Source organism: Thamnophis sirtalis, unplaced genomic scaffold (genome assembly GCF_051295495.1).
Source record: "Thamnophis sirtalis isolate CommonGarterSnake01/CBP01778 unplaced genomic scaffold, rThaSir2_p1.2 scaffold_18, whole genome shotgun sequence".
NCBI lineage: Eukaryota > Metazoa > Chordata > Lepidosauria > Squamata > Natricidae > Thamnophis > Thamnophis sirtalis.
Window position 1 is genome coordinate 1,482,825 of NW_028261398.1, and position 69,902 is coordinate 1,552,726.

At 51.8% G+C, this 69,902-nt stretch overlaps 2 protein-coding genes across 4 annotated transcripts; one reads left to right on the forward strand and one right to left on the reverse strand.

The window, feature by feature from the left end:
- Positions 1 to 236: 236 nt before the first annotated feature.
- LOC148042330 (uncharacterized) lies at positions 237 to 3,102 on the forward strand. Its single transcript, XM_087702979.1, has one exon. It carries the CDS (start codon positions 237 to 239, stop codon positions 1,818 to 1,820), a length of 1,584 nt encoding a protein of 527 aa, XP_087559105.1. The 3' UTR covers positions 1,821 to 3,102.
- A 12,849-nt stretch (positions 3,103 to 15,951) lies between these two features.
- LMNA (lamin A/C) lies at positions 15,952 to 58,813 on the reverse strand. 3 transcript variants are annotated; one of them, XM_087702972.1, is made up of 12 exons: positions 58,380 to 58,810; positions 30,421 to 30,577; positions 28,370 to 28,495; positions 26,822 to 26,992; positions 26,445 to 26,570; positions 25,741 to 25,961; positions 25,125 to 25,335; positions 23,719 to 23,826; positions 23,307 to 23,426; positions 22,427 to 22,519; positions 17,834 to 18,082; positions 16,268 to 16,436 (listed from the first exon to the last, which is right to left on the reverse strand). In XM_087702972.1, exons 1-12 carry the CDS (start codon positions 58,730 to 58,732, stop codon positions 16,410 to 16,412), a joined length of 1,962 nt encoding a protein of 653 aa, XP_087559098.1. In that variant the 5' UTR covers positions 58,733 to 58,810; the 3' UTR covers positions 16,268 to 16,409. The 3 variants fall into 3 exon arrangements, with proteins under 3 accessions (XP_087559100.1, XP_087559098.1, XP_087559099.1); XM_087702973.1 differs by lacking the exon at positions 22,427 to 22,519 and having other exon boundaries at positions 58,380 to 58,813; XM_087702974.1 differs by lacking the exons at positions 22,427 to 22,519; positions 25,741 to 25,961 and having other exon boundaries at positions 15,952 to 16,436; positions 58,380 to 58,811.
- Between the last annotated feature and the right edge of the window lie 11,089 nt (positions 58,814 to 69,902).

Genomic DNA, 69,902 nt, shown 5'->3' on the forward strand with positions numbered 1-69,902 from the left:
GCCTGGGAGGCTCTCCTTCGGGTCCTCGGGAGGGGAGGCCTCGGCCTGGGCCTCTCCTGCGGTGAGGGGGACGCCGCCGTGACCCGCCTCTCTTTCTCCCCTGCAGGAGGACGGAGGAGCCCGGCGGGGGAGGGAAGGAAGGAAGCGCCGCCCGAGAGGAGGAGGAGAGCGGGCCCCGCGGAGCAGCCCCTGGAGACGGCGGGGAAAGGCCGGGGGGCTCCGGAGCTGCAGGAGGGATGAACCCAGCGGGAGCCCGGGAAAAGTGGCTGCCTGGAGGGCGATGCGGGGAGGAGGAAACGGGGGGAGACGCCGAGACGGGCCTGGAGGGCGGAGGGTCCTTCGGAAGACCCCGGAATCCCCAAAGGATCCAGGAGGAAGAAGAGAGATATCAGTGCCCGGAATGTGAAAAATTCTTCAAGAGAAATGAGTATCTTCGAAAGCACCTAAAGGTCCATTCGGGAGAAAAACCTCATAAATGTCTGCAGTGTGGAAAGAGCTTCAGCCATAGGGGCAACCTTTATAAACATCAAAAGATCCACAGAGGAGAAAAACCTCATAAATGTCTGGAGTGTGGAAAGAGCTTCAGTCAGAGTAGCAACCTTTCTAGACATCAAAGGATCCACACAGGAGAAAATCCTCATAAATGCCTGGAGTGTGGAAAGAGCTTCAGTCAGAGTAGCAGCCTTTATGCACATCAAAGGATCCACACAGGAGAAAAACCTCATGAATGTCGGGAGTGTGGAAAGAGCTTCAGTCGGAGTAGCAGCCTTTATAGACATCAAAGGATCCACACAGGAGAAAATCCTCATAAATGCCTGGAGTGTGGAAAGAGCTTCAGTGAGAGGAGCAACCTTTATGCACATCAAAGGATCCACAGAGGAGAAAAACCTCATAAATGTCTGGAGTGTGGAAAGAGCTTCAGTCAGAGTAGCAACCTTTATGCACATCAAAGGATCCACAGAGGAGAAAAACCTCATGAATGTCGGGAGTGTGGAAAGAGCTTCAGTCGGAGGAGCAGCCTTTATGCACATCAATATATTCACACAGGAGAAAAACCTCATAAATGTCTGGAGTGTGGAAAGAGCTTCAGTGTGAGGAGCAGCCTTTATGCACATCAAAGGATCCACACAGGAAAAAAACCTCATAAATGTCTGGAGTGTGGAAAGAGCTTCAGTGAGAGGAGCCACCTTAATACACACCAAAAGATCCACACAGGAGAAAAACCTCATAAATGTCTGGAGTGTGGAAAGAGCTTCAGTCAGAGGAGCAACCTTTATAAACATCAAAGGATCCACACAGGAAAAAAACCTCATAAATGTCTGGAGTGTGGAAAGAGCTTCAGTGAGAGGAGCCACCTTAATACACACCAAAAGATCCACACAGGAGAAAAACCTTATGAATGCCTGGAGTGTGGAAAGAGCTTCAGTCAGAGGAGCCACCTTTATGCACATCAAAGGATCCACACAGGAGAAAAACCTCATAAATGTCTGGAGTGTGGAAAGAGCTTCAGTCAGAGGAGCAGCCTTTATGCACATCAAAGGATCCACACAGGAGAAAAACCTGATAAATGTCTGGAGTGTGGAAAGAGCTTCAGTCAGAGGAGCAATCTTTATACGCATCAAAGGATCCACACAGGAGAAAAACCTCATAAATGTCTGGAGTGTAGAAAGAGCTTCAGTCTGAGGAGCAACCTTTATAGACATCAAGGGATCCACACAGGAGAAAAACCTCATAAATGTCTGGAGTGTAGAAAGAGCTTCAGTCTGAGGAGCAACCTTTATAGACATCAAAGGATCCATACAGGAGAAAAACCTCATTAATGCCTGGAGTGTGAAAGAGCTTCAGTGAGAGAAGTAGCCTTTATAGACATCAAAGGATCCATTCAGGAGAAAAACCTCAGAAATGCATAGAGTGTGGAATGAGTTTCTCCTCGTTTTGCACTGAAGACCTGAGCTAATCTGATGCTGGAGCCCAGTGAGGCTTAGACCGATGGAGGAAGTTCCCTTCTGAGCTGACACAATAAGAACAAGCCAGCTGGAAGGGACCTTAGAGGTCTTCTAGCCCAACCCTCTGCTCAAGCAGCAGATCTCATCCCGAAGGTGCTTTTTCAGGAGGCAACTGGATTTCCTTTCCCTTCACTTCTCACCCAAGAAATGTCCTCCGTTAATAGGACAGAGCAGAAGGGAATTCTTTATTGGCCAAGTGTGATTGGACACACAAGGAATTTGTCTTTGGTGCATCGCCTCTCACAGTGTACCTGAAGTGAAATAAAAGGCATCCATCAACATACAACACTTGGTGATAGTCGTAAGTTACTTATAAGCAATCAAATCATACTAAGAAAGAAACAGAACCATCTAAATTGTCAAGATACAAGCAACATAGTCATAAGTGGGGAGAGACAGTTACTGAGAAGAGTAAGAAGAAGATAGTAATGCAGTCTTAGGAGGAGGTGTTGGAATTCATTGTTGAGCAGAGCGATGGCAGGTGGGGGAAAGCTGTTCTTGTGTCTAGTTGTCTTGGTGTGCAGTGCCCTATGCACCCCAGAGACAGTAAGCACAGTAGTCAGCCAGCCCCTCCCCACTTTAGCTGCCTTACCAGCCCCTCCCTCTCCACATCCACCTGCTCCTCCTTTCCAAAAACTGCAGCAGTGGGGGGAAATCCCCTCCAATACTGCCCCCTTCCTAGTTGCAGTTTTCAACCTTTTTGAGCCCTTGGAAACAGTCTCTGTGTCTCTGTGTGTGTGTTTTTCCTCCTACACCCTCTCCCTCTTTGGAGGGGACTCCAAGCGTTGATTAAATCAGCACCCTTAACACTGAGCAGATCAGTAATCACAGACTTTTAATTATAGGCGTTGATTAAATCAGGGGTTACAACTGTTTAACTCTCAAACATTAATTAAGGATTAGAAGTTTGCTAGTAAAAGATTTATTGACTGAGTATTCTAGAGGTTTACATGGGAGTAAATGAGTTACCATATACCATGGACTTGTACAATCATGATTGGTCCGCATTGGCTATGTTAATCCACCCCTTCCTTGTGTATGCTCAATAAAAGAAGCCTCCGGACTCTGTTCCGGGTTGGTTTCGTCCCGAAGGAAATTCGTTTCCGAGTCTTCTTTCCTCATTGGCTTCATGAACGACCCGTGGAGAAATCGCAGAGGACTCCAAGGAAAAAGGTTCCTGGTCAAAAGGCCAAGAACAAACGATTAAGAAAGCTTTATGCATTTTCACTCAAGGAGAAGGCGGGACAAGGTGAAATAATAAGAAATATCCTCTAAAAAACACTTTAGCAATAATTCTACCATTTGTTCTATTGGTCTCTAGCTGTGCCATTCCTAAGCCTTGGCTAACGAAGGCCCCAGGAGTTCTCTAACAGGCGTTTCATTGGCTGCCATAGGCCATCTCGATTCCTAACTTTTAGCTGAGCTCTGCAAGTTGTCTAATTCTTGTTACTGTTATCCACTTTCTAGCTACCCATAATTGCTGCAGGCTTTACACATGCATATTTCCTGTTGATAAGCATTCTTTGTTCTTGTGAGACAGACAGAGCCCCACACCCCAATTCCAGTCTTCCTGCTTTACTTTCAAGTGTGTGCTATGACCTTGCTTTAGCCCCCAGCCCATCATCCCCCCCCCCTTTGAATCTGAAAATGATCTCATTTTCCAAGGTTCACCCAACAGCAATATCCCTGTACTGGGAGACCTCCTGGTTTACTTACAGGTGGGGAGGCAAAGCAGAAGGCATTGTAATGCACAACAGGTGATTAAGACAACAATGACTTTGCCTGCCAGGGTCATTATTAGGTCCTTAACCAGTGAAATCAGGCAACCCTCCTGTCAGTCAATGCCACTTCTCTTTCCATTCGTCCATGGGGGAGGGGGGGTTGCAGCTCTCTTTGTGATGTGTGTAGTTCAGCTGTGGAATTCCAGGATTTCTCCAGAATCTGCACACAGCATTGTTGTCCAAGTAGTGCACACCCATCTCCTTAGGATGCCAATATCATATCTAGAGCTATTCTATTCTGAACTGTCATTGTCCAAATGGCTTCTTGTTCTTTTGCTGCAGCAATAAAAAAACTCCCCAGTCTCCTTGGCTAGGATTTCCCCCACCGCTTGTATATGATACAAAGCATTATTGAGGGACCAGACCCCACGGAGCAAAGAAAGGGGTTCAGGTACTTTCTGAGTTGTTCAAGATTCCTGTGGTCTCCAGTCTTCCTTTCAGGTAAAGTGGGCATAACATAGGTACCCACCTATATGGGAAGAGCACAGATACATAACAAAATCATGTGGTCTCATCCCAAAGGTTGTTAAGTTTATTTGTCTTAATATCAGCCTTCATGCACACAGACGCACCAATCAGCTAGTGGTAATAATTGGGTAACTCCTAGCGTGGGTAGCTACAAACACCTTTTGGGGAAATGTTCTAATTGAGAAAACACCTATGGGAGATGGCAGTTCTCCTCTCACACAACTATGGTTCCGGAGGCTTTTGGTTCCAGAACAATAACTTCAGTCCCAGTTCTGCTACTGAGAAAGTCACAGGCTGCGCAGTCCAGGGATCAGGACGGGCAGATCGTGGGTATTTCTTCACTCTGGAAGTGATCAATCCAAGATGCCCGGCCTTCCACTTTTAGGGCTGTATGGGTGGTCTGAAGCCCTTGAAAGGGTCCCTTCCACTGCTGATCCAAGGAGGTTGTTGGTCCCCGCGTCTTTACAAGCGTCCAGTCTGCAGGCTGAAACGGATGCCCTGGGTGATCTAGTCCTGCAGATAACGAATTTTGTTTTAAAGGAATCCTTAGAGGTGCATCTGGTAGAATAACTTTGCTCTCTACCTGCCACCCATCGTTCCCCTCCTTGCCTCCGATAAACCTGGCCCATGCCCTGTGCCCGGGTGTATAAGAGGCCGGGGAAGGGGGTATGGAAAGAGACATGGGAATTCGGGTAGCTGTTCCATCTGAGCATCATATGGCAGCTTCCTTAGCGGTATAGAAGTCTAACTGCTATTGCTATCTATCTATCTATCTATCTATCTATCTATCTATCTATCTATCTATCTATCTATCTGATTGTTGGGGGCGATATGCTGACTCTGTAATCCGCTTAGAGAGGGCTGAAAGCCCTATGAAGCGGTATATAAGTCTAACTGCTATTGCTATTTAAACAGGTGGATATTTTGCTGTTTAATATCTATATTCCTCCACTTAATAAGAATAGTGTGATCAATAAGATTTGGGACAGCAGAGAAGATTTTATTCTTGGCTGCTCAGACAAATACCCCCAAAGCAGCAATAATTATAGGGGGGGGACTTAAACGCTAGAATGGGACCAAATGATCAAGCATTATTTAATCAATGTAAGATCCACTATGATGAGAATGTAAGAGGATAATCCCTGCATTCCAGACAATTTAAAGACCCTAAAGCAAATCGGGCAGGTTTGTGTGTAGGACAGATGACTGTATGTTTGGATCTTTGTATCCTTAATGGGTCCCCATGGGGCGACTATCCAGCAGAATATACTTCTCGGGGAGCAGGAAGAAAATCCACGGTTGATTCCTGGATAATATCATATGATCGGAAGTTCTTACAGAAGATGGAGGTAGACTCACGACTGGAAAGCAATCATAATACAATGCTCCTTACTCTCACATTGCACCAGAGATCTCTGAGGGCAGGTACAGCTTACCTGCCCCGGTTAGAGACTCAAAATACCCAGATAAAAATTAAATGGAATGAGGAAAATGCTAAGGAAGTTACCAAACGGATGTTAGTTCCAGAAACCATAGAGCTACCTACATCTCTGTTAAGGAATAACTTTGGAGGATCTTACTTAGAGGGGTTTGAAACTTTAATTTTCAATTTGAATGCGGTTCTCATCAACAGAACACTAGCTCGCTCCCAAAGGCCGGTCTCAAAGAATAAAAAATGGTTTTGGTTGCGCGCAACTAAAAAGGATATATAATATGGAGTACAGGGAAAGTAAAAATGCCCCTTTTGAGGATCACACTCACTACTTAAAGCAGTTGAAAGCACAATATAAGACCCTTCTAAAAGAAAATAAAAAAATGCGACTCGGAGGGAGTCTTGACATAGATTAATTACTTCAGTCGGGACAAAAAGATACATCCCTTTTTGGTGCATCACCAGGGGATTGGGGAAACCCCACCCTAACCCCCAATTAATCAGGTTCCGATTCATGCCTGGGAAGAGTATTTTAGGGAGCTTTATACAGATCCTGACTATGTAACCAAGGAGAGCCAAGCTAGTTTGGAGCACACTCCTCACTGCCCCCCCCCCCGGGGGTATCCCGGTTGATCGGAGCCCTAAAGGCTAATAAGGGACCCGGGGCTGATAATGTCCTGCCAGAAATAATCAAAAAGAAGGCCAGTTGGAGTTGGTGGGCTCCACTTTTAGCCTCTCTGTTTACATTCATAGATAAAACTGGCCATATGCCAAGAGATCGGGGAATAGCAATTATCATATCAATTTATAAAAAAGGGAATAGAAATGACTCAGGCAATTATAGACCCATTAGTCTTCTGAGCGTTATTAGTAAACTGTATGCCAAACACCTAAACTATAAACTCCAGGATTTGCTAATATCAGGGGGGATAATCGAAGAAGCCCGTTTCAGAGAAGGAAGATGTACGGTGGATCATATCTTGGTACTCCACCATTTAGTACAAAAATACACGTATAAAAAAATCCTCTCTTTTTGTGGCCTTCCTGGATTGTAAGCAGGCCTTTGATTCAATATCCAGGATCGCCCTCTGGGGGAAATTAAAATGCACCACTATCTCTCAACGCCTCCTCTTCCTCATACAAAAATTCTATGCCAATTCCCCCTTGAAAGTGAGGTGCAATCCCCAAGGGAGTTTAACCGCCCCAGTAAGGGTACAAAAAGGGGTACGGCAGGGTTGCATTCTGTCCCCCTCCCTCTTCAACTTCTATATCAATCCCCTGATCGATCTCTTACAGGACCCTGATTTCCATCCTCCTAACTTAGCACAGCGCAAAATTAGGGCAACACTCGGCTATTGCAGGCAAAACAAGCTGGTCCTTAACTTTGATAAATCAAAAGTTTTAGTTTTTGCTAAAAGACCACCCAATACTCCTGGGAAATAGAAGGACATTGTCAGCCTCTGTTTTGCTTACTGGCTATCGGCTGCCATAGAAACGGGGAGGGTGGGGGCACGGTATTTGGGATGGGCATAAATGGTACAGGGGGTGATATGAAAAGGGCGTTTTCTTCTCACAGTCTTCTGCGCATGCTGGTGGCCGGTGTTTGGACCTGGTCAAGGCCAACCGTCCTGCATAGAAACATGATGGTGCCTTTTGGAGATGCATCTATCTTTTCATAACCAGTAAAACTATTTTAATTCCAGGAACAATGGAGCTGGGGGTTTTCTTTCTTGGTCATTGATGGAGGCACGCCTGACAGACATAGTTTGGAACAGGTTAGAACATTTAGATACCTTGGGGTGGTTTTCCACTCGCAAGGGACATGGAAGGCACACCTGGGTCACACATTGCAAGCAGCCAACAGGTCCTCAAACACAATTAAACACTTCTTTTATACAGGTGGAGGTCAGTTAGTACCTGCTGCCTTAAAACTTTTCGAGGCCAAAACATTGTCGCAAATTCTATATGGGGCACAAACAGGAATCCTTGCAAAGACTTGCTAGAAACCATACAAACTAAATTCCTGCGAGCCCTCTTAGCTGCTCCCAATGGAACTCCAAATGCCCAGTTAGGAATTGAGACAGGCATGCCTCAAATTCAGGTAAGAGCCTGGAAGATGATGGTCGTTCCTTGGCTTAAAATGCATTTCTTTCCAGAGGGACTGTCCCCACTAGTGTTGACGGACAATTTCCCCTCCCCCTGGAAATTGATTGATCACAAGCTGGGCTCTCATGGGCTCTCACTGGTATTCCTAATGTCCCCAGGCTTTGATCAAGCAAAGCAAGTAGTAATCAATAGAATGAGGGACATGGAGTTCCAAGAAGAACTAAATAGGTTGCCTCTCCACAGTAGGGACAGAATCAAACAGGGAGTGTGGGAATCGGAAAGATATCTAAATGACCTGGTCTTCCCAAAACAAAGAATAGCTTTCTTCAGAGCCAGATTCAACCTTCTTCCCTCAGCACTCCTCCAGGGCAGGTATAAGAGAACACCTATAGCAGAACAGGTTTGTATATGTGGTAAAGGAGAAGTGGAAGATAATTCACATGTTCTGTTACACTGGGAGCTACACAGAGCTTGTAGGTCTGCACATATTCTCCCCTTATTAGAGAAATTGCCAGGGAGGGCAGACCATTTTTATCTAGCCTTCCTCCTCCAGGACACTAACCCGGTTACCACGTCTGCAGTGGCAAAGTTCTGTGCTGCTGCAATGTCCATAAGAAAAAAAATCGGCTACAGAAGTATAGTTGTCATCTTGTACCAATTATCTCGACATATCTCTAACAATTTCTGGACCATTGTATTTACTCCCATACTTATCGGCTTCTCACCCACGTAAACCAGGGAGTGACCTGAACAATTTGAGAACATGTGTGTTATTATCCACTTTTAACGTCAATACTTTTAAATTATATTTTAATATCAGTACTTTTTAATATATGGTAAAAAGTAATGTGTATTGCTGGTCTTTGAGAGTAATAAAGATTTATACTCTTACGAAAGCCAGGATGTTATTCTATGATGTCTGTATAAAAAGGAGCCACACCTTCTCCGAAGGGGAGTTCTTCCCTGCGTATCCTTGGGGTTATGTTGGGAACAACTGACCATCATGTCTTTAAGCTTTGATCAAAGATTAAATGCTGATTGTTATTCAAGCCTCCCTTTAAGTCTCAGCTTTGGCTCATTGGGACTTGAATGTGTTCTCAAACTTCTATGGGTCTCAAACCTTACATTGTGAATTCCCTCCCCCCCCCCTTCCAGGAGAGTGGTTATGTTAAAAAAACACTTTTTCTCTCTCTCCACATTTTTGGAACTTAGAGAAATACATAACTTTCTACCAGTTTTCTATAGATCAACTCTCAATGTAAGTCTTTTCACACAAAATAAAAAATCAAAGTTCTCACCTTTCAACCTGGACAGGCATAAAATACATTTCTCTCTCTCCCTCTCTCTCCACTTACATATGCCAACAACTTTTCCAGCCCTCTCCCCTCCAGGTCTTAGAAATGACAGATGGATAAAGAGACAAAGAGATAGAGAGAGAGAGAGAGGGAGGGAGGGAGGGAGGGAGGGAGAGAGAACATCATTTCCAGATCTATGGAGATTATTGTTGGTCTTCCCTAAATTTTACTTCTTTGGAATAACAACCATTAAAACTGCAACTACTCAGTTGCTGACTTCTCATAACTCCCTCAATTCTGTGGGATGCTTGGATCCCACATAGGATCTTCAAAGGGAAACAGAAGATCTCTAGCATTCTCTGGTGTCTCTGAACCAACTTTCCCCACAAACATCCCTTTCTCCTCCTCAGTCAGAAAAACATCAAACAACAAAGAGGATGAGGGGACTGGAGACTAAAACCTATGAAGAACGGTTGCAGGAACTGGATATGTCTAGTTTAATGAAAAGAAGGACCAGGGGAGACAGGATAGCAGTCTTCCAATATCTCAGGGGTTGCCACAAAGAAGAGGGAGTCAAGCTATTCTCCAAGGCACCTGAGGGCAGAACAAGAAGCAATGGGTGGAAACTAATCAAGGAGAGAAGCAACTTAGAACTGAGGAGGAATTTCCTGACAGTTAGAACAATTAATCAGTGGAACAGAAGTTGCCTCCAGAAGTTGTGAATGCCCCAACACTGGAAGTCTTTAAGAAGATGTTGGACAGCCATTTGTCTGAAAGGGTTTCCTGCCTAGGCAGGGGGTTGGACTAGAAGACCTCCAAGGTCCCTTCCAACTCTGCTATTGTATTATATTAAACATAGTTTGTAACTCATTCCACATAGGATTATGAGTAGAAATAATGCTTTTAAACAATTAAGCCATTTTTGTAGGATTTTTACCATATGCTGGAGTAATCTAGGCACCTCCCATTGTGGGATGATTGGGGCTTGGGTTACCCCATCTGGAAGAGGGGCTGCCCTCTTAGGAGAGCTAATTATTAGTGGGAGATGTTCCATGGAGGGGGGGGCATCTGGTGAAATATCTGAGTGATTTCAATATGGTGCAATTGCTCTCAAAGATGGGTTCATTAGAAAAGAATTTCTTTGGTTGGGGAGGGGTCCACTATACAGAATCCCTCAATAACTCTGCATTACTTCTGACCTTTAAAAAAAAACAACTGAGCATACCAGTGTTCAGATTTTCTAGACTCCCGTAATTGAGTCATAAGAGCAAGTATAAAACTGGTTGTTCAGAGACATCTTCAGAAGGCCATGAATGATTCTTTGGGAGTTTTCAAGTTTGGGCCAGATATGATTACAAAATTTAAACAGGCCCTTTTCTCTCCCCCCTCCCTCCCCATTCTATCCTGCCGGCTGCCAAAGAAATTATGGTATAGACCAGTGGTTCCCGAACTTGGCAACTTTAAGACTTGTGGACTTCAACTCCCAGAATTCTCTCCCAGAGCTGGCTGGAGAATTCTGGGAGTTGAAGTCCACAAGTCTTAAAGTTGCCAAGTTTGGGAGCCACTGGTCTAGACATCTGAGAGGAGAAAAGATGGGGAAAAGATGAGGAGGAGAAGGAGGAGGAGGCGGAGGAGGAAGGAGCAACCGGTCTCTTCCCCACTTTAAGTCATTCACCAAGTAATAAGGGGAGTCCAATAAATGCAGGTACTCCTTGACTTATCACCAGCCATTCGCTTAGTGACGGTTTGAAGGGGGGTCCGGACTCCCCCTCCCCGCCCTGGCCGGATCCCGGGGGGGGGGGGCTGCGAGGCTCCTGTGGCCGGAGGGGAGAGAAGCGCCGGTGGGACGAGGCTCTGGCGGGCAGCCTTCCCGATGAGTGGACTTCAACTCCCAGGATCCCCCCGGCAGCCGCTTCCAGATTTGGGGGCCTCCCGGACTCCCCCCCCCCCTTTCCCTCCGTCTTTGGAGGCAGCTTTTGCGGCGCCCCTCCGAAGGCAGCCCGGGCAGCGCCTGCCCTCTAGTGGCCGCCTGTGGGAAATGCCCGGGAGACCCTCCCAACATTCAGGCTGCTTGAAATGGGGAGCAAGGCGGGCGGGGGGGGGGGCAGCAGCGCTCCTTGCCCTCCATGGAGCCCCCCCCACCCTTTGCCCCGCCCACTTTCCCTCCCCACGGGCGGGGGGCGGGGGGGGGCTTTGTGCATGCTGCGCTTTCTGCATTGGCACGTGGCGTTTTGCATCCTACCCCGTTTGTCCAAACAATCATCTTTAAACAATCTTGGGCGTTTGTGTAGTTGTGTGTCCAGTGGGTGGTGTGGAAAATGGCAAAACTGACTTAAAGAATGTCTCTAATTTGGCTTCGAGTTGGAAATCGCTGCTGGGCTTTTTGCTCGAAGCTGGAAGAAAATATGAATCTGGTGTTTTTTATTTTGGATGATTAGGATGATTTTGTAAGTGTAGAAAGAGCTTGAAATGTTGTTGAGAAGCAAAAAGGTCGGGAGGGTTTTTTGTGTCATCTTCTGCAGTGGCCTCCAACCTTGGCAACTTTAAGACCTCTGGACTTCAACTCCCAGAGTTCCTCAGCCAGCAAAGCTGATCTACGGCACCAAAGAAACTCAGAAGTCATCAAAGTTGTTGGAAAGAGCCAAGAACCGAATTGCTTTTACACAACGCTCCGTGACTCTCCTCTCCCATCGGGAACCTCGGATGAGTCCTGGACTTACAACGGTTCATTTAGCGACATTTCCGTTTGTCCGCTTCTGACCACTGCAGCATCCCACTGTCACGCGATCAAACTCCAGATGCTGGGTAACCAGTTCATATTTACGACGGTCGCACTGTCCCGGGGTCACGAGATCCCCTTTTGCGACCTTCTGACAAGCAAATTCAATGGGGAAGCCAGGCTCACTTAACAACCACGTTACTCACTTAAAATTGCAGTGATTCACTTGACAAGGGTGGCAAGAAAAGTCAGCAGTGGGGCTGGTGGGGGGGGGGTTCTTCCCTACTGACGGTATCAGGTCTGGGGTCTCTCCCGTCCTCTGGAGGCCACCTTCCTTCCGCCTCCTCCAGCCTGGGACGGCAGCCCAACAGGTGTGGTTGTGTGTGCAGAGGCAGCGTGATGAGTGACCCACATCCCTGCCTCCCTGGGGAGCCCCACGTGGGATGGGGGACCTCAAGCCAAGCAACCCTCCCCACCAACAGCCCACCCAAAGAGACCAGCCCCCCCCCATTCCCAATGAAAGAAACACAACAGCCGTAGTTTTGGATGACTATATTGGTTTTAAAAAATACAAATACTGCACAGTTGCCATCAGAGCACAAAGCATCCCTTGGCAGACCCCTCCCCCGACAGCACCCCAAGTTAACAGCACAATGAAAAAGGGAGGGGCTTCTGGGGGGAGGGGAGAGCTTTCCGAGAAGGATGGAGAAAGAGCGTCCAGCTGGAGCAAAGACCCCTCCTCAATCAGTAAGCATCTGCACCAGGCAGGAGCAAGCAGTGGGCTGGTTTAGTTGGTGCCCCCTCCTCCTTTCCCACCCACCCCCCAGTTTAAAGGCAGGCTTGCTCTCCCCACGAAGGAGGCAGGGCGCCCCTCAGCAGCCGGGGGTCTCCCTCCTGCCAGGGTTCCTGAGGAAAGAGCTTTCAAAAGGCGCCTCTCTCCAAGTGCAAATGAGATCAAGGGCAGGAGAAAAGGGGGGCTGGGGGGGTCCCCCGTGGGATGCAGAAGTCAGAGGGACCAGAGCTGGTTCTGACTGCAATCCCAGCTGGAAGCAGAGAGGCAAAGAACCATCTCCTCTGGGCCAACTGGGCAGGACAGGTTAGGGGGTGGGGGTGAGGCTCAGGATTGGCTCCCTCCAGGCATATGGGACGTACGTGAAGGGGGGCAGAGGAAGTCCAGGGGAGCCTCTAGAGGAACCCTGCAGCTCTTCCTCCTCCCTGGGAAGCCGTGCAGAGTCGGGGGAACCATCATCCTTGGTGAGAAGTCCTTCCCCATAGGAGGGTCCACCGTTTCCCAGCAAATTCTCAAAGGGGGGGAAGGGCCCATCCAAAGGGACTCGGGGGGCAGGGATCCCATCCATGGATCCTCTGGGGTGGGAGGTGTCCAAGGAAGAGATCCATGGGTCAGGAAGCCAGCTACCCATCAAAGGCTGAGGAGCATCAGGTTGAAGAACATGACCTTAAACCAGGGTTTCTCCATCTGGCCAACTTTCAGAATTCCCCAGCCAGCAAAGGTTTAAGGCAGTGGCTCCCAAACTTGGCAACTTTAAGACTTGTGGACTTCAACTCCCAGAATTCTCCAACCAGCAGAGCTGCCCACTTCTACACCCCACCCCTTGGCAAGGCAGGCTCAGGCACCGTGTGCCATGCGTAGGGCTGGGCAAGGGGGGCCGGGTGGAGAGGTCAGCATGGCTGCAGAAGGAAACCCTCTAAGGCAGCTTCTCTTCTTCCAAAGGGAAACGTCTCTACTCAACATTATTCCTTGAAGCAGAAGAGGGGCTGTCCGCTTAATTTCCCATCAGGTGGATGGATTTGGACAATGGACCAGCTTTTCTGCAGGGGGAGTGAAATCAAACTTCCTTTAAGAAGTAGGACATCATCCTCAATGGAACCAGAGGGAGGGGGATTCCTGAAAGACCTGGGATTTTTGAACAGAGGACAATTGATTTGATTTGATTTAATAAATTTATAGGCCGCCCAATCCCGAAGGACTCCGGGCGGCTTACAGAATTTTTTTTTAAAAAAGTGAAGAGTTAAAAAAAAACGGAGGAAAACAAATTAAAAAAACCACATCATGCACCCAGTCTAATCGGGGCTGGATATCGGTCAAGAGTCAACAGCCCCAGGCCTGCCGGAATAGCCAGGTTTTGATAGCCTTTCGGAAGGCCAGGAGAGTGGGGAGGGCCTGGATCTCTGGGGGTAGCTCATTCCATAGGGTCGGGGCGGTTACAGAGAAGGCCCTCCCCCGGGGAGCCGCCAGGCGACATTGTCTGGATGACGGCACCTGGAGAAGGCCCACCCTGTGCGATCTTATCGGCCGTTGGGAGGTGTGCGGCAGAAGACGGTCTCGCAGATATCCGGGTCCCAGGCCATGTAGGGCTTTAAAAGGAATAACCAGCACCTTGAATCGCGCTCGGAGACCGATAGGGAGCCAGTGCAGCTCACGGAGGATAGGTGTACTGTGGGTGAATCTTGGTACACCCAGTATCATTCGCGCGGCTGCATTCTGCAGTAATTCTGGACCCCTAAGTTGCGGACCCTCTCTGAGGGGAGCAAATTTTCTCCCTCTAGGCTTAGGGCGGGCTACCTGGGCTGTCCTTAGGGGGCAACATCCACAGCCACTCGGTCTTGTCAGGATTGAGTGCGAGTTTGTTCACTCCCATCCAGACCCTAACAGCTTCCAGGCACTGGCACATCACTTCCACCGCTACCCCGAATTGGCACGGGGCGGAAAAATACAACTGTGTGTCGTCCGTGTACTGGTGGTATTTAATCCCGTGCTGACGAATGATCTCACCCAGTGGCTTCATGTAGATATTAAATAGGAGGGGGGACAAGACCGACCCCTGCGGCACCCCATAATTAAGGGGCCTAGGGGTCGACCTCTGCCCCCCAACCAACACCGACTGTGACCTGTCGGAGAGGTAAGAGGAGAACCACCGTAGAACGGTGCCTCCCACTCCCACCTCCTCCAGCCGTCGCAGAAGGATACCATGGTCGATGGTATCGAAGGCCGCTGAGAGGTCAAGGAGCACTAGGATAGAGGAACGTCCGCCAGAGATCATCGGTCAGTGTGACCAAGGCGGTTTCAGTGCAGTATCCAGGCCTGAAACCAGACTGAAAAGGGTCTAGGTAATCTGCTTCATCAAGGTCCGTCGGAGTTGAAGGGCCACCACTTTCTCAACAACCTTCCCTAGAAAAGGGAGGTTGGAGACCGGACGATAGTTTTTAAGAATAGCTGGGTCCAGAGAAGGCTTCTTGAGGAGGGGTCTTACCACCGCCTCCTTCAGGGGCTGCGGGAAAGATCCCTCCTGCAGAGAGGTGTTCGTGATCCCCTGGAGCCAGCCTCATGTTACCTCCCTGCTGGTCGAGACCAGCCAGGAGGGACACGGGTCCAGCAAACAGGTGGAGGCACTCATCGCTCCCATGGCCTCGTCCACTTCCTCAGGGGTGACAAGCTGGAACTCATTCCAGGAAATCTGAGCAAGACCCTCCCTCGGCATCTCCGCTGGTTCTGTCCAAACGGAGTCAATGGAGACTATGTAGAGCAGACATTCTAGAAGTTCTAAAGTCAGGGCAATTTGGATTTTAATTGGAGAATCCCTGAATATCCACCTCCTAAAGTGTTTTAATGCAGGTATTAAACAACCTGATTTGGGCCGGAGGGGACTGAGGACACGAGGTTAAATTCACGTTTCTCAAACGTGGCAATTTTAAAACTCGACTCCCCGGAGTCCCCCATACTGGCTGGGGAATTCTGGGAGTTGAAGTTCCTCCGCCTTAAACCTGCCAGGGCTGAGGACCCTGGGTTCAACAGGGGGCATCCCTCAAGTATCATTGCAACCCAAAAGGGGTTCCGTCTGAAGGTCTCCCTCCCGTTTTCAAAATGTAAACGAAGGTCAACTCTTGGCTTGTAGAGTCTTCAAAAGAGTTGGACTCTTTTGCTCAAGGGCACGAATCGCTGGGAAGCAAGGCAGAAGTTAACCATGGTTAGTTAGTGGTCAACACCCCCCCCCCCCCACAGGGAGAAGGTTAAGTGCAATAAATTTAAAGAGATTTCCCTGGAAGAGAGTTTCACAACCCCACCAACTTTAAGATGGAAGGGGGGGGGACTGGCTGGGGAATTCTCGGAGTTGAAGTCCCCCCCCCCCTTAATGAAGTTGGTGAAGTTGACAAACGGTGGCCCAGAAGGAGGAGAAAAACTTTTGTGATTTTTGATTCGTTTTTCAAAGAAAACTTTGGTATTCAAGCAGACACAGACGGATCCTGTCCTTTTGCAGGCTCCCCCTTACTAGAAGAAACATATGACAATTCTAGGACTTTTTTCCTTTTTGGCAGTAATAGATTCACCTCTTTGGCAGGTTTTAAACTTCCTTTTAAACCTTTGAGATAGAAAAAAGACCTCCCCCACCCCCTTAAAAAACCTGAAGCATCTTTAGCGTATTTATATAGAGATATAGATATAGATATAGATATATGTAATAAAGTATAAATTCTTGCATAGAAAATAACTTCTTTTAAAAATGGTTTCCTCTTTTTCTGAGCAGGTAAAGGACAGAGAGCTCCATAAAGCAGATTTGAGTGCATGTCGGGAACATCGGACGATTACATGATGCTGCAGTTTGAAGGACCCTAAGAGGGGAGAGAGAGAGAGAGAGAAGACTGACATAGGGTCAGAAGGGACCTCAGAGGTCATCTAGCCCAGCCCCCTCCCCAAGCAAGAGACCCTCTTCCGTTCCACGCAAATGGCCCTCCGATCGCTACTTAAGAGCCTCCAGGGACGAAGCACGGAGGAATTGTTCTCGCAATCAGGACATTTCTCCCTCATTCTGGGTTCAGGGCCGATCCAGAACCGGGCCTCCCTCAAAATGCCAGCAAGGGAGTTGTGGGAGAGGCAGGCGTGGCTGCCAGCCCAAAAGGCTTATGGGGAGGGACACGTGGACCTGCCTGCCCAGGGGAAGAACAGCCCCTTCCCCAGAGCTAAGGCTGCCTCTGTGTGACCAAACCTCCGGGGAGACAATAGCCGAGACCATTTTCCAAACGGCAAAGTTTTCTGCATAAAAAGTCCCCCCACCTCAGGGGGGTCTTTGACAGCCCCCCCCCCCAGTGCAGCCACTGAGCAGCCCCAGCCGAGGCCACTTCCGTTTGTTTGGCGGAGGGGCGGGTGGGGGTCTGTGGGAGGTGGGCTGGCTGCCCAGACTGGCTCCGCCCACTCCATGCACACAAATGCACACACACAAACACACACACACACACACACACACAGACACACACGACTGTCCTCCTGCTTTAGGCCCCTGAAGGCTAACCTGTGGCATGCGGCGCCCTCTTGTGGCCAAGCCCCAGCTCAGCTCCGCCACGCTTGTGCATGCGCTTCCAGTAGGCCAGAGGGTCTTCGGGTTCTGCCGTGAATGCGCAGAGGTGGGGGGGAGGGCACATGCAGAGGGGGGGGCACATGCAGGGGCCACATGTCATGTACAGGAGATGTGTGCATGTATGCGCGGGGCTACATATGCGCGGCAGCCACGCACACATTGCATTGGGGGAGTTGGGAGCACACAGGTGCCTCCTTGCGTTCGCATGGTTTGGGCACTCGGTCTGGAAGGGAGCTCAGAGGTCTTCTAGTCCAACCCCTGTTCACGCCGGAGACCGAATTCCATGGCAGACAACGCATACGCTAAGCCTGGGCACAAAGCCAACTGGAGCTGACTGTTCTCGTGTGAACGTTGCACCCTTTCAGGGTTTTCAGCCCACCCCACGCCTGCTGTTCAGTGGGGACCATCCCGGCCTTCCCCAAATGCCCTGGCTGAGGAGCCCCGTGTGGCACAGAGGGTGCCAGGAAGCCCTGGGATGCCCACAGCCATCTCTCTGCCTCCCTGGAAGGACTGACAGTGCACAGTGATCGGTCTCAGGAGCTTCCCCGCAAGGGGAGGAAGGGGGGCACTCAGAATCGGAGGCCTCCCACCACAAAGCCCCCTCCTCCTCCGGCCCAGGATCACACATGCCCGCTGGGGCGCCCCCAGACTGACCTGCTGGCGTGGCGTGGAGCTGCCCAGGATGTAGGTGCGGGGCAGGAGGCTCTCCCCGAGGTTGGTGCCTCCACTGCGGTAGCTGCGCGTGATGGTCAAGCTGGAGGAGGAGGAGCCGGTGGACATGGTGCTGGTGCCCACATTCGTGCCCCCGGATGACTTCTCTGCCGGCTGCCCACATGTGCCACACAACACTGTGCGAGAACGCAGGTTGTACTCGCCCGGATCTCCGCTGGCACTGCAGTGGCTCTGGAGAAGGGAGGAAGAGGGGAAGAAGCAGAGCTTGGCGCCACCCGGACCGAGACCGAGATTCGGATCTGGGGGCTCCTTGGTGCTCTGTGAACCTGGATGTTTCATTACTAAACTAGGTAACTTCATCAGCGCAGAAAAGCACCAAGGCCAGAGAGCCCCAAGACCCCCACAGTTCAACCCTGAACTAAAATTATTCTCTTCTATCCGATTCCTACTTGGCCCTTTTGATCCCCCCCGGCTTCCTCCGGAGCCCGCGATGTCTTTTTAAAACACAGCCCAGCCCAGTGTCACATTTAGAATTAGAATAGAATTAGAATAAGTTTATTTATAGGCCGCCCTTTTCCCTGAGGGGACTCAGGGCGGCTAACAACTTATATGGGAGGGGATACATACAATGACATATAACATAACATGTAATTAAAAAAATAAGCAACATTCATTCAGCATTCGGGTGGGGGCGAATTATAATCTTTACCCCCAGGCCTGATCGGATTGCGCCACTACGGCCCCTTCGGGTCAGTGGATCCCGGAGACCTCCTTGGTTCACCGAGGAGCTCCGGGAGAAGAAACGCCGGAGGAGACGCCTAGAGCACCTGTGGAGGTCCGATAAGTCCGAGGCGAACCGAGCACTTCTGACTACCTGCACCAAGGACTACGTCCGGGCATTGAGAGCTGCCAAAAGATCACACATCTCCGCCTTGGTAGCGTCCGCCGAGTCACGCCCAGCCGCCCTGTTTAGGATAACCCGCTCCCTCTTAAATAAGAGGGATGCGGGAGACCCCTTGCAGGGTAGGGCTGAGGACTATGCTCAGTTCTTGGCGGACAAAGTAGCTCGGTTTCGGTCGGACTTGGACTCCACCGCAGTAGATCCAGCCGAGACACAGGAGGATTACTTGGCAAACCATCTCTGGGTTGAGTTCCAGGATGTTGCCTCTGGGGACGTGGACAAGGCCATTCGAGCTGTAAGTGCCTCCACCTGCATTCTGGACCCGTGTCCCTCCTGGCTGGTTGCCAACAGCAGGGAGGTGACACATGGCTGGATCCAGGCGGTCGTGACCGCCTCCCTTCGGGAGGGGCACTTCCCCGCCATACTCAAAACGGCGGTGGTGAGACCCCTCCTGAAGAAACCATCCTTGGATCCAGCCATTTTAAACAACTTTCGTCCTGTCTCCACCCTCCCCTTTATTGGGAAGGTTGTGGAGAAGGTGGTGGCCTTCCAGCTTCAACGGGCCATGGAGGAAGCTAGTTATCTTGACCCCTTCCAGTCCGGCTTCAGACCTGGTTACAGCACAGAAACTGCTTTGGTCGCATTGACCGATGATCTCTGGAGGGCCAGAGATGGAGGCCATACGTCCATCCTGGTTCTCCTTGACCTCTCAGCGGCTTTCGATACCATCGACCATGGTATCCTTCTGCGACGACTGCGGGAGGTGGGGGTGGGAGGCACTGTTCTGCAGTGGTTCTCCTCCTACCTCTCGGACAGGTCGCAGTCGGTGTTGGTGGGGGGGCAGAGATCGTCCCTGAGGCCCCTAACATGCGGGGTGCCCCAGGGTTCGGTCTTATCCCCCCTACTATTTAGCATATACATGAAACCGCTGGGCGAGATCATTCGGAGGCACGGGATAAAATACCACCAATATGCGGACGATACACAACTGTATTTGTCCACCCCGTGCCAACTCAATGAAGCGGTGGATGTGATGAACCAGGGTCTTGAGGCCGTTAAGAACTGGATGAGCGCTAACAAACTGGTACTCAACCCGGACAAGACCGAGTGGCTGTTGTGTTTCCCTCCCAACAATTTGGCTAATGTTCCAACACTTAGGCTGGGGGGTCAAATTTTATACCCCTCAGATAGGGTCCGCAACCTAGGAGTCCTCCTGGATCCACAGCTGACTTTTGACCACCAGCTGTCAGCTGTGACCAGGGGGGCATTTGCCCAGGTTCGCCTGGTCCGTCAGTTGCGGCCCTACCTAAACCGGGAGGCTCTCGCAACAGTCACTCGAGCCCTTGTGATCTCTAGGCTGGAATACTGCAATGGGCTCTACATGGGGTTGCCCTTGAAGTGCATCCGGCGACTGCAGTTAGTCCAGAATGCAGCCGCGCGAGTGATAGTGGGCGCACCGCGGTTCGCCCACGTTACACCCATCCTCCACGAGCTGCACTGGCTACCTGTCGGTCTCCGGGTGCGCTTCAGGGTACTGATGACCACCTTTAAAGCACTCCATAGTAGTGGATCTGGGTACTTGAGAGACCGCCTTCTGCCGATTACCTCCCTCCGACCGATTAGATCGCACAGACTGGGCCTCCTCCGAATCCCATCCGCCAGTCAATGTCGACTGGCGACTACACGGAGGAGAGCCTTTTCTGTTGCAGCTCCGACCCTGTGGAACGACCTCCCCGTTGAGATCCGCACCCTCACCACCATCCAGACCTTCCGCGCAGCCCTCAAGACCTGGCTCTCCCATCAGGCCTGGGGATAGGTTCCCAATCTACCCGCCCGAGTGTTGACTGTTGAATGAAAGTTGTGTTTTATTATTTTTCTTTTGTTCACATTTTGTTTGTCTTTTGATATTGCACCCCCTTCCCTGTGATTGTAAGCCGCCCTGAGTCCCCTCAGGGAAAAGGGCGGCCTATAAATCTTAATAAAATGACTAAAAAAAATATGACGGGATAGCCAGATCTTGAGGGCTGCGCGGAAGGTCTGGAGGGTGGTGAGGGTACGAATCTCCACGGGGAGATCGTTCCAAAGGGTCGGAGCTGCTACTGGAAAGGCTCTCCTCCGCGTAGTGGCCAGCCGGCACTGGCTGGCGGATGGCACTTGGAGGAGGCCTAATCTATGAGATCTAATGGGTCTCGAGGAGGTAATTGGCATAATTTAATTATTCCAGAAATAAAAGAGTACGCTCTACATGGGGCTGCCCTTTAAGAGTGTTCGAAGACTTCAGCTAGTCCAGAATGCAGCCGCTCGAGCGATTGTGGGTGCACCCAGGTACACCCACGGTACACCTATCCTCCGCGAGCTGCACTGGCTGCCCATCGGTCTCCGGACACGCTTCAAGGTGCTGGTTGTTACTTATAAAGCCCTACATGGCATTGGACCTGGGTACCTGAGAGACCAATTACCTCCCAAAGGCCGATTCGATCGCACAGACTAGGCCTCCTCCGGATTCCATCTGCCGGCCAATGTCAGCTGGCAACTCCTCGGGGGAGGGCCTTCTCTGTGGCTGCTCCGGCCCTCTGGAACGATCCCCCCGTTGAGATCCGGACCCTTACTACCCTTCCGGCCTTCCGTAAAGCTATTAAGACCTGGCTATTCTGGCAGGCCTGGGGCTGTTGAAGTATCCAGCCCCACTTTAAGTTATGAATGTTGCTGTACTTTTAAATTGTTGTATTGTCTTATATGTTCCCCCTCCCTTTTTATTGTAAGCCGCCCGGAGTCTTCCGAGAGCGGGCTGCATACAAAACTAATAAATACAAATACAATACAAATAGTACACTGGAATTGAGGCTGAACGCATTTCTCTCTTTACTCGTTAGATTTACAAGCCTGTTAAATGGAAGCAGGTTAACCAGCTGAAGGCTAAATTTGCAACGTGGTCTGAAGTGTCCAATGGACACAAAGGCAAAACTTCCGTTCTTCCCATTTCAGGCTTTGATTAAGAGGCCTTTGTCTTGTATTTCCTTTCAGTAGCCCTGAATGCTGGGGAAGGTTCCACCCTGGGATTCCCGAGATCTCCTCATTTCCACCCACTCCACACAGAGGGGACGTTTGCCCAGAGTCTGAGACACGGACGGCCTGTCAGTTTAGTTCATGAAATGAACCATAAAGAAGGATTGGCTTTACTCCATTTATTTGGCCCTTTTGTTTAAAAGAAGGAGAGGCAGGCAAGGATTTCAGGGATCCTTGGTGCTGCCGGAGCTTCCTTGAAACGCCTGCAAGAAAAAGGGCAAACTCGGGGAGCCCCCCAGGATCCCTCGTGTCAGCTCTGAGCTACAAAAGATTCTCCTTTCTTGGTATAAATATTTCAGTTTCTACACCTGAGAATAATGAAAACTATTGTTAAAACTGAGGATGAGTTTGGCTGTCTGCTTGCCTTCACTGTCACTGGGGGCCTCTGAACGGACTCTTAATCTCCGTTGCAGACAAACAGACGGAAGAAATCCTGGGCAGAACACGGTCACACAAAACCCCAAAATTTCTCCTGGGGGAGTCCTGGCCCCACAGCCAGAGCCTTTGCATTTGGGAAACACCCCCCCCCCCGGGATGGCTGCTGAGTTGTGCTTGTTCCCCATGGAAGCCAGCCCTCGGGGGGCCCTCCGCCTCCCCCCAAAACTCACGTGGTGGTGATGGCCGTGGGCACCATCCTCGTCATCCTCTTCATCGTCATCATTGACAACAACCGTGCGCACCAGCTTCCGCATGGCCACCTCCTGCAGGGAGGGAGGAATGAGGGGGCTGTTTCTGGTCCAGCCCATCTCAGCGGGATTTGGGAGGGAAAGAGCCAGGAAAACAGGGGGGGCAGAAGAGGGGCTCCTGCCTTCGACCCAGGACCCCCCACCCTCAGCCAAGCCCTGAGCCGCACCAGGAGGGGAAAGCGCCTTCCATCCTGGCACCCCCAAGAAAAGGGCCAGGATGCCTCCATTGGCACCCCCCCCAACTCATTAACCCCTTGGGTCCTATGTGTCACACACACACACACACACACACACACCCCGCTGTAATTGTTTTTGCATGCTCGGAATTGTCTCCAAATTAAACGGGAATTGAGAGAGTCACCAAGGCTCCCTATCTGGATTTCCAGAATTGATTTAGGGGGGAGGGGCATTTTTAGGCAACAAAATTAGAGGGGGGAGCCTGAATCCCCCTGATGAGGGAAAGAGGAAACCCAGAGGGGCAAAGAGGAGCGTAGCCCACCCACCCCCAGCCTTTTTACAGTTATGCAGCCAGAATAGTCCATTTTTTTTTTTTTAATTATAACTCCTCCTATATTTCTCACTGTTTTTCTAGCTCCGTTTTTATTGTGTTTATAAGCCACCCAGAGTTACTCTGGACATGGGGCGTTAATTCCGCAATCCAGAGTTAGGTTAATTGAATTAATTAATTCCATAATGCTCTGTCCCCTTTCCGGCACCAAGGTTGACCCCCTTTGCCCACCCACACAACGAAGACGCCGTGGGGCTGTGCGCCCACCCAACCCCCGAATCCCAGCCGCCTTACCTCCCCGCTGGAGGTCAGCAGTGCTGTGCGTAAGCTGTCGCCGGACCCCCAGGAGCTTTGGTTCTTCCAGACCATGTCCGTGGGGGGGTTGTGGGACACCCCTGCGCCCGCAGCCCAGATCTTGCAGGGGAAGGAAGAGAAGAGTTTAATAGATTTAATAGATTTGTGATTTAATAGATTTGTATCCCGTAAGACAGTGGTTCCCAAACTTGGCAACTTTAAGACTTGTGGACTTCAACTCCCAGAATTCTCCAGCCAGCAGAGTTGAAGTCCACAAGTCTTAAAGTTGCCAAGTTTGGGAACCACTGCGTTGACGACCCTTGCAGAGTACCTCCCCACGGCTGGCATGGGCACCAGAGGGACGGGGGGCTCCCAACCATTCCTGCCCACCAAGCCCACCGTTGCTGCTCACCGTGACCAGCTGGCCGGCCTTCAAGGTGAACTTGGGGGGGAACCTGTAGCAAATGGGTGCGTCTTCTCCATTCTGGCGCTTGATCTGCCAATTTCCCAGCGACTGGTCCTAAGGGGGCATAAAGGGGGAGGCATGGCGGGCATCTCACGGGGCTTAGGTGGCCCAAGAGATGCCAGGCAGGCTGGGGGGGGAGGAGGCGGCTGTGCCAACCAAAAGGAAGGCAGTTCTGAGGGTGGGAAAAGAAATAGAAGGCTGCAACCAGAGAGTGAGAGGCCAATTTACATTTGTCAAAGAAAATCAGAAGTTTAATATTAATTCTATCTTCTTTTTCTGCACTCCTGTCTTTCTCTTTTTCTTCTCTCCTTTTTCCTTCTCTCTCTACTCCAGTAGTTCTGGTTAGTTTTCATCTGGCTTCTTCAAAAGTTTAATGAAGTTATATATAAAAAGCTCCTCCATTCCTCTTGACCAGGAGCCAGAGAGAGACTCCGCTGGGGGGGCCCACAAAGCAAGGCCGTCTGTCTCTGAAGCAGGGAAGGGCGCCTGGAATCTGCCTTCGGCTCCAGCCAAACTCCAACCGTCACAGGAGGTGACCATTGCAAACTCAAGGAGACTCTCCATGGGCTCAGAGGGAGGGAAGCCACTTCCTTTCCCAGCTCCCAGGTGGCTGCAGGGGGGGGGGCACTCAGCTCTAAAAAGTAGCCATGAAGCCTCAACAAAACCTGCTTTGTGGGGTCCTGGGTGCCCTCTGAGCTTGGTGGTTTTCTTGCAGATGTTTCGCGACCCAACTAGGTGACCTCATCAGACCAAACACATCCCCTCTGGCAGGCAACGCCCAGATAAGCAGGGATTAACCCCAGACAAAGAAGCAGAAAACAATACTTCAATCAAGGAACCACCAAGGAGACAGACGCCCCCTCCCCAGAATCCCTGGCAGGGCAGGCTGCTGTTCATGAACAGAGACCAAAGCCCACTTCCATCCAGCACTGATGATGTTACCTAGTTGAGTCACGGGACGTCTGCAAGGAAACAGCTCAGCTCAGAGTTCAACTCTCAGCTGCAGGGATTCTCTGCTATTAAACCCTAAATTCTTCCATTTATCTTGGGTGGGCAACACATTTAAATAAAAAAGCATCATCTTCAAACTAGATGAGAATTTGCTGTTCTCAGCTGTTGCGTCGCCTCCCTTTTCCATCCCATCCGACTCTTAGGGGGCCCCCTGAAAAAGAGGGGAGGCTACACGACAGGATCTTGGGGGGGCCTCCGCCCTACAAAGACACGGCTGCCTCTTGCAGCTCAAAGGTCAACCGGGTGACTTTACGCCCTCCCTAACCCCCGCCGCCAGGAGCAGACGGCTTTCCCGGCCCTCCTTGCCCAGGACTTCTGGACCTCCGGCCACCAGCACCCACCTCGCTGGACTTGTTCCTCAGCCGGACAAACTTGCCCTCCAGGTCCACCTCCTCCACAGCCACGCGGCCGCTGGTGCGGGCATGCTGGGAGAAGCTGGTGCGGCTCTCGCCGTCCTCCAGCTTCCTTTTCTTGGTGGCGCTTTGTCCAGAGGAAGAGACCCGGATGCGGGAGCCGCTCTTCTGGGAGGAGGGGCTGGGGGAGAGGCGCAACCTGGGGGGGGAGAAAGAGAGGCCGGGGGCTGAGCCAGAGGCCGCTTCCCCAGGGATGCCCACAGCAGGCAGGAGGGCTGCAGTGCCCACCCTCGGTGCCAGGGGAAGCAGCGCTCGGGCCAAGCGGATCTTGCTGCCCAAAGGGTCTCTGCCCCACCCGTCCCAGAAGGGCCCCCAAACGCTCCCCCCAAAGGAGGGGCAGCCGGGCAAACCCCACATCTGGACCCCAAGGCTTTCCGTCTCCTCAGTGAGGGGGGGGCGACCTTTTCCCAGCAGACTCTCCGGGTCGCCCCTGAAGGTCCCAGGCTGCCTGTGATGGGGGGGGGGGGGGCTGCCCAGCTTGGCCAAATCCCCCCCCCAGGCCAAGGTGGTCTGCCTAGCTTGCAAAGGGTGCCCAGGCCCCCACCTCTCCTCCTCGCCCTCCAGGAGTTTGCGGTAGGCGTTGATCTCCATGTCCAGGGCCAGCTTGATGTCCAGCAGCTCCTGGTACTCGTCCAGCTGCTGCTGCATTCGAGCCCTCATCTCGGCCATCTCCCGCTCCTTCTCCGCCAGGATACGGCGGCTGGTATCCCGCTCCCGGGCCAGGGAATCCTCCAGGTCCCGCAGCTTCGCCTCCTTGGCCGCCAGCTGGGGGGGGGAGGCAAGAGAGGGGTGGGGGCCTGGACGGGAGGGAGGGGGGAGCAGACCCCTGCCCCAGATCCCCAATCCCTTTCCATCCCAACCCAAAAGGGTGGAGGGCAAGCAGGGTCTCCTCCTGCGGCAGGGCTTGACCCCAAAGATTGCAAGGGGGGGCACTGGATGTCCTCCCCCAGGGAGGGAAGAGGGGAGGGGGGCCCGTAAGGTGGCCAACGGGACGTTGCTCCCCAGAGCCAGTCCTCCACATACGGCGTTTCTGCCCATCGGCTGATTTTTTTTATTATATATATTTTTATTCTTTTTCTTAAACACTGAACAAACGGTTGTAAGTCCAGGACCTCAAGGCTGCAGTGAGGGGGCCCAGAACCAGGGGCCACAAAGGGACGGCCCTTCCTGCGGTCGGAGCCAAAGCGGCTGGAGGCCGAGCGGCTGTGGGAGCAGCCCCCCCTCCCCCCCCCCCCGCGGGGCCCCTACCTGCTTCTGCAGCTGGCTGAGCTGGGCGGAGAGGCTGTCGATGCGAATCCGCGTCTGCTGAAGCTCCTCGTGAGCCGTCCCAGCCAGGCTGCTGTTCCTCTCGGCCGACTGCTTGGCGTTTTCCAGCTGCAAAGGCCAGAAAGAGGCTTATGGCAAAGGGGCTAGTCCTCAAGGCTGCTCAGACCGCTCTGCAGGGCAGGAGTGGGCCCCCCCCTCCAAGGCTAAGAGCTTGGCCCCGTCCTGCCTCAGTGCCCCCACCCCCCCATCCTCTCAAGGCTGCAGTGAGGGGGAGCAGGGGGCCTTCCCTGGACTCCAGAGCACCTGAAAGGGAGGATGGGAGCGGGAGTCCTCCCCCCAGCCACCCCCGGGTGACCTACCTTGGCTGCATAGGTCTTCTCCAGCTCCTCCTTGTAGAGCCGGACCTGGGCCTCGTGCTGCCCACGGAGGTCCTGCAGCGCATCGGCCAGCTTGTTCTCGAACTCCCGCTGGCGCCCGTTGTCGATCTCCACCAGGCGCGTCTCGTGGCGGCGTTTGCTCTCACGGAGCTCCTGCCGGGGGCAGAGGGTGAGCAGGGCATCCCAGGACCGGCAGGGAGGCACAATCCCCCCCCAACCGCAACCCCTTCCCCCCCCAGCCCCCCCACTGAATTGTTTATACGTGAATGCTGGCTGGGGAATTCTGGGAGTTGAAGTCCGGACATCTTCAAGTTGCCAAGGTTGGGAAACACTGTCCTAGACACTGAATTGTTCATATGTGAATGCTGGCTGGGGAATTCTGGGAGTTGAAGTCCGGACATCTTCAAGTTGCCAAGGTTGAGAAACACTGTCCTAGACACTGAATTGTTTATACGCGAATGCTGGCTGGGGAATTCTGGGAGTTGAAGTCCGGACATCTTCAAGTTGCCAAGGTTGAGAAACACTGTCCTAGACACTGAATTATTTATACGCGAATGCTGGCTGGAGAATTCTGGGAGTTGAAGTCCGGATATCTTCAAGTTGCCAAGGTTGAGAAACACTGTCCTAGACACTGAATTGTTTATACGCGAATGTTGGCTGGGGAATTCTGGGAGTTGAAGTCCGGACATCTTCAAGTTGCCAAGGTTGAGAAACACTGTCCTAGACACTGAATTGTTTATACGCGAATGCTGGCTGGGGAATTCTGGGAGTTGAAGTCCGGACATCTTCAAGTTGCCAAGGTTGAGAAACACTGTCCTAGACACTGAATTGTTTATACGCGAATGCTGGCTGGGGAATTCTGGGAGTTGAAGTCCGGACATCTTCAAGTTGCCAAGGTTGAGAAACACTGTCCTAGACACTGAATTGTTTATACGCGAATGTTGGCTGGGGAATTCTGGGAGTTGAAGTCCGGACATCTTCAAGTTGCCAAGGTTGAGAAACACTGTCCTAGACACTGAATTGTTTATACGCGAATGCTGGCTGGGGAATTCTGGGAGTTGAAGTCCGGACATCTTCAAGTTGCCAAGGTTGAGAAACACTGTCCTAGACACTGAATTGTTTATACGCGAATGCTGGCTGGGGAATTCTGGGAGTTGAAGTCCCGACATCTTCAAGTTGCCAAGGTTGAGAAACACTGTCCTAGACACTGAATTGTTTATACGCGAATGTTGGCTGGGGAATTCTGGGAGTTGAAGTCCGGACATCTTCAAGTTGCCAAGGTTGAGAAACACTGTCCTAGACACTGAATTGTTTATACGCGAATGCTGGCTGGGGAATTCTGGGAGTTGAAGTCCCGACATCTTCAAGTTGCCAAGGTTGAGAAACACTGTCCTAGACACTGAATTGTTTATACGTGAATGCTGGCTGGGGAATTCTGGGAGTTGAAGTCCGGACATCTTCAAGTTGCCAAGGTTGGGAAACACTGGGCTAGATGACCTCTAAGGGGCCCTTCAGGGTTGTGGGACTCACCTCGCTGTAGATGTTTTTCTGGAAGTCCAGCTCCTCCTTCAGGGTCTGCAGCCTGTTCTCCGCATCCACCCTCCGCAGCATTTCATCCTGAAGCTGCTTCTTGATGTCGGCCAAGGATCCCTCCACCTGCAGGGGGACAAAGGAGGGACCCCCGTCACGCCCGGAAGGGAGACCCTTTGTGGCCTCAGCTGCTCCACAGGAGCCCCCCCCCTCCTCTCCAGGTCCCCCTCCCCTAGTCAAGAGCTGGGAGTTCAAGCCATCCATCCCAATTCAGCTTCTCCCCCTCAAGGCCTCCTCAAGCCTCTCAGGAGTCTGCAGGGAGGGAAAAACGCCAGAGAGTCTGAAGCAGAAGGAGAGCCAGAAGGTACCAGACTAGCAGGAGACTGGGAGTTCTAGTCCCGCCTTAGGCACAGAAGCTCCTGGGTGACTTTGGTCCAATCACAGGGGGACTGGGAGTTCTAGTCCCGCCTTAGGCACAGAAGCTCCTGGGTGACTTTGGTCCAATCACCGGGGGACTGGGAGTTCTAGTCCCGCCTTAGGCACAGAAGCCCCTGGGTGACTTTGGTCCAATCACAGGGGGACTGGGAGTTCTAGTCCCGCCTTAGGCACAGAAGCCCCGGGTGACTTTGGTCCAATCACAGGGAAACTCGGAGTTCTAGTCCCGCCTTAGGCACAGAAGCCCTGGGTGACTTTGGTCCAATCACAGGGGGACTGGGAGTTCTAGTCCCGCCTTGGGCGTGAAAGCCGACCGTGTGACTTTGGGGCCGCTCCTTCTCTCTCAGCCCAGCCCACCTCACAGGGTTGTTGTGCTGGGAAAAACAGGAAGGAGGAGTAATTTAGCATCGTGGCCAATTTGAGTTCTTTATAAAAATAAGGAAGGCAGGATATAAATAAATAAACTATAGAAACAAACAAACAGATGGAAAATGCCCCTGGGCAGGGAGGAAGATCCCTGGCTGGGGATGATGGGAGCAAGAGTCCCCACAGCCAGATCCTCTGACAGGCCAGTGAATGGAAGCGTCAATTTGCTTTCCAGCTGTCCATTCCTCCTCTCTGCCTTGGCAAATGGTGGGCTCCATCGCCCCCTGCTGGCCTCACCTGGTGCCTGCAGACATGAATGTCAACTGGTAAAGCATTTACACAGTGCGCTTCTCCAGACCCCCCCCTCGCCCCCCAGCCAGTTTGGGGGAGCAAGTGGGAGGGTGGGGGGAGTGAAGGTAAAATGAAGCTGATCATAAAATCCAGACTGTCCTGGAGCACAGCCCAGAGAGGGTGCAGGACGGACATAAAGTGGGGAAAGCAGAGCTAATTTCGGGACAGTCGATGGCACCTCCGTGGCCAGGAGCAGTCTACCTTCGAAGGGCCACAACTGAGCACAGTCAACAGCTCTGCTGGTCCTCACAGACCAAGGAAATCCTCAACCTTGGCAGCTGAATGATGGGTGGACTTCAACTCCCAGAATTCCCCCATCAGCTACCAAGCTGGAGAAATATTCTTCTGTATCTTCCTGCTGTTTTGGCCTCCTTCCGGCACAGCACACCTTAAAGCCACAATTACAGAAGCCACCCAAAGAGGAAGCATGGCCAAATTAAAAGCATCGCAGGAGCCCAGCCACCCATTGTCCGGGAGGGGGGAGAAACCCAAAGACCACCAGCCTGCCTTCAGTCCTGGAAGCCTAAAAAGGTCGATCAGCCTAGGAAGGACCTGGAAGGCTGGTGACCGGTCTCCTAGCACAGTGGTTCCCAAACTTGGCAACTTTAAGACTTTAAGCTCTGCTGGCTGGAGAATTCTGGGAGTTGAAGTCCACAAGTCTTAAAGTGGCCAAGTTTGGGAACCACTGTCCTAGCAGAAGCACCCTTCCCTTTCTGCACAAGAGACATTTACAGGCATCGTCTACCTGAGCCTACAAACTCTCTCCTCCTGGCACATTTTGGGACCGGGAGTCCAAAGGTGGACGCGGGAGGGAGGCCCAGAAGGAGAAAGAGCCCCCTCCCATCTCGAGGGCAGAGCAGAGGGACCCCCGGGGTTCTTCGCAGGTGTGCCTGGTCTACCTTGGCCAGCTGGCCTCTGAGGTCTCGGACTTCAGCCTCCAGGTTGCGCTTCTCCCCCAAGGCGGTGCTGAGCGCAGCCTCCTTGGAGTTGAGCAGGGCCTCCACATCCTTCAGGCGGGCCTGGGCAGCGAGCAGGTCTCCTTCCTTCTTGGCGTTCCTGAAAGGGAAAGAAGCGGCGATGGGGTCAGGAGGGAAGAGCCTTCCCAGCAGCCCCACCGGAAGGCAAGATGGACTTCGGCACCAGCCCACAAGATGATCCCCATGGGAGGAAGACTTGGGAGCACCAGAACATTCACCCAATTTAAACCCAGGCCCAGAGATAAAGAGAACGACCCCATTCACACGTTTCAGCAAGCTTTCCCTAAGTAAACCCCAAGAGGCTCACGAGAGAGCAGAATTGCATTTTCTGGGAATCTGGCGCCCCCATTTGGCTGTTGTCAGCACCTCTCCATTAATTAATTAGGAAAGAAAGACCACGAGACTCCATGTGTGGAAATCAAGTGTACTTTTACTAATTAAGAATGATTAAAGGCATAGCGAAGCGAAGTCTGATTATTTAGGCGTGACAGCGATTGATATATAGAACAGCCCATTCCCGTCCCCTTGGCATCACAGTTACAGTCCAATCATAATTCTTCCAAGTGTCAGGTGTGAGATAACTTCAAAAGGCATCACAAAGATGGAATGTCGGTGCCGTTAGTCCTGGCGGGAAACACCCACGCATGCGTAGTCCGATCAGCCGGTGAACTCCAGAACCTTCCTCCAGCACAATGAGTAACCCCTCCCAAATACCATGCCCTCCCTCCCCGTTTCATGGCAGCCGAAGCAACAGCAAAGCAGAGGCTGACAGCTGTGCTGATCATTGCCTAAGATCTTGTGGGCTTCAACAAGCAGGAACTTTAAATTAGTTTGGACCAAATGCTTAAAGCAATCAATATCCCATCCAGAGGACCTCCCTTTCACTCTGTGTGTGTGTGTGTGTGTGTGTGTGTGTTTGCTTGCTGCTGGTTTTACTACCGGTTTGCAACCCGCATGGAACGTGTGTGTGTGTGTACGTGCCAGAGGTGCGCTGCGTGCCCGTGCACTGTTCAATGTAAACCCTTCGTGCACGCGCAGAACAATTTACAGGGAACCGCACATGTGCAGTCAGTAAAATCCAAAACGGCGGGAGCCCAGCAGCGGTGAGGGAAGCGGTTCAGAGGCGCGTCATGCCTGGGTTGCTGCCGGTTCCATGACCCAGGCCTGAATTCCCCTCCTGGTTCTGCCTTTCCCCTGTGGGATGGGCTCCCTCGCCAGGAAGGGGGAGAAGCTGCCCACTGGGCCCCCGGGGCCTTTGCTCAGGTCCTTCCTCCCCCCCCACCCAGCTTTGCTCAGAGAAGAAAGTCCAAGGCCTGTGCAGCGCTAAGGAAGATGCTGAAGGGAAACGAGAGAGGTTCCCCATCATTCTATTCTCACCTGCTTCCTTCCAAACTGGGTGCCGAGCGCTGGGGGCCTTTCAGGATTTCAGGCTGGGGGGGGGGGGCAAAAGACAAATGCCCCCCTGAAGAAAGAGGCAAAGGGCGCCAGCAGGAAGGTTGAGTGGCAGAGTGATGCTTCCTACCCCGATATCCCACCGCCGCAGCTGGTGAGGATAATCAACTGGGAATTCGTGCCGTATTTGTAGCTCAGGGTTCGAGTGGGGAGGGGTCCCGCTCGGAGCTTCTGGTTTCCTTGCAGACGTTTCACTGAAGCTAAAGTCGGCACATCTTACGCTTTGCCAAGGAACACCGGAGTCTTATCCTGTCTGGCACTTTTCAGCCACACGGTGGAGACCCAGGCGGACCCTCTGTGTATTTATAGTGGCACGAAACGTACTCAGCGTCGTATCGCATCCACTGCCTGGAGATGTGAAAAGTCAAGCCGGATAGAAACGCAGCGATACACGAAGCCCTCCAGAACAGGCGTTTCCAGCCTTGGCGCCTTTTGGACTTCAACTCCCAGAACTGCTTTGCTGGCTGAGGAACTCTGGGAGTTGAAGTCCGCAAGTCTGAAAGGCGCCACGGTTGGAGAGTCCCTGCTCCAGAATGCTAAGCTCAGGCCCGGATCTCGGAGGAGGAGGAGGAGGGGGCCGGGCGCGTGGCAGGGTCACCCACAGAGAAACCGTGAAGCCGGAGGGGAGTTGGTTGCGTGGCTCTGCTTGCGAAAAGGACACTGGCCACGTTTTACGGAGGGGAACGTCCACACTGCGGCAGCACCAAAGGCTGCTTTCTCCGCTGGGTGGAGGCCATCCGGTTGCCAGGCCTTGGGAGCAATGGCTGGGAGGGGGGCTCCGTGGGTGGCACCCAGTGAAGCCAGCTGGGAAGAGGGAGGGGCTCCTAAGTAGCCCCTCCCACGCTCTCCGTGTCCGAGCCCAAAGGCCGGGTGCCAGCAGCGGAGCCAAAGCAGGGGAAACGGGGCCTCGGTGTTTAAGAAACGTTCACTTGGCTTCGATTTAGGAAGGAGAGGGAAGGAATGCAGACAAGGGGAAGAAAAAACGGCATGTTGATCTGTGCTCTGGTCCAAGTTTCCACTCCTCGGCTGCCTCCCTTTCCTCCTCGGAGCAGGGAAGGCGCAGGAGAAGCCACCCCAGCAGCCGCTTCGAGGCTGAGCGGAGGGAAGGAACAAGCCAGACATTTGGGGGATCTTCTGAGTTGCAACAGCACTGAAAAAAGGGGGGCCTAGTTCTCCCCGCCTATGACCCCTGCCGCAGCCCCCGGGTGGCGTGATGGAAGTTTAGACGCTTGGCAGCTGACTCACATTTGTGACGGTCGCAGTGCCCGGGGGGGTCACGTGATCCCCCCTTTTTAGCGACCTTCTGACAAGCAAAGTCAGTGGGAAGCCAGATTCACTTCAACCATTGGTTCCCAAACTTGGCAACTTTAAGACTTGTGGACTTCAACTCCCAGAATTCTCCAGGCAGCAGAGTATGTGGAGCAGAGCTGGCTGGAGAATTCTGGGAGTTGAAATCCACAAGTCTTAAAGTTGCCAAGTTTGGGAACCAGTGGTCTATACCATAATTCGTTTGGCAGCCAGAGGGATGATGGGCCGAGGGAATTTTCGGCAACACAGACTGCCCAGGAAGGAATACGGGTGGCAGCCGGTCACTTGGGGAGGGAGGGGGAGCTGGTGGGACAATTTAATGCAGGGATTTGTGGATCTGGAGACGGATCGGTGGCCAAAAGCAGCTGAGCCCCAGCTGCCGGGGGAGGATGGAGGGTGTGCCAGACTCTTCCATCCAAGAGGAGGAAATGTTAAGGGTGCGGCTTAGGTAGGCGGGCACATGCCAAGTCGTCGAAAGGGGTGTGAGTGCCCGGGTGTTTCTGATTTTATATTGGCCCTGTAAGATGCAGCTGAATATGAAACTCAGCGTTACAAATTACACTCACCAAAACAAATTACTAGAAGGACGAATCTGAAAGCAACACGCAAACACACAAACACACCCATTCCTTGTGCGCTGAGTTTTCTTTCACTTCTCCCAAGCAGCGATTGCCAGGGAAAGATGCTGGCACGGGCAGCGAAGGGCAAAAAGGACACCGGGCATCCTTGAAGGGATCCATTTCTCCTTTTTACCCTTCCGTAAAATGCAAATAGAAATGAAAATAGTGAGAGAGCAGAGGAGGAGGAGAAACCGGGGGATAAAAGGGGGAGAAGGAAGAAAAGCATTGACTTCAGGCTCTTTTTAACGCAGCAGAATAAGACGAGCCTTTTAGCGTATCTGTTTTTCAAGGGAGGGCCGTGCAGTCATTCTGCCCACTGGGCTCTGGGTCGCAAAAGCAAAGTGGCACTTCTAGTCCTCATGAGCATTCCTCCGCACACACAGAGCTTCTTTGCCAGAAACGGAGATGGGGACCTTCGAGATGCCAACAAAGAGGTTGCCAAGGAGACCTTCGGGCTGTTTCTCAAAAACAACATCACAGCAACCCCTCGGCCACAATCGGGATTTCCCCCCCCCCCCCGGCCTCCCAAGGAAGTGGAATCTCAGAGTCATTCATTTTTATGTCACGAGGCTTTTCAAAGAAGGTGGGAAAAAAGGACTTTCTATTTTGGGTTTGGGAACTTCCTCTGCAGCTGAGTTTGCAAAGCTGGCCCAGAACCAGCATGGCGGGGCCGATCGCAGACCATCAGCCCCCTTCTCCCCACACCAAGATTACGAAAGAAAGGAGCTCCCAGAGGGCTGCAGAATTGGGATCGGCAGAAAGGGAGCAGAAACGACGAGTCCTCTGGAGGAGAAAGGGAGCTCCCCTCCCCATTATCCTATGACTCATCTGCTCCGCTCCTAAAAGCCAGGAGGAAACGTGGGGAAAACATGCCAGTTGCCCCCCTACCAGCCTTGCAAGTCGGAGCAAAATGCCAGGCTTCCGTTTCCAGGGAGAGTTTTCCCCTGAATGCCAGCAGAGCAGAGTTTTGTGGGCGCTGAGGGCCCCACCCGGATCCTCCCACAGAAACAGGGACTCTCTCCAAGAGGGTTGCTGGAAGAAATCATCGATGTGGCACACGGGGTGCCTGCACAACCCAACGGCCCCCCTCGAAGTTCAGAGTTGCAAAATGCAAGCTGGTCTTTACACTTACACACACACACACACACACACACACACAAACACTGTTCTAGCCCATAAACAAGTATGTGGAATCTGGGCCTCGGTGAGCCAAGCCCAGTGTTGCTTTCAACACAAAGGGGCGATGCTTTTCTAAAGCCTGTGAAATGGAAGAGGAACAATTATGCATTTATTGAATATTAATAGCAACATCTGGTCTCCATTAACCTTGTTGGGGCCACCAGCTGCTGCCAATCTGAGGCGGCCCCCTCCTCCTGTCGCCTTTTCCGCTTCCAACTTGATCGTCTTCCTCAAAGGCAATTTTGCCACGATGGGTTTGGTTCCCCTTTCAGGTTACAGGTCGTCCCCAATTTACAGGATAACAGTATTAACCCTGTTGGAAGGGACCTTAGAGGTCCTCTAGCCCAACCCCTCCCTTAAGGCAGGAACCCTTGACCATTCCAGTCAAATGGCTGTCCAGTGGCGCAGTGGTTAGGGTGCAGTACTGCAGGCTACTTCAGCTGACTGTGATCTGCAGTTCAGTGGTTCAAATCTCACCGGCTCAAGGTCGACTCAGCCTTCCATCCTTCCGAGGTGGGTGAAATGAGGACCCAGACTATGGGGGCAAGTTGCTGACTCAATTTGCTAAAAAAATTGTAAACCGCTTAGAGAGGGCTGAAAGCCCTATTAAGCGGTATAGAAGTCTAATAAATAAATAAATAAAATAAAAGTCTGTTCATAAAAAGCTCCAGTGATGGAGCCCCCCCACAACTTCTGGAGGGAAGCTGCTCCTCTGGTTGATTGTGCTGACTGTCAGGAAATTTCTCCTTTGCTTTCCTCTCTTCCTTCCAGCCGTTACTTCCTGCCCTGCCCTCAGGTGCTCCTCCATCCCTTCTTCTCAACGGCAGCCCCTCAGATATGGGAGGACTGCTACCATGTCACCCTTCGTCCTTCTCTTGGTTGGACTGTAGAATGAGCCAGTGGTGGAATCCAAACGTTTTCCCTACCAGGTCTCTGGGTGTGGCTTGGTCATATGACGGGCGAGCTCAAAAACCAACTTTCACACTTCACACGCAAACAACACAAAAGCCACACACGTGACTCTCTCACACAATGCAAAAGCAGCTGGACGTCACACGAAATGCCCCCTGCGACAAGCAGGAATCTCACACAGACACAAGAGCTCAAAAAACCAACTATCACAATGTACGCAAAAGCTACACAACTGACTCCTACACAATTGACTCTCACACAACGCAGAAGCAGCTGGACCTCGCACAAAATGCCCCCTGCAACAAGCAGGAACCTCACAGAGTCACAGTTGGGACTAATAAGCAGTAAAAATGCTTTTAAAAAGCAAAAAAAAAGGGAGGGGGGAAGAGTGACATTCCCCAGCACAGCTAATTGTCAACCAGCTGACAGTCAGAACCCTTTTTTTTTACTTTTTAAAGCAGTTTTTTTGCTACCAGTTGGGAGAAAAGGTAGTAAAAATACTTTTTAAAAAGGTTCATCAGCTGTGACAATCATGGGAGCCTTTTTGTTTTTTAACTTTTTAAAAGCATTTTTTAACTACTGGTTGGGGGAACCGGAAGCATTTGTTGCTACCAGTTCCAGTGAATTGGTAGCCTTTCACCCCTAGAATGAGCTGGAAGGGACTCTGGAGGTCTTCTAGTCCAGCCCCCTCCTCAAGCAGGAGAACCTATACCAAGTGACTTGTCTAGTCTCTTCTTAAAAACCTCCAGCGATGGGGGAGCAGCCACAATTTCTGGTGGGAAGCTGTTCCACTGGTTAATTGCAACCATTCATCCTATGTTACCACAACAGGGACTGGAAATGCATTGTTAAGCAGTGCAGTTGTTAAGGGGGACAGTGCGTGATGAGCTTTTTTGCAAAGGGCGTTGAGCAAATTACCCAGAGCCATTAAGACACCACTTGACTGTGACCTATGACCTTTCCTACCAACCTCCCCAGGGATTGTCAGAAGCTGCCCGGGAGGGTCACAAGTGGCGATCAGAGGACTGCAGGATACGGCAACCATCATAAGGGCCAGCCAATTGCCAAGTGCCTGGATCACAATCCCAGGACAGCCGGTTGCTTCAAAGTTGTGAGTGCCAGAACTGGCTGTAATTACCTTTTTTCAGGACTGGTCATAACTCTGAACAATTGCTAAACAGATGGTCATAAGTAGAGGACTGCCAATACAGGCCCCACACATTCCCAGCAAGAGCAGGAGCAGCAGCTAAACTCTCTATGCATAAATGGATCTTTATGTGACTAAGTTTCCAGCTGACCAGATGCAGGAAACAAGATATTCAATATTGCATGAAGGAGGAACAGAAACGAAAAGGTCCTTTCCCTCCCCATCAGAGTCTCCCGATGCGCTCAAAGCCCAGGCTCTGGGCATCCCCTCCGGTGAAGAAGGGAAGGAGGAGAGGGCTTCTCACCCATTTCGGTTCTCCTTGTCTAGTTGGAAGACCTCCGTGAGAATTAGGTCCCCTTTCAGGCCATATTTAGGCAAAAACATTCAAACTTCCAAAGGGGAATTTTTTTAAAGGAAAGCGTTTATTGCCCTTTCCTCAGCTTGGTCTGCCCTGGGGACGGCACAGAAGAAGTCAACCGCAGGAGAAGTGGTCAGTGGGACAGCTTCCCTCCAAGGCTTACGGGTCCTCCGTTGTGGGAGATTTGCCAAGGAAAGCTCGGGCAGAGATTTCTCGGAATGGCATAGGGTCTCCTGGGTTGGAAAGGAACAGGGGTATCAAACACAAGACCCCAGGGGCCATGTGGGAAAATGCAAGGGGCCAATCCACATGGAGCTGGCCTGCTCTACCCACGGCGAAGAGGAAACATGCCAGCAAGTTTGGGGAGTGGCGTCAAGCTGGCCACGCCCGCCCAGTCTGCCACGCCCAGGAGCATGTGATGCAGCTTGTCATATTTTTAAAAATATGACAAGCTGAATATATTGATAGATAGTAGAAATACACCGAAGGGAGGAGTAGAGGGAAAGAAGAAAGAGGGGTAGAGAGGGTGGGAGAGAGGATGGGAGGGAGGGTGAGAAGGAAGGGAGGGAGGGAGTGTACTGGGAGAGAGGAGTGGTAGAGGCGGAGGGGAAGTAGGGTAGAGGGGAATGTTGGAGGGAAGAACGAAAGTTGGAGGGGAGCGAAAGAAAGGCTGTATGGTGGGTCGAAGTGGCATATTGGGTTTGTATTTTGGGGGGTATTGTTGACAAGAGGGAGGGCTGTGTTTATTGTTCAATGTTATATGCCCCGGTTATGCACAGTATATATGTGACTGTACGAAATGAAAATAAAACATATTTACATGGAAAGTAGCATGTGATGCAGCCCCCCCCCCACTCTTTTTCCCCCCACTGGTGGCTCCTGGGAAGAAAAACCTCCTCACCTGTGGGTGGTTGCAGATGCCCCCCACCACTAGGAGGAGATCCTGACGCTGCTCACCTGGGAAAGGCGCCTGGCAGGCAGCTGACAGCTGGCATTCCTCTGGGCTGAGGAAAGGCCTGGCATCCACCCAGGGGATCTGCCTGCACCCACCCCCCAAGAGAGTCCGGGAAAACGAACAAAGCCCCATAACTTCTCTTGGGCGCGAAAGGGTGGTGGCATGAGCAGGGAGAGAGAGGCACTGGCTGCTCCAGCTGACGGGAAGGGCTGCAGGGCCGAAGCAGCCGAGAGAAGGCAGAAAGCTAAGGGGGGGGGGGTCTTGCTGGAAGGCAGGTGGGGGTTGCAGTGGCAGACCCAGCCCTGCACAGATCTGGGGACTGGGGTTCAAACCTCAGTGCTCAGAAGCCACAACCAGTGGGCCAAGCCTTTTGCCCCTCCAGCCCACTGGGGCATGGCCACTTCAGAGGGCTGGGAGGAGATGGAGCAGAGGGCTCCTTTTGGCTAAAATACTTCGTTGTAATTTTTGATGCCGAGTGTTCTAAGGTTTTTTAACATTGTTTTGAAGATGACAATGCAGTCTCTGGGCGATTCTCTGGGCCAGGACTCCCCCCCTCTTCTGATCTGGCACTGCGGCTCCTTCTGCTCCTTCTCTGCTCTGGCCGAGAGGGTGTCCAGCCCCCCGTGTTCCTTGGCGGCCGGGTTTCCTTTCACCGCTAACCATCATAATCATTTCTTTGTCCAGTGAATTCCCCCCCGCATGACATGGCCAAAATAAGTGAGAAGCAGTTTTGGGGTTTTCAGAATCACATTGTATTTATGACATTGGAAGCCACCCAGAGATGCTTGAGAGGGAGATGGGCAGCATATAAAGTTAATTTAAAAAAAATAATTTCCCTATCATCTCGGGGAGCAAGCAATAGCAATAGCAATAGCAGTAGACTTATATACCGCTTCATAGGGCTTTCAGCCCTCTCTAAGTGGTTTACAGAGTCAGCATATCGCCCCCAACAACAATCTGGGTCCTCATTTTACCCACCTCGGAAGGATGGAAGGCTGAGTCAACCTTGAGCCTGGTGGGATTTGAACAGCCAAACTGCTGAACTGCAGTGCTGCATTTAACCACTCCGCCACCTCGGCTCTCTCGTTCCCCAAATGGGCCTTTTCACTCCTTTTCTCTCTGGGATTGAGAGTACGGGGCAGATGGACCAAACAGGTCCTTTCACAACACGGCTTTAGCAAGTCACAACCAGGTAGGAAGGGAAGCTGGTACTGTGGCTAATTCATCAACCACGAAAGTCATGTTCCTTTCCCCAATTCCACCTTCCACTGAGGCCTCTTCCTCCTAAACCAGTGTTTCTCAACCTTGGCAACTTGAAGATGTCTGGACATTTGCTGGCTGGGGAATTCTGGGAGTTGAAGTCCAGACATCTTCAAGTTGCCAAGGTTGAGAAACACTGTCCTAGACACTGAATTGTTTATACCTGGGGAATTCTGGGAGTTGGAGTCCAGACATCTTCAAGTGGCCAAGGTTGAGAAACACTGTCCTAAACCATTCGATCCTCTCCCCACATTTCAAGGCTTGGGGTGGCCTTAGGAAGGTCTCTGCCCACAAAAAGACCCACGCACACTCTGCCTTGCCTGCAACCCTGGTCTGCGGTGCAGGCAGGCGGGAGAACCTGCAGGTGTCCTTCCTGGAAGGACCTGAGTCCCCGGTGTTGGGAAAGACCCAGGCATCCCTGGGCCAGGCATTCCTCAGGGAGGAAGGAGCAGCTGCTGCCGGCCACTTGGGGGAAGCTTTGCAACTGACTCCCTTCGCAGCTGAAGCCTCTTTGGCTCCAAGACAGAAGCCCAGAATTGTTGTGTGCACAGATCACTCACAACACACACCAACTTTCCTCACTGGGCTTCAGCTCACTGACAAAACTCAGGAGAAACACCTGGTCTTTCGAGGAGGAGGAGGAGGAGGAGGAGGAGGAGGAGGAGAAGAAGAAGAAGAAGGGGAGGAAAAAAGAAAAATAAATCCGCCAATGGGGTAGAAGCCCCCTGAAGGGGAGGGGGAGGAGGAGGAGGAGGAGGAAGAAGGAAGGAGAAGGAGAAGAAGAAGAGGAGGAGGAAAAAAGAAAAAGAAATCTACCAATGGTGGGCCCACTGAAGGGGAGGAGGAGGAGGAGGAGGAGGAGGAGGAGGAGAAGGAGAAGGAGAAGAAGAAGAAGAAGAAGAAGAAGAAGAAGAAGAAGAAGAAGAAGAAGAAGAAGAAGAAGAAGAAGAAGAAGAGAAAAAGAAATCTACCAATGGTGGGCCCACTGAAGGGGAGGAGGAGGAGGAGGAGGAGGAGGAGGAGGAGGAGGAGAAGGAGAAGGAGGAGAAGAAGAAGAAGAAGAAGAAGAAGAAGAAGAAGAAGAAGAAGAAGAAGAAGAAGAAGAAGAAGAAGAAGAAGAGAAAAAGAAATCTACCAATGGTGGGTCCACTGAAGGGGAGGAGGAGGAGGAGGAGGAGAAGGAAGAAGGAAGAAGGAAGAAGGAAGAAGGAAGAAGGAAGAAGGAAGAAGGAGAAGAAGAAGAAGAGAAAAAGAAATCTACCAATGGTGGGTCCACTGAAGAAGGAGGAGGAGGAGGAGGAGGAGGAGAAGGAAGAAGGAAGAAGGAAGAAGGAAGAAGGAAGAAGGAAGAAGGAAGAAGGAAGAAGGAGGAGAAGAAGAAGAAGAAGAAGAAGAAGAAGAAGAAGAAGAAGAAGAAGAAGAAGAAGAAGAAGAAGAAGAGAAGGAGGAAAAAAGAAAAATAAATCCGCCAATGGGGTAGAAGCTGAAGTGGGCCCACTGAAAGGGGGGGGGAGGAGGAGAGGGGGGAGGAGGAGCTGCCAAGGCTGCCAGCTGTACAGAAACAGGAATGCTGAAAGGCCCAAAACGCCTGATGGAAAGTTCTCAGACGGTGCAGCTGCGTGTTTTAAAGGCAACATGTAAGAACGGTTTCATAGACCCCGTTTCTAAAACTGGCGCCTCTAAACGAGCAACATTAGGGCATCGAAACAGAGCCTTCCTCCTCAAAAGCAGTCTACCTTTGCATTCCAGATCCCAAGGATCAGGGAAGCCTGACAGTCACACCCAGGATCTGCTCCACCCAAGAGTTCAATCCAATCCCGGAAGTCCTTTTTTTTTTCATCTGGGGAAAACAGCAACATCACTAAGAAAAGATGCCAAATAATGTATCTTAGGGCAGTGGTTCTGCAGAGCTGGCTGGAGAATTCTGGGAGTTGAAGTCCACAAGTCTTAAAGTTGCCAAGTTTGGGAACCACTGTCTTAGGGGAATACTGTAACTATTAGACCTGAAGAAATAAAAATAGAAAGCAAGCGAAATCTTAGCCAGAAGAATAAAAACATCTGCCTTGATGCCAAAAAAGTTCATTAAAAACTGTCCTGGGAATTTAGCTAAAAAGGGGGGGGGAGGCATTTTTATTTATATTAAGAAAATCCATAGGGCTGCCTGACTCCCTCTTGGGACAACTCTGGGCAAGTTCAGGGTCGCAAACATGATTTGCCTAAAGCGAAGGGCTGAAGAAACCAGGGGTGGGGAAGAGATTGGGCAGCCATTTGGCTGGAACAGGGGGTTGGACTAGAAGACCTCCAGGATCCCTTCCTATTCTCTCTCACGCTGCTTTTCTGAAAGCGTTATGAACCCACTCCAGGCCCTTCCAGGCTTAAAGGAGCCATGCAAGTCCCTTGGTAAGGGGAAACAAAAGGAGGAAGGATTTCTCGGGATTCTCCGTTTTCTAAGTTGGAGGCCATTTCAGGGCGTGTTTCCCCCTCCAGACAGTTTTTGTCCACTGACTCAGCCCCCAATCCTGGCAAGGAAGCTGGGCGTGGACTGACCTCGTGCCAGCTTCCAAAGCTCACAGGAGGCCCAAAACCCACCAGGCAATTCAATGCCTTCTTTTCCCAGAACAGCCCGGCTCTCTCCCAAAAGAGAATGCTCACGTCCTCCTTGCCCTCCCCACTTCCCAGGGAGACCCCCACCCAGCTTCCTGCCCCTGCAGTGTGACGCAACCCATCTGGGTGGGTGGGAGAGGGGCCAGAGCGTGGCGGGCATCATGCCACCACGCAAGAATTCAGGGCACAGCTCCTCCCAAAGATGGCAAACAAAGCAGGGTTTTCTTCCCAGCCGTGGCTGACGTCAAGGGCCGCCCTGTGCCGAAGGGGAGGGAGAAACAGATCCGGTTGGGTGGGTGTGGGAGGCCGGCAGCTGCTGCTCTGATTTGAGCCTTCACGAGGCTTTGGTTGGCCCTCCAAGGGCTCCTTTCCCCCCCCCACCCCCAATTTACATCATTTGTTTCGGAGCCTGTGGCTGGCAAGGGCTTAAGAACCAAACCAGATCCAGCTAACAGGCAGCTGCTTCCTTGCCAGGCAAATCCATTAAAGGGGAAGGAGTGGATTCATTGCCAGCATTCAACATTTATCTGTCCTTTAAGGCAGTGTTTCTCAACCTTGGCAACTTGAAGATGTCCGGACTTCAACTCCCAGAGTTCCCCAGCCAGCGAATGCTGGCTGGGGAATTCTGGGAGTTGAAGTCCGGACATCTTCAAGTTGCCAAGGTTGAGAAACACTGATCTATGTATTATCTATCTATCTATCTATCTATCTATCTATCTATCTATCTATCTATCTATCTATCTATCTATCTATCTATCTATCTATCTATCATCCATCCATCTCCTATCTACTCTTATGTATCATCTCTAACACCTCTCTTTCTCTCTGTTATCTATGATTTACCATCTATGTCAGTGTTTCTCAACCTTGGCAACTTGAAGATGTCCGGACTTCAACTCCCAGAGTTCCCCAGCCAGCGAATGCTGGCTGGGGAATTCTGGGAGTTGAAGTCCGGACATCTTCAAGTTGCCAAGGTTGAGAAACACTGCTTTAAGGCACTGAAGAAAGACGTGGAGACTCTCTTCGTTTAAATCAGTGGGTGTTCACCTAGACCTGTGTTTCCCAAGCACGGCAACTTTAAGGCTTCAGGGCAGGTGGGGGATTCTGGGAGTTGTAGTCTTACAGTTGCCGGGATTCGGGAACCCTGATTTTGAAGAATAGTTTGTTTAAATACTTTGGGTTCCCATCCATGCACCTCAAGCAGAATGATTAAATCTTCAGATTGTTTTTAAAAAAACTGTTTGCATGGTAAAAAACCGTCACGCCCAAGTGCTCCACCTAATAAACTACCGTTTATTCAGCATTGCAAACAAACATCATCTCTCCGTTCTTCTCCCCAACTTGAAGGAGCAAGAGGTTAATTATTAGAAGGTGCGAAGTCCTTGGGAAAACTCTCCCCAGGCCCTGGCACTAGCCGGCAGCTCCCTACCACGTGGCCAAGGCAGCTGCCGGCTGCTGCCAAAAACCCTCGTCTCCTTCAAAAGCTGCGCCCGGCTGTCTGAGCATGCTGGGGCTGGCGCAAGGTTGCCTGCCTGCACGGGAGCAGCCCTGAAGCCACAACGGGGCTCCGAGATGGCGGTTTAACACTTGGAGGCCAACACGCCGCTTTCGCCTGCTTTGCACAGCCTCTGCAAAGCGCACACTCTCTCACCTTCTAGCATCTCACAAGCTTTTAAAAAGGACCCAGCCACCTCTGCACAGGCCGGAATGCAGATGTTCCAACTCTAGAAAGAGGGCCAAGTTAATTCAGGGTCTGGAGGCTAAATTAGCAGGAAGCGGGGTAAGTGTAGTGTAATAAAGAGAAGGATTAGGGGAGGGGCTGCCACAAAGAGGAGGGGGGGGTCAACCTACTTTCCAAAGCACCAGAAGACGGAAAAACAACAGAAGGAAACTAATCAAGGAGAGAAGCAATCTAAACTAAGGAGAAATTTCCTAAGAGTGAGGACAATTAACTAGTGGAACTAGTTACCCTATTTTTCGGAGTATAAGACGCACCAAGATTTTGAAGAGGTAATTTTTTTTTAAAAAAATTGCACTCTGCAGACCTCCCAACCCCCCCCCCCAGCCCCCAGGAGGCCTGCAAAGGGCTCCTGGGGGCTGGGGGGGGGGCAAAAACAAGTAAAAAACGGCCCGTCCCAAAGCCTCTGCACATCCATTTTTGTGAAGGGGGCGGGGTTTTGGGAGGCCAAAAATGCTGTATTCAGTGTATAAGACGCACCCAGATTTTCTGCCTCTTGGAGGGGGGGGAAGGTGCTTCTTATACTCCAAAAAATATGGTAACTCGTGGAATTTGTGGATCTTTTAAGAAGAGACTGGAATGCTTCTTGTCTGGAATGGTATAAGGGCTGCTGCTTGAGCAGAGGGGTGGACTAGTCACTAGATGACCTCCAAAGTCCCTCCCAACTCTCTTAGTCTGTTAAATATCAAGGCAATCTAGAATCCTGTAAGTTACAGTGACCGTTATATAGCATGGAAACAAAGAGCAACATTTGGTTAGCTCAGATGTACGAAGCCCCTCCTAGCCTGGGTTGGAGGATGAAGGGTCCCTGAAGGGTCCAGGCAAACCTTGGATAAGGGATGAAGAGAGCTGAGGTGGCGCAGTGGTTAAATGCAGCACTGCAGGCTACTTCAGCTGACTGCAGTTCGGCTGTTCAAATCTCACCGGCTCAGGGTTGACTCAGCCTTCCATCCTTCCAAGGTGGGTAAAATGAGGACACGGATTGTTGTTGGGGGAAATATATGCTGACTCTGTAAACCGCTTAGAGAGGGCTGGAAGCCCTATGAAGCGGTAGATAAGTCTAACTGCTATTGCTATTGCTAAAGAAAGAGAAAGAGAAGAGAGAGAAAGAAAAAGAGAGAAAGAAAAAGAGAGCGAGAAAGAAAGAGAGAAAAAGAGAGAGAGGAGAGAGAAAGAGAGAGAATGAAAGAGAGAGAGAAAGAGAGAAAGAAAGAGAAAGTGAGGAGAGAGAAAGAAAAAGAGGCGAGGTGGCGCAGTGGTTAGGGTGCTGTACTGCAGGCCACTTCAGCTGACTGTGATCTGCAGTTCGGCGGTTCAAATCTCACCGGCTCAAAGGTTGTCTCAGCCTTCCATCCTTCCGAGGTGGGTGAAATGAGGACCCAGACTGTGGGGGCGATTTGCGACTCTGTAAACCGCTTAGAGAGGGCTGGAAGCCCTATGAAGCGGTAGATAAGTCTAACTGCTATTGCTAACTTTGAGAAAGGCTCCAGCCACAAGGACTGGGCCTAGGAGCGAAACCAGCCCAAGGAATAGCCAGAGGTCGAAGCCACAGGGAAGGAACAGCTCAGGAACTGGGTGGTCCTCGGTGGTCTCTGAGTTTGGGGGATTCTGGGAGTTGAAACCCATCCCTCTTCAAGCAGCCATGGTGGAGAAACACTGCTCTAGGAAAAAAAAACCGCTGCTGGTTTTGGATTATTTCCATGGGGGTAAAAATGATCCTGCTTTAAATTATTTTTAGCCACCTCAGCTATAAAACCCATTTGCTTTTTCCCCACTTAGTACAGAAGATGCAGGCAGCCGTACTTGGGTGTGAGAGCATGTAATTTCTTTACACGTGACGACTCCACCATCCCCCGGATTTCCATTTTAGACCTTATTTTGCCTATTAAGCCTCTCATTTAAAAGAGTGTTTCACTCAACCACAATCTGGTTGTTGACCAGATTAATGGCTCCACACCTCTCTGTGCAAAGCCAGCCAAATGGCAGGTGGGCTGTCCTTCTTCCCCAACATGTCCTCACTTCCAGGGGACAATCCGCGATGGATCCTGGAGACCCACAACAGCTGCCCCTAAACCTTGGGAGGGAAAGTCCCAGAAGAACAGGTGGCCCTCTTCTCTCCCCCCCCCCCCCATTTAGCACGAGGCCTGCAGGAACCACCCGGAGCAGCCCCCGACTGAAGAACCGAAGGGGGGTAAAGCCAGGCCTGGTTTCATGTTTCCTTCCATCTCAGCCTCCGTGGAAGGACAGGCAGAAGGGATGCAAATCCCCAGTTGCTCCCTGCAGACAATGCAACGCCCGGAATGTGCAGAGGGGAGCAACTGCTTGTGCTGACAGCTGGGCTGTAACGCTAAAACAGTGGTTCCCCAAACTTGGCGACTTTAAGAGTTGTGGACTTCAACTCCCAGAATTCTCCAGCCAGCTCTGCAGAGCTGGCTGGAGAATTCTGGGAGTTGAAGTCCACAACTCTTAAAGTTGCCAAGTTTGGGGAACCACTGCTCTAAACTGACCCGGTTGCAGGGAAGAGGTGACAACACCCTCAACTAGGACCCTCTTTAAAAAATAAAAGAGGGGGAAGAAGGTAGGTAGGTTAGAGAAGCAGCTTTGGGACGGGGAGGTCCTCCTAATTTCAGATTCACATATTTCAATTTTTTCTTCTTCCTCCTCTTCTTCCTTCTTCCTTCCCCCTCTTGTTGTTGTCGTCATTTCATTCAGTTTTTCTTCCAGGGAGGAATAATAAAATAAAGCAAATTGTGGAAGTCAAATGCCAGGTTTCTGAACGGGGCTTTTATCAGGTAAGAGCCAAGCTGCCCGTTATGGGATGCAGGTAAAGTTGCCTCCCCATCCCCAGAGCTGGCTGGAGAATTCTGGGAGTTGAAGTCCACAAGTCTTAAAGTTGCCAAGTTTGGGGAACCACTGCACTTACTGGTTCGCCCCAACAGCACACAACCGGCTGAATTGCAGCCCTGATTTGTGGCAACGCAAGGACTCTGCACTGATGACTCGCTTAACTCCGCCCCTGTTTCTGCCTGCTCTTCTCCGACATATGGAGCCCTTCCATGCCTTCAGGGCTTCGATGAATGACTGTAGCCAACGGAGAGCATTGGCATCCTATCCCTCTGATGCAAACAGAAACCAACTTGTTCAGGATTGCCGAGCAAGCCAACTTGTTCCAGAAGTGGCAGTTACCCAATTTCCAGACGTCCTTGGCAAAGATGGGCATGGGGGATTTCATCTCGCCTCTGCAAGGGAGCTCGGGACACCCATTTCTTTGCCCCCGTGCTATAAGCCTGCCGAATGGCACCCACCCATCCTTCCAGGCAAGGAGGGCAGTCTTCTCTTTCGACTCACATCCTGTTGATCAGAGAGCAGCCATGGGGAAGTGACCCCAGCCCACCCCAAAAGCCTCGGGCAACAGGCTCAGGTTGGCAGTCCCCTCCGTATCCTGAATGGAGCCCAGGAGACCGGAGCTGGCCAGCTTGCACCAAGAAAGGCGGGCTGGACTCTCGGCCCTGACGGGTCAGTTGTGGAAGGGGGAGAAACTCAGAGCATTTGCAGGCTGCCCCTCGCAAAAGCCTCACCCTCCAAGCCCCGAGGCAGAAAAGACGCTGCCAGGGTCCCAGGGTGGGCGACAGAGACTCGTAGCGTCAGCCCTCCTCCCACAGCGCTGGGGCCTGTTTACAAGGCCTGCAAGTGTTTAGCAAGAAAGACTCAGCGTCTGCCTGCTCCTTTGCTATCCTGCTCGGATTCTCGGCTGGGTGCATTTTGCCTAGCAATGCTTGAAAAACCTGTTCCAGCCACAGATGGTCATCCAGGCCACACAAGCAAGATTTCTTTACCTGGCCCAGACTGACCTGGCACGCTCGCTGGGTGGAACCAGCAGGGCGGGGGGCACCCTGAGTCGGAATCCGAACCCATGTCCCCCCTGTCGGCCCCGAGGAAGGGCGTGTGGGTGCATGTTGGAATTCTCCGCTTCCTCGCGAGGCCAGCAGGCAGCCTCGTCTCTCCCACGGCTCCACTTGGCCCACAGGCCCCTGCAGGGCTTCCCAAGGGACCCCCCCCCCCCGGCTCCCTCCGTCCTGCCTCCCTCCTTCATCCCAAGTCTGCGGAGGACGCCTGGCTCCCCCCCCCCCCGCCACGCAGCAGCATTCCCACTGCTTCAAGAGGGACCGTCTGTCTCCCTCCGGCACCCGGACACCCGCTGACCCTCTGGAAGCGTGTGATGCTCCGAGGGCTGTTGGAGTGGTCAGTATAGGCAGTTTGGGCATTGGTCACCCTTGGGCCCTTCAACTCCCAGAATTCCCCAGCCAGCACAGCTGCCATGCAGTACACACACCCACACACACGGCGTCTCTGCTTTCACACAGGCTGAGCCGAGTCCAGAGAAGGCGGCTTGTCTCTGTCAGACCCGAGAAGGTTTCTCCCCAAAGACCCCCTGGGAGGAAGGGTCTCCAGGGACGAAACTGTTCAGGGGAGCCAAAGGCAGGAAGCCCCTCCTGGGGCCAACTGGATCAGGCAAGGCTCCTGAGAAAAAAAGCCAGCAGGTGTAGGTGTCCCATGCGGACACAGAGACACTGACAAGCCAGGTAACCATCCCTCCCTATGCATCCTCCCTCCACTTCATTTCATTTTCATTTTGCTTTATTTGTATGCCGCCCTTTTCCCTGAAAGGGACTCAGGGCGGCTCACAACTCAAGGGAGGGGAAAAACAGACAAGTTACAAGACATAAAAAAAACCATACACAATTAAAAAGCACAACAATCATACCATTCGAAGTGGGGCTGCAAGTCTTTAGCCCCAGGCCTGTCGGAACAGCCAGGTTTTAAGGGCTATGCGGAAGGCCTGGAGGGTGGTGAGGGTACGAATCTCCATGGGGAGTTCGTTCCAGAGGGTCGGAGCAGCCACAGAGAAGGCCCTCCATCTGGGAGGTGGGTTTGCCCTTCAGCCCCCGCACCTGCCCACAGAGACCTAAGCAAAGGGCCCACTTCTCTTCATTAAGACTCTCGGCTGGAGCTGGGCAGCGCCAAGGAGGAAGTGCCTGGTGGCAATAATCAGGTTAAACTGCACAATCCAGAAAGCAGCTCAGCTGGAGAAGGGGCAGGAGGGCAGGCGGCTCTCTGCCTTCGTCCCAGGGGAAAGGGAAGGCAGCTTGCAGAACAGAGAGGTTCGTTTCCAAGACGGGAAAGCAAGACCTCCGGAGGGGGCTGAGGAGGAAAGCCCCAGACATCAAAGGGAATTGCTCCCCAGCCCCCCACCACACTCATCCTCAGCGCTCTTAGCAGAAAAAGCATGGCTCTAGCACTGATGGCGTTACCTAGTTGGGTCATGAAACGTCTGCCAGGAAACCACCAAGCTCAGAGAGCACCAAGGACCCCGCAGTTCAGCTCTTGAGCTACAAAGATTATCCTGTATCGGTCCCATGGTTCAAAGAGGAGAAACTGCCCAGGATGGTGGGCGTGCCGGCTGTCCTTCTCCCAGTTTCCAGGGGTCCATCCCTGTTGCCCCAAACGAAGGGCATCCAGATCTCGCCCCAATGGTGGAGCCCAGTCAGGAAAGGCACTTTTGCTAAGCCCTTCAGAGTGGACTCAGGTGAGGAGGAGAGAGGAACGGGAATCCCCACTCTGTTTGCAACTCATCAAAGAAGCCACCTCCGTGGCCAGCACCATGGGCATCGGTGGCAGCTGCTCTGCCCTGAAAAAACAACACAATTGCTGCAGACAACTGTTGTTCCAGAGCAGTGTTTCTCAACCTTGGCCACTTGAAGATGTCCGGACTTCAACTCCCAGAATTCCCCAGCCAGCGAATGCTGGCTGGGGAATTCTGGGAGTTGAAGTCCGGGCATCTTCAAGTTGCCACGGTTGAGAAACACTGTCCTAGACACTGAATTGTTTATACGCGAAAGCTGGCTGGGGAATTCTGGGAGTTGAAGTCCGGACATCTTCAAGTGGCCAAGGTTGAGAAACACTGCTCTGGGGTTTGTCTTGCTCATGCATTCCTTAAACTTAACGGCTCCTTTTAGTCTGTTTTTAATAGCAGCTCTAACCTGTTTCGTAAGCCACCTGGGGAAAGTTTATTCTGAGTAGCTTAGACGGTGTGTCCCTGCGCAGGTACACACAGACACAAACAGACGTTTCCCAAGCCTGAAAAACTTCCTGCACAGCAATGTAGAAAAAAGGACGAGCAATCAGGAAGACAAAAATGTAAAGAGTGGGGCTGTTTTCAGAAGCCACACAAAGCTGGCTCGATGCTGTTGTTGTGTGATTGGGGAGGAGATAATTGCCACGGAGGCTCTGGAGCTGAGGAATTGAAGACAGATGTGGGCTGAAGTCAAGGCCATTCAAGGCCAAATAAGAGAAAAACACATTGCCACCCTCCACAGAAGTTTCCACTCTAAAACCAGCATGCTGACAAGGCAGAGCACAGGACCCTCCTCCTCCTCCTCCTCTCTCTCGTTGCGATGTAACCCTGGCAAAGAATTAGTTGTTCCCCTCTTGTGGTTTGGGATCCAAGGGAAACGGCAAAAGGAGTCAATTAAAGCAGTGTTTCTCAACCTTGGTGAGTTGAAGTCCACAGGACTTCAAGTCACCAAGGTTGAGAAACACTGAATTAAAGGAAAGAAGAGTAACCAGGAACCTCCTGAGCCTCGTTCCCTGCCACTGACCCATTCGCACAATCGCCCCAACTTTTTTTATATAGCAGGGTTGGAAGGGACCTTGGAGGTCTTCTAGTCCAACCCCCTGCCTAGGCAGGAAACCCTATACTGTTTCAGACAAATGGCTATCCAACATCTTCTTAAAGACTTCCAGTGTTGGGACATTCACAACCTCTGGAGGCAACTTCTGTTCCACTGATTAATTGTTCTCACTGTCAGGAAATTCCTCCTCAGTTCTAAGTTGCTTCTCTCCTTGATTAGTTTCCACCCATTGCTTCTTGTTCTGCCCTCAGGTGCTTTGGAGAATAGCTTGACTCCCTCTTCTTTGTGGCAACCCTTGAGATATTGGAAGACTCCTATCGTGTCTCCCTTGGTCCTTCTTTTCATTAAAGTAGACACACCCAGTTCCTGCAACCGTTCTTCATATGTTTTAGTCTCCAGTCCCCTAATCCTCTTTGTTGCTCTTCTCTGCCCTCTTTCGAGAGACGCCACATCTTTTCTACATCGTGGTGACCAAAACTGAATGCCGTATTTCCAAGTGTGGGCTTCCCAAGGCGACTTCCTGCTGAACGCTTTGGGGGCAGGCTACATGTTATACTTAGTTTTCAGCACCGTGGACACTTGGAGAGAAGCTGCTCATTTCATTTCAACACATCATGAAGTCTGAAGCTGCCCATTGCTCCTGGGTCCGAATTCAAAGGCTGGTGACCACCTTTAAACTGTTTTCTTGCACATATTTTTTTTGGGTTGGGGGTCCTAAGTATGTTCCCTCTAGGGTAGCATTTCTTAAACGTGGTTACTTAAAGATGGATGGACTTCAATTGCCAGAATTCCCCAGCTGAGGAGTTCTGGGAGTTGAAATCCATGTATTTCCAATGAAGTCCATGTTATAGGGGTTGTCCCTGGAGTTTGGGGCCCCCTTTTCCTGTAGCAAACCCCCTACACTTCAGGAAAGCTCTTGACAGGTCATTGAAAGTCTTGACAGGCATTTCCATAGGCTGCTTTTTTCCGGGGGTTTATTTAAGCCCCCCTCTTCTTTTGCGAATGGAGGCACTTGATGGCAAGGACGTCACCATAAAAGCGGTGGCTTTCTCATACAAGGCTGCAGCCGCAGGAGAAGGCAGCCTGCCAGTACAGGGGTCCCACCACAGCTGCATTTCTACCTGTACCTGAATGATCCCAGGTATGTCCTTAAAAGGTGAAGGGGGGGGAACAGCCAGCAGAGTTGGGGAAAATCAGTTTTCAGATGAAGTGGGACTGGAAACTGGTTTTGTCCACATTCCACTCTCTCTGGATCCTCATGGAAATTTACAAGATCCTGCTTTGTGCCCGAGCGAATGACAACTTGGAAAGTGTGGATCCCTTGGGAAAGCACAGCTAAAAGTAGCATTTTTTAAAAAGGGGGGGGCAGGCAGCTCCAGCAGGCAGAGAGGGGTCTTCCCCAGCATTCGGAGAGGCCTCCTTCCTGCCTCCTCCCTCCAAGTGGGCACCTTGCCCATTCCGGCTCTTCCCCATCCCACTTGGCAGCGCCCCACGCTTGGAAAGATCCAGCCGCGCATGAATCATAGGAATAATTGCTGCTGCAGGAGTGGCCGCCATGAGTCAGAAACGGTCCTGCTTGGCGCTTCCTCTGCCGTTCAAATCAAAACTAACGGCTGGTTTCCATGGGGACGGCCAATCTGGGCCACGCAGGGCAGCCTGGCACTGCCACGTGGCCCATTCACGGGGGGGGGTGGGGCCGAGGAAGGTCCTCCCTTCAACATGGAGGAGGCCCAGAGCCTCTCTGCCAAGTTGGCAACCCAGAGCTCGGCTGGCACGCGGGCGATCCTTGCTACTCACGGCCTACCCCACTCTTGAGGGGCCAGCTCCTGCCTTGCTTGGCACAGTTGGCACGAAGGGAGGGCCAAGCAGCAACTTCAGGAATCTCCCCAGAGCTCCCCAAAAGTAGAGAAGCCGGAGCTGCAGCTGAGAGGGCACCTTCTGAAGGCATTTGAACACGTGAGGAACGTTAAGGACCTTTGAACATTTGAACACAAGACCCAGGTCAAGTTGGACTCCTGGAATGGGGTCCCTCCTGCCCTGCTAATGGCTTTGGGAAGCCTCTTCTAAGTGGCCTCCAGAAAACAGGGCCCTGGGCTGGGAGCAATTCTGGAAGGGACTCAAGAATGAAGCGGACGGTTATAGCCCTGGATGCAGGCTCAGGCTCCCCTTTGAGCAGCAAGACGTCAGCTTAGAAAGATTATTTTGGGGGCTCCGCAAAGCAAGTTCTCTCCTCACCGAGGAATGCAGAATCCCCCACTTGGAAGGGAGTTCGTGGAATGACAGGGCTGGAAGGCACCTCGGAGGTCTTCACGTCCAACCCCCAATCCCCAACACCTCTGCTCAAAGGTTCCGGCTTCTCGGCACCCAAACCAACCCCCCCCCCCCGCCTTTGTCCTACACGGCTCCCGCCAGGCACTGCCCAGCCCTCTGCATGAATGCTGGGCCTGTGAGCCAGCAGAGGCAATCCAGGATGCCAGCCGCAAATGGGTGGCCGAGATAAAAGGGGAGCAACCCTCCCCAGCGGCTCCTCCCCAAAGCCTCGGCCTGCAGCTGTCACTTCTAAAACTGGCCGAGGAAGAAACTCGCACGGAAAACATGGGCAGCGAGGTGGCCGCCATTCAGTTGGGGGCAGACGGGGGGGGCGTATCAGCTGCAGGGGACGGACTTAAGACAGAGCAAAGGGCAGGAAAACTGACCAGAGGTGGAGAGAGGGGGGCCAAGGGGAAAAAGGCTCTCGCAAGAAGGCAGCTTCTCCCCCAACTGACTTGCAGTAACGATCAAGACCCTGGAGTTGACATTCCTCACAGCAAAGTTGCATTTACACCAGTCTTTTTAAAATCCTGGCAACCGTAAGTTCAATTCCCAGGATTCCTGTCAGCAAAGCTGGCTGGGGAATTCCGGGAGCTGAAGTCGACGCATCTTACGGTTGCCAAGGTCCAGAAAGAGTGATTTATACCCTGACGATTAATTTATTCCAGACTATGGAATATGCCCCTAATGCCTATGGGTCACAAAAACAAATTGGGAAGCCCTAGAAACAAACACTAAGGACTAGAAACACGGCACACGCTCCAGCCTCAGCCAAACCGGCTGGCTTCCGAGGAGCGCATCAGAGCAGCCGTCTTCTTTTTCCAGGCTTCCAAAGAAGGGAGCGGGCGTCACAAAAGGAGGAAGCTGCCACTGTGCCAGATAATCACTTCGTAGGTCCCCGGACCTAGTCTGGGGAACCGAGATAAAAGTCCAAGTTTAATGCTCCCCAAGAAACGCCCCGGGGAAGCCAGCAAAGATCCCGGAAGTCTTATCCAGGCCGAGACACTCATCCGGAGACTCCAATGCAGCTCTGGGCCACAAATTTGGCCCCTCCATAGAATACAGAATAACCGAGTTGGAAGGGAACTTGGAGGCCTTGTAGTCCAGCCCTCCGGCTCAGGCAGGAGACCCTGGCCTACACCATCCCAGACAAGTGATTGTGTCCGGTCTCTCCAGCGACGGAGTACCCACTTCTGGAGGGAAACCGTCCCACTGATTAGTTGTTTCTCACTGCCAGGAAATTCCTCCTTACTTCTGGATCTTTGCAGGGAAGAAGAGGATCACAGGAGTCGATTCACCCGTCGGCCCCAAAGCTTGGGAGAGGCCGAGTTTCTATCCAGACAGACAGCCCAAACGAACACAAGGAATTCCTTCTCTCTCTCCCTTCTCTACTCAGAGTCTGAAGTCAGTGAGTTAGTACTGCCGGCTTACTGACTCATGGGGCAATTATTTTTGTAGGAGGAAAGTTGTGCAATGACCAATAACCAGGTTTACGCAGGGTTAACTCTAACCCTGGCTGCATCTTTCCCAGTCCATTTCGTTAAGGGGCAATCAGCTTTTTCCGCCTTGGATGGAGCGAGCTTCAGCTTAGCAACCTTCCTGCCTTTTAATGAAATGGGGTCAGCCTGGAAAGAGGCCGCGTAACTCACAAAACACCTGGACTTTTAGGTCTGTGTTGAGGACTTCCTGAAAGCAATATTTATTTATCGTTCTGGAAAATCCATTCCACAAAGTCTCTCTCTCTAGGTCAGTGTTTCTCAACCTTGGCAACTTGAAGATGTCTGGACTTCAACTCCCAGAATTCCCCAGCCAGCGAATGCTGGCTGGGGAATTCTGGGAGTTGACAGTCCAGACATTTTCAAGTTGCCAAGGTTGAGAAACACTGCTCTAGGTAAAGACCCAAATGTAACTCACCCAAAGAAAACGTGGCTGGGGGAAAACTGGGTTTCCTTACAGCACAAAGAGGCGATTTTGAAAGTCACAACCTGCAAAGCTCAGGTCCTTCTGGGGTGCCCCCCAAGCCAGGATGGCTGAGGAAAGACCCCTCCCATACCTGGATGTCACCTTTCCCCAAAAAATATATTTGTCGCTGCTCATTCAGGAAGCAACCAGGTAGTCCTCACCTTACAACCATAACTGGGATGGCCAAAAGTCATTGCGGTTGTAAGTCAAGGCACCCCACGACCAGACCTGGGGTTATTTTTAACCCATTTTCATAGTGTTCATTAAGCAAGTCACAAGGCCTTTAAGAGAAACATGCAGCCAGGAAGCAAATTAAGGGCTGTAATTCCAAATCCACTTTCCCAAGCAACATTTTTTGGGGCAGAAACCATGGTCATGTGAGGGGGTCCTCAAAGCACCCAAAATGTGGTCGTGTGGCCACAGGGGAGGGGCAAGTCAACATTTTACAACATCTGGAATTGCTTTACAAGCCCATAAAGCTCCTTTCTGAGGCATAATTTTGGGTCTCCTGCCTGAGTAGGGGGTCGGACTAGAAGACCTCCAAGGCCCCCTCCAATTCTGTTATTCTGTATCCTAGGATTACTCCTAGGCGTAAAATTAAGTCCTTCCCTCTCCCCCAACATGGAAAATGACATTTTTGTGGAAGTGGGGCTGGCTGAACTATCTGAGCAGGCAGGAATGAAGTTTAGCTGAGCCCTGAGCAATCTCAGGTAAAAGCAAAGTCAGCCCCGACAGAGGCATCTCAAAGCCCATGTATCATCACCGCCCAGCCAGGAGGGAGCAGGGCTCTGGCACACCTGTAACATTGCAGAATGATTAATTACAGGTGCCAAATGAAGACAGCCACACCCAGCACCACAAACACCAGAGAGATCCACGCAGAAGGAGGGTTGAATTTATTTGCACACTTCCCATTAGTCCACTTATCACAGTGTTTCTCAACCTTGGCAACTTGAAGATGTCTGGACTTCAAGTCCCAGAATTCCCCAGCCAGCATTCGCTGACTGGGGAATTCTGGGACTTGAAGTCCAGACATCTTCAAGTGGCCAAGGTTGAGAAAAACTGACTTATCACTAGCTTATCACTGACTTATCACTAGCAATGTCCTTGTAGGACCTTCACAGGAACCTTTGCAAGAAACGTGAAAATTTCTCAGGAACCTTTGCAAGAAACGTGAAAATAACCGTGCAGAAGCCAGGAAGGTTCAGCTGAAGACACAGCATGCAGGATTCATCCCCACGTCAACCCTCAGAACTCAAGTTGTGAATAAGCAGACAAAACTTAGAACTGTCAAACCTGCTAGAGAATCAGATTGGCAAGTGGGAAGCCCAAATCATGAGGTCGTTGGAGGTCAGGAATGTTAAGCGTCTAAACCGGAATGTAATTTTATCTCTTCCCCAACATGGCCTCAACTGGATGTCCCACGTTTTGGGGGGTTCAATGCTCTACACGGCAGTTTGAGCTCTCCTAACCAGTGGTCAAACTCTTTTTTTTCTTTTACTACGGGTTCTGCGGGCGTGGCTGGGTGGGCATGGCAGGGGAAGGATACTGCGACATCCCCATGCCCTCCCTACTCTTGGGGCCAGCCGGAGGTGGGATTTGCTGGTTCTCCAAGCTACTCAAAATTTCCGCTACTGGTTCTCCAGAACCTGCTGAATTTCACCCCCTGCTCCTCCCCTCCATTGGTGCAGGTCAGGATTGGGCAACTCTGGCCCCTTTATAATCTGTGGACTTCAACTCCCAGAATCCCAGAGCCAGCTGTGGAATTCTGGGAGTTGAAGTCCACAGGTACATAGCTCCATTACCGGAAAGCAACAGAGCCCCGTCAGGAAGACCTCTGCAGCCAACTCACGGAGGACCCTCTCCTCCAAACAAGGCCAGGCATGTTTCTGTTGGGGAAGACCACTCAGAACACCCAACCGCTTAGAAGCTGCTTTGGGGGTTCTGTGGGATTATGAGCTGCAGCCAGGGTGGGTCTTTGGATGGGGACCAGCCCCTGCCCACGGTGCCTCTACCCTACCCCGTTACTGGCATCGCGGGGCACACTTGGCACACTGAAGATGAAGCCCCTCCCCCAACTCCCTCCTCTCTCTCTGCCAGGAAGACCACAAGCGAGTCTGGGCTGGTGTGGACTGAAGAGCCGAGGTGGCGCAGTGGTTAAATGCAGCACTGCAGGCTACTTCAGCTGACTGCAGTTCTGCAGTTCGGCTGTTCAAGTCTCACCGGCTCAGGGTTGACTCAGCCTTCCATCCTTCCGAGGTGGGTAAAATGAGGACCCAGACTGTGGGGGCAATATGCTGACTCTGTAAACCGCTTAGAGAGGGCTGAAAGCCCTATGAAGCGGAATATAAGTCTAACTACTACTACTATAACTACTACTATTCTCACCAACAGCAGCTCTGCCATCAGAGGCTGAGGGTGTTGCCTTTCAGACTGAAAATCATAACTCCCCCCCCCCAAAAAAAGATCAAAGACAAAGCAAGAAATCAAAGTTTGCATTTAAGAAAACTAAGGCACAACCATCCAGCCCAGCTAAGTACTGATTAATACAGGACAATATTAATTTCCCCTCCCCTTGCAAAAAAGCAGGTCCCCAAAAGTTTTAGATTACTAAATCTATTGGCAAATTGTTAATGCCATTTATGTACTCTATAAATGGCAGAGCAATTAACAAGGAGAATAAAAGGAAAAATTAAAGGTTTAAAACGCTTTAAGGCATGAAAGCTTCTAGTCCTCAGGGTGAAGGAGTAGAAAGCTAATCCCCCACAACACATCTCCTCCTCCAACACCATAAGCAAGAGGGGAGAATCCGTCTAACACACACACACACACACACACACACACACACACACACACACACAGTTTTCCCACCGCTGTGCCCGACTACAGCGGCGCATTTGGCGCATTTGGCAGCCAAGGGATCCCATCCCAGAAGCGCCTTCAGCAGAGGCGGCCGTGGTTGCGCCTCGAGGGGCCCCGTTTCTCTCCTTCCGTCTCTCCCGACCCAAAGCCCCTCGGAAGCCTCGCGCTCTGTCCCGGGAGCCCCGGCCTTGGCCCTGCGCCTCCCACCCCAAGGGCAGCCGCACGCAGCGCCGTCCTGGGCTCAGTTGGCTCCAAGTGCCTCGTTGGCGACATTTGGGCTCGGACGGGCTGGGAGTTGGACGCGCTCAGCGCCACGCCCGACCGCCGGAGGGGAGCTCACGCGGGACCGGCCGGCCAGGCCACCCAGCGGAAAGCGGGAGGAGAGAGAGGGGGGGCTGTCGGGGGCGCGGAGGAGGCCGGGCCGCTCCCAACGAGGCGCCCGGGGCCTCCGGGCAGAGGAGCGCCGGGCGGGGGGGGGGTGGGGGAGTGCGGGGCGGCTGCCGTGCCGGGCGGGGGCCTCACCTGGCCTTGAGCTCCTTGAACTCCTCGCGGACCTTGGTGAGCTCCAGCTGGAGCCGCGCGCGCTCCTTGGCCACCGAGTCCAGCGTCTTGCGCGCGTCGCCCAGCTCGGCCTCGTAGGCCGCCTTGATGCCCACCACCTCGCGGGTGACCTCCTCCTCGGACTCGGTGACGCGCAGCCGCAGCCCCGCGTTCTCCGACTCCAGCGACCGCACCTTGTCGATGTAGACGGCCAGCCGGTCGTTCAGCTCCTGCAGGTCTTCCTTCTCCTGCAGGCGGGTGATGCGCGCGGGCGAGTGCGCCGTCGGGGTGGCCCCGCTGCGGGGGCCGCGCTTCTGTCCGGCGGGGGTCTCCATGGCGGCGGGCGAGGCTCTCCGGCTGACGGCAGCGGCGCGTCTGAGTCACTCCCGGCCTGGCCGCCGCCTCAAATACCCCCGGGAGGAGCGCGGGGCGGGATGGAGAGCGCCGGCTCCGCCCTCCGAAACGAGCGCCGCCGAGCCCTCGAAGCTCCGGGCCGCCCGCCTGCGGAAGAGCCCCGGGGCATCCCGGGGGAGGCGGAGGGGGCGCCGGGCCGGAGAACGCTCTGCTCCCCCCCTCGGAGCCCCCGGAGATGCCTGGCCAGTAAATGCAACAAAGGCGCAAATGAGTAATAACTAGAGTGGACTTTGGGCAAGATGAGGAGAGTGGCAGGCAGAGCTGCCAATCAGCTTGGATCCCTTCTGCCCTCCCGTTTTTTCCAGAATCCCGAGGGAGGGGATGCAATGGGGGCCCTCCTCCCCCCCCCTCCTCCTCTGCCTGGGATGGGCCCGCCCGGCTCTCCAAACACCCCCACAACCTCCCGGTGGAAAAAGCCAGAGGGGTGACTCACGCGGTGCCCTGGCAACACATACGCACAGGCAAACACAGGCAGGCACGCATGCGCACGCCCGGAGCCTGCGGGGGCCGGCTGGCATGCCTCTCCCAGGCTCGGCCAGGGTGAGTCACCGTGACGGTCGTAAGTTCTCTGCCCTCCCCTTCAAGGTGCCCCCTGCTGCCTCCCCCCCGAACCCTCCCGCTCCACAGAGCCCCGCAGCAGCCGCGGCACCGTTTCCAGCCCGCGTAGCTGTTGAGCTGCGGCTTCCTTCGATTCACCGGAGAAGCGCCTGAAAGGAAGGCGGGTAGTCCTCGACTTACGACCGCCCTTGGCCCCAGAATTTCTGTTCCTAATCCAGGCCGGTCTTAAGTGAGCTTTTCTGACCTTTTTTGCCACGGTTGTTAAGTGAATCACTGCGTTGTTAAGTGAATCGTACAGTCGAGATTCATTGGTCCTCATTAGAGATGAAAAAAGGACCAAATCTTCTGGCCCTCTGAAGAAATCCTAAGCCCCTTGTTTGCCTGTCTGTCTCGCCTATTCGTAGTTTTTAATTTTCACACTGAAATTTTGTAGTAACGTGAAGAGTTACTGTTGCAAAGCAAGTAGGCCAAAGAGGATGGGAAGCATTTGGATTCTCTTGTCCTGTCTCTGCTTCCCTTCAAACAAGTTGGAAGATTTGGAGAATCCTCTCTGTACTGGAAAGAGGCAGAGAAGAGCAGCCAAGAGAATTAAGAGGCTGGAGGCTCAAACAGACGATGGACGGTTGCAGGAACTGGGCCTGGCTGGTCTAGGGAAGAGAAGGACCAGGGGAGGCAGGGGAGCATCTTCCAGTATTTGAGGGGCTGCCCCAGAGAGGAGGAAGTGGGGCAAGCTATTCTTCAAAGCACCCGAAGGCCAGAGAAGGAAGAATGGATGGAAGCTGATCCAGGACAGATTCAATCTACAAAGAAGGAGGAATTGCCTGACAGAGAAAGCAATTGATCAGCGCAATGGCTTGTCTCCAGACATTGTAGATCAGTGTTTCTCAACCTTGGCGACTTTAAGTCCTGTGGACTTCAACTCCCAGAATGCCCCAGCCAGCTGTGCTGGCTGGGGCATTCTGGGAGTTGAAGTCCACAGGACTTAAAGTCGCCAAGGTTGAGAAACACTGTTGTAGATGCTCCACCATCACTGGAGGTTTAAAAAAAGAGATTGGACAACCATTTGTCTGAATGATATAGGGCGTTGTGCTTGAGCAGGTGTTGGACTAGATGACCTTCAGGGACCTTTCCAACTCTGTTATCCTGTTAAGCCAACAATGGGCCCGAACAACAATAATACAAGAGCAGAGTTGGAAGGGACCTCGGAGGTCTTCTAGTCCAACCCCCTGCCTAGGCAAGAAAACCCTATACTGTTTCAGACAAATGGCTATCCAACATCTTCTTAAAGACTTCCAGGCCTCTCCGAAGTAGTGGATCCAGGAGGGCTCCTTGGTTCACCGAGGAACTCCGGGAGATGAAGCGTCTGACGGTCCTTGGATGAAACCGATTATCTGGATTCCTTTCAGTCTGGATTCAGGCCTGGTTACAGCACGGAAACTGCTTTGGTCGCGCTGATCGATGATCTCTGGAGAGCCAGGGATAGGGGTCATTCCTCTATCCTAGTGCTCCTTGACCTCTCAGCGGCCTTCGATACCATCGACCATGGTATCCTCTGCGACAGTTCCGAGAGGTGGGAGTGGGAGGCATTGTTCTTCGGTGGTTCTCCTCTTATCTCTCGGACATGTCGCAGTCAGTGTTGGTCAAAGGACAGAGGTCAACCCCTAGGCCCCTCAACTATGGGGTGCCGCAGGGTTCGGTCTTGTGCCCCCTCCTATTTAACATCTATATGAAGCCACTGGGTGAGATCATGCACCGGCACGGGATTAAATATCACCAATATGCGGACGATACATAGTTGTATCTTTCTGCCCCATGCCAACTCAGTGAAGCGGTAGAAGTGATGTGCCAGTGCCTGGAGGCTGTCAGGGTCTGGATGGGAACGAACAAGCTTGCACTCAATCCCGACAAGACTGAATGGCTATTGATGTTCCCTCCCAAAGATTGGCTAATTATTCCATCTCTCAGGCTGCGGGGTGAAATTATACGCCCCTCAGAGAGGGTTCGCAATTTGGGAGTCCTCCTGGATCCCCAGCTGACTCTAGAACATCATCTGTCGGCTGTGACCAGGGGGGGCTTTGCCCAGGTTCGCCTGGTGCACCAATTGTGATCCTACCTGAACCGGGAGGCCCTTCAGATAGTCACTCACGCCCTCGTGACCTCAAGACTGGATTACTGTAACGCGCTCTACATGAGGCTGCCCTTGAAGAGTGTTCGAAGACTTCAGCTAGTCCAGAATGCAGCCGCTCGAGCGATTGTGGGTGCACCCAGGTACACCCACGGTACACCTATCCTCCGCGAGCTGCACTGGCTGCCTATTGGTCTCCGGACACGCTTCAAGGTGCTAGTCGTCACTTATAAAGCCCTTCATGGTATTGGACCTGGGTACTTGAGAGACTGCCTGCTGCCAATTACCTCCCAAAGACCGGTCAGATCCCACAGATTAGGCCTCCTCCGAATTCCATCTGCCGGCCAATGCCGGCTGGCAACTCCCCGGGGGAGGGCTTTCTCTGTGGCTGCTCCGGCCCTCTGGAATGATCTCCCCATCCCTTTTGTCCCTGATGAATCCCAGGTTTCAGCCCTGGAAAATACCCAGACACCGGCCTGGTTCTCATAGGGCTTCAAGGTGTAGCATGTAGCCGCCATCTTGACTTTTTTGACTCCTTTCTGGACACCCCGGGTGGTAGTTTTTTCCCATGGGCCAAGCTGTGTGCATTTGCCTTTGTGTGTCTGTGTGGTGAAGTGTCACCTTTGTGAGGTGCTCCTCACCTGTAGGACTCTTGGCTCTCGTTTTATTTCCTTTTATGGTGTTAACGGACTCTCGTGCGTCTCAAAGTGCATCTCTCCTCCAGCGCCTTTATAGCCCAATTAATTAGGGAAGGTCCCTGCAGAGACCTCTGTGTTTCCTTCTGCAAACTCAGGCTCATCCCACCACCAGCCAAGGTCATCTCTGCGAAGCGCTCCAGGAAATACACACACAGGCACACACACACATGTCTGCATGTCTATGGTGGACAGGTGATATCCGGAGCATCAGTTGCGGTGCAACTGGTGCACATGACACAAACCCTTGTGCTGAAAGGTCCAGAGGGCCGAGATGCCTCTGGGATGCCCTGGTTACCTCCCTGCTCACCCGCCCCGCCCCCCAAGGGCCGCCTCTTCACGGCTGCCACATGGAAGCGTCCAGCAACAACACTGGCAAAAGTAGAAGGGAGTCCTTGACTTACAACAGAGCCTTTCGTTCGAAGTTGCAACGGCACTGAAAAAAGTGACAGGACCACTTTTCACACTTATGACGGTTGCCGGGTGATGTGATCCCCTTTTGCGACCTTCTGACATGCCAAGTCAATGGGGAAGCTGGATTCACTTAACAACCACGTTACTAATTTTACAACTGCAGTGATTCACTTAACAACCGTGGCAAAGAAAAGTTGTAAAATCAGGTAAAAGTCGCTAAACAACCGTCTTGCTTCGCAACCGAAAATGTTGGTTCAGTAGTTGTGGTCATAAAGGGAGGACTGCCTGTATAACGCTAACAGTTCTAAACAGGGAGTGGAAGCCTTGCGCCCAGAGAGCAGTGGGGGGGGGGGAGGCCTGGAACTGAGCTTTCCCTTGCAGGCCTCCCCCTTCAGGGGTCCCCTCGGCTCTGGCTCTCCTGACGTGGCTCTCAGAATCAGATCCATGCTGGATCCCTTGGCCACGAAAGAGCAACCCCGGATCCCTTCTGATCCAAGAGAGTGGGAAAACCTTCTAGGATTGCGTCCCAGAAGCTGTTGAGCAGATCGGAAGGCCAGGTTTGGGCGGGGAAGGGGGGGGGGCCTTCCCCAGTCGTCTTTTCGGGAGAAAGCCAGCCCACCACAAACCCCCTCGTCCAGGGATGGGAGTGGGGTGTGTAAAGAGCTCCACTTCATACTAAGCTGGGCACGTGGTATGGATGCACCATTGTGTTTTGAGACCCTGTTTTACATGAACACACTGCCTATTGTGGCTTATTTGGCCAGTTACAGTTTAAGCAAGTCATGGTTTAATGAGCTATAAGCCCAGGTATACCACAGACATTAGCTGCACTTCTGAGTGGGGCGGGGGGAGGAGAAGAAATCATCTTCCCTAGCTGGACAATGGAATGTGTGCAACAAAACAACCACTCTCAGAGAGTTCCACGGGACCCACACACCTCCTCCTCCTCCTCCCGCATCTCCACTCTGCAAACTCTCCTCCACTTTAGCACAGGTGACATTACCTGGTTGAGCCAGGAAACGCCTGCAAGGGAAGATGCTCACGGAGCACCAAGGACCCCACAGTCTCCCACGACCCCTCCCTCTTTTGGCACTCTCGATGATGTTCTCTAGCTGAGTAAATGAAAGGCCTGCAAGAAAACCAGCCACCGCAGAGAGCAGAGAAGACCCCTCACTCCAGCTCTGAGTTCTTCTATGGCAGTGGTTCCCAAACTTGGCAACTTTAAGACTTCAACAGTGGTTCCCAAACTTGGCAACTTTAAGACTTCAACAGTGGTTCCCAAACTTGGCAACTTTAAGACTTGCGGACTTCAACTCCCAGAATTCTCCAGCCAGCTCTGCTGGCTGGAGAATTCTGGGAGTTGAAGTCCGCAAGTCTTAAAGTTGCCAAGTTTGGGAACCACTGTTCTATGGGACGTTAAAACACCCCCTTTGCCAAGTACCTTTGCCAGGCAGTTTCCTCCTGCAACTTTCTCCTGTCCGGATGATGCAACGGTGTAAAATTGTAGGCTGTGCGCAGTTGAAGCAAAGGAGGCTTGTTACAACTTGTGCAAGAATTTTGAGGGCCTGAAGCCTCACTTGGAAGGGCACACGGGGCACAAAACGAGGGAGCCTGAGAGTTTGGAAGATCGGAGGAGATCAGGAACGCTCAAGGAATCGGTAAAAAAAAAAGGGGGTAAACGCTGGGAAGGGGAGGGGAGGGGTCTGAGCTGTGGCTCGCCTTGCCCAAAGCCCCCAGCCAAATTTCCAGGCTGCTTAACGGGAAACAGCCTTCGGTCCTGCAGTTCTGGTTTCCAGCTTTTATTAACCATGCAAGAATAAACCCCAGGATGGTTATTCTTGGGACAATAACAAAAGCCGGAGAAGAAATTAAAAAGGGAAGGAAAGGAACAGCACAGTTGTAGGAGAAGAAGACCTCCACTGTCCCTCCAGATGTCTAACAGCTGCTTTCCAACTTTCTTCCCTTTAAATCGACCTCACTTTGGAAAACCATGGACTCTTCTCTGAACCCCGAGTGCGTCAGAACATTGCAAACAGCTCCAGGTTGTGAGATGTGGGAAGACTGGTGCTTGCCAAGAACCATCATTTGCATCGGCTGAAAACACGGACCACAATGTGGCCACACTCTCCAATTGTGTGTTTGTGAGTGTAAGAGGGAGTGGGGAGGGAGGGACGGGGGAGGAAGTATTTGTATTTGTATTTTATTATTTGTATGCCGCCCTTCTCCGGGAGGACTCAAGACGGCGAACAATTCAAGGAAAAAAAAGGGGGGGAACATAAAAAGACAAAATACAAATAATAAAAGCAGACAACAGTCGCACAATCACACCTGTCGAGAGGGGAAGGGAACTCATCACCCCCAGGCCAGGTTTTGACGGCTTTTCGGAAGGCCTGGAGAGAGGTGAGGGTCCGAATCCCTGCGGGGAGTTCGTTCCAGAGGGCCGGAGCTGCCACAGAGAAGGCCCTCCCGCGGGTAATAGCCAGGTGGCATTGGCTGGTAGATGGCACCCGGAGGAGGCCAACCCTGTGAGATTGAGGGGAAGCGCAAGGAATCCTGGTTACCAGTACTGGTCCTGTTAGGAGCCGGGCCGCACAAGCAAGCGAAGCTTCATCTGCACATGCGCAGAATCTAGTAGTGCACGGAACAACCACCACCTGGTGCCCAAAAGATTGGGGGAGATAGCAAATGGAGTGGGTGTGGGTTTCATTAGGAACGAAAGGCTAAAGTGCATGTCAGAAATATGGATGAGTGACAGCCAGGCTCTTGCAGCTGCGTGTGAAGGTGGGCATCAATGGGTCTGGGCTAGGCATTGTGAAGGCCTCCAATAAGGTAACGGAGGAACCAGAGATGCCTTTGGGGGGGAATTGCACACCCGTCTGAATGAACCCAACCCAGGACAAATGGGTTGAGAACAAGGGGAGGGGGATTCCAAGAGATTAAGGAGGAAGTGACTGTGACATTTGGAGAGCTAAGATCAAATCAGAAGCAGCTTTGTCTTTTACAAGTAAAGTGGCAAGCATATATAAATATTCCTTCCCCCTTCGGCTTGGCCGAATCGGAATTCAATATCAACAGCAATAGCAGTTAGACTTATATACCGCTTCATAGGGCTTTCAGCCCTCTCTAAGCGGTTTACAGAGTCAGCATATCGCCCCCAACAACAATCTGGGTCCTCATTTTACCCACCTCGGAAGGATGGAAGGCTGAGTCAACCCTGAGCTGGTGAGATTTGAACAGCCGAACTGCAGATAACAGTCAGCTGAAGTGGCCTGCAGTGCTGCACCCTAACCACTGCGCCACCTCGGCTCTTTGCCTCGGCTCTTCAGGCCTGAGTCGCAGAACCGGCAGCAACCCAGTCCTGCCACGCGCCTGAACTGGTTCCCTTGCTTGGCCACAAGAAATCCCATTTTGGATTTGAGTGACTGCGTGTGCGCAGTTCCCTGTAAATTGTTCTTGTGCACGCATATGTTGCACACAGGTTGCAAACTGGCCGTAACGCCGGCAGCAACCCCCCCCCCCTATTTTCCCCTAACAGCCCCGTGAAATGAGTTTTGTCAAGCGCCAGGGAAGTGAGGATATCCAGGCGGTTCAAATGGCTGCAAGGATTCCTAGCTCAAGTTCTCGACAAGAACCCAGCCAACCGGCGGTCAAAGCAAACTGGTGGCAGGTAAGAGTCAGCTCAAGGTGGGCAGGACGTGGGCCTCTTGTGGACGTGAAGGGACTCGAGACTGGTGACCTGCTTGACCCCTCCCTCCCTCCCTCCCTCCCTCCAGCTCAGCCTGGTCCTCTCCTACAGGGTTGGGCTGAGAGAGAGAGCGACTGACCCAAAGTCACCTAGCTGGCTTTCCCGCCCCAGGCAGGACTAGAACTCACTGCCTCCTGGTTTCTTGCCTGATGCCTTCCCTCCCTGCACTAAACTAGCTCTAAGACAGTGTTTCTCAACCTTGGCAACTTGAAGATGTCCGGACTTTAACTCCCAGAATTCCCCAGCCAGCATTCGCGTATAAACAATTCAGTGTCTAGGACAGTGTTTCTCAACCTTGGCAACTTGAAGATGTCCGGACTTCAACTCCCAGAATTCCCCAGCCAGCATTCGCGTATAAACAATTCAGTGTCTAGGACAGTGTTTCTCAACCTTGGCCACTTGAAGATGTCCGGACTTCAACTCCCAGAATTCCCCAGCCAGCATTCGCGTATAAACAATTCAGTGTCTAGGACAGTGTTTCTCAACCTTGGCAACTTGAAGATGTCCGGACTTCAACTCCCAGAATTCCCCAGCCAGCATTCGCGTATAAACAATTCAGTGTCTAGGACAGTGTTTCTCAACCTTGGCCACTTGAAGATGTCCGGACTTTAACTCCCAGAATTCCCCAGCCAGCATTCGCGTATAAACAATTCAGTGTCTAGGACAGTGTTTCTCAACCTTGGCAACTTGAAGATGTCCGGACTTCAACTCCCAGAATTCCCCAGCCAGCATTCGCGTATAAACAATTCAGTGTCTAGGACAGTGTTTCTCAACCTTGGCAACTTGAAGATGTCCGGACTTCAACTCCCAGAATTCCCCAGCCAACATTCGCGTATAAACAATTCAGTGTCTAGGACAGTGTTTCTCAACCTTGGCAACTTGAAGATGTCCGGACTTTAACTCCCAGAATTCCCCAGCCAGCATTCGCGTATAAACAATTCAGTGTCTAGGACAGTGTTTCTCAACCTTGGCAACTTGAAGATGTCCGGACTTCAACTCCCAGAATTCCCCAGCCAGCATTCGCGTATAAACAATTCAGTGTCTAGGACAGTGTTTCTCAACCTTGGCCACTTGAAGATGTCCGGACTTCAACTCCCAGAATTCCCCAGCCAGCATTCGCGTATAAACAATTCAGTGTCTAGGACAGTGTTTCTCAACCTTGGCAACTTGAAGATGTCCGGACTTCAACTCCCAGAATTCCCCAGCCAGCATTCGCTGGCTGGGGAATTCTGGGAGTTGAAGTCCGGACATCTTCAAGTCGCCAAGGTTGAGAAACACTGTCTTAGAGCAAGGCATGAATAAGAGCCATTCTCAAGGGGGAAGCTTTGAAACTGGTCACTGTTTTTTTATAGAGCGGCGAGTAGATAGTGGGGGAAACTGGACATGGGAGAAGGAAAGGAACACAACAAGAATGAAAGCGGGATAACTGCACGGCTGGCTATGGAATTCCATTCAAGGACGGGATCTTCTGCTAACTACAGATGGGGAAGAGCCTCAAGTTCCCCAGAACAGCAGCCGGTGGCCAGGACTGGTTCTCTGGCCAGAAGGGAGCGGCTTCCACAGAAAGAAGGGGAGGCCTTCCTTGGAAACCGTTCCTGGACTTTGCACTCAAAAACAGAAGGAAATGAAAAGTTGACTTTGGGAATTGCTGATTAGATAAAATCTGTTGTTGCAGGACTGGTTGATATATTTAGTATGTAAAAGTGAAAAGCGGAGGATTTATCTTACTATTTTTATTCTACTGCACTGGAAAAAAATTAATGCCTCCCGCCCCACCCCTCACTTTTTCTTTTCTTTCCCCCTTTTCTCTTCCCCCTTTCTCTGCTGTTTTATTTTCATTTGCAGTTTACAACACGTTTCCAGGCAGGCAGTGCTGGAGGTGCCACGATAGGTTCTACCACAAAACCGCGGACGACAAAATCGCAGTCGACGAAAGCGCGTATGTGACGTCATCACAGCGCGACGAAAAAGATCGAAAAATGTAAAAATAAAGCTAAAACCTTCCCCTAACCCCCCAAACCTAACCCTAAACCTAACCCTTAACCTAACCCTAAACCTAACCCTAAACCTAACCCTTAACGTAACGAAAAACCTAACGCTAACCCTTAACCTAACGCTAAACGTAACGCTAACGCTCTAACCCTAACCCTTAACCTAACCCTTACCTTTATGTGAATCGGCTTGCCGTAATTTAATTTTTATTTCAATTTTTCGATCTTTTTCGTCGCGTTGTGATGACGTCACATACGCGATTTCGTCGACCGCGCTTTTGTGGAACGCGGTTTTGACGGGTCACGGCCACGATAGACGGCTGCCTGGAGACTTCTTGGGACCCTCCTGCCAACCCCAAAATTATACAGTATTTCATATGGTTCTCCTTATTTTCTTCACATTTTTGTAGGGAGTAGTACATAATATATATCGTGTGTATTCTTTTGTAGTAATAATCGGTATTTGCTGATTAAAGTTACTAAATGTGAGTATTCATGCTACGCCTATGCCTATCCATTACAAATAAGATTGTCAATTTAATGTTTAAATGTCGTATCTTGCCTTGCCTATTTTTTTTTTATTAGAAGGCAGGAAAATAACTTCTAATTCATTATTCTTTTTGATAAATACACATATACCTAGAATTAAGGAGAAATTGCGTGACAGTGAGAACAATTAACCAGTGGAACTGCTTGCCTCTGGAAGTTGTTGGTGCTCCAACCATGGAGGTTTTTAAGAGACTGGACAGCCACTTGTCCGGAATGGCATAAGATCTCCTGCTTGAGCAGGGGGTTAGACTAGAAGACCTCTCAGTTCCCTCCCAACCCTGTCGTTCTGTTTCATGTGTGTGCATGTGCATATATACATATCAAATACGTTATATTCTAATTCTAATATTATATTGAATTGTGTATTATACACAAACATACACACGGGCCCTTTGCACTGTGTTTCTTGTGCCTAACAAAAGGTTGTGCTGAACACCAGAGTGATATAAAAAAATGGCTGCATTCAGAGGCAGAAACTGGTAACCGCAGGAACTGAAATTGTGGAAGAGAAGAAAGTGCCTGAGAGTGGATAGAGACAGGCTGGCCATCACCCAATACACAGGACACACACACACAGAGAGACAGACAGACAGACAGACAGACAGACAGACACACACACACACACACACACACACACACACACACACACACACACTGATGGTGCAGGGGTGAAATTCAGCAGGTTCTGGAGAAGAGATAGTGGAAATTAGAGTAGTTTGGAGAACTGGCAAATACCACCTCTGGCCGGCCCCAGGAGTGGGGAGGGAATGGGGATTTTGCAGTATCCCTCCCCCCCCCATGCCCACCAAGCCATGCCCCTGTTTCAAAGATGTAAGAATGCTGGACCAGGTTTCCACAACTGGCTGTATTAGTTTTTGTTCGTTTGTTTGTTTTTTGCAAGTTTTCAAAGAAAGTTTTGGCTTTGCAAAGTTAAATTTTAAAAAAATACAAAAAATCCACTGAAGTCACTGCAAATACCATTACGCGTCGGGAACGCGAGGGATCCCCCGCCCA

What these genes read in the sequence shown, in the direction of transcription:
- LMNA (XM_087702972.1), bottom strand. Translation starts at nt 58,732, where the DNA reads ATGGAGACCCCCGCCGGACAGAAGCGCGGCCCCCGCAGCGGGGCCACC. An exon ending in AGAAAAACATCTACAGCGAG is followed by an intron (nt 26,993 to 28,369) that starts GTGAGTCCCACA and finishes TGCCCCCGGCAG; the next exon opens with GAGCTCCGTGAGAGCAAACG. An exon ending in TGCTGACCTCCAGCGGGGAG is followed by an intron (nt 22,520 to 23,306) that starts GTAAGGCGGCTG and finishes CCCTCCCTGCAG; the next exon opens with GAGGTGGCCATGCGGAAGCT.
- LOC148042330 (XM_087702979.1), top strand. Translation starts at nt 237, where the DNA reads ATGAACCCAGCGGGAGCCCGGGAAAAGTGGCTGCCTGGAGGGCGATGC.